At 30.5% G+C, this 58,211-nt stretch overlaps 6 protein-coding genes across 8 annotated transcripts; 2 read left to right on the top strand and 4 right to left on the bottom strand.

Annotated features, from left to right (window-relative positions):
- Positions 1-15,378: 15,378 nt before the first annotated feature.
- On the bottom strand, positions 15,379-16,864 carry LOC122593947 (trans-resveratrol di-O-methyltransferase-like). 3 transcript variants are annotated; one of them, XM_043766421.1, is made up of 3 exons: positions 15,982-16,864; positions 15,749-15,868; positions 15,379-15,666 (listed from the first exon to the last, which is right to left on the bottom strand). In XM_043766421.1, the coding sequence occupies exons 1-3, from the start codon at positions 16,786-16,788 to the stop codon at positions 15,598-15,600; spliced, it is 996 nt and encodes a 331-aa protein (XP_043622356.1). In that variant the 5' UTR covers positions 16,789-16,864; the 3' UTR covers positions 15,379-15,597. The 3 variants fall into 3 exon arrangements, with proteins under 3 accessions (XP_043622356.1, XP_043622355.1, XP_043622354.1); XM_043766420.1 differs by having other exon boundaries at positions 15,379-15,868; positions 15,982-16,349; positions 16,437-16,864; XM_043766419.1 differs by having other exon boundaries at positions 15,379-15,868.
- Positions 16,865-21,493: 4,629 nt separating this feature from the next.
- LOC122593958 (OPA3-like protein) lies at positions 21,494-24,523 on the top strand. Its single transcript, XM_043766434.1, has 4 exons — positions 21,494-21,885; positions 22,896-23,030; positions 23,796-23,882; positions 24,056-24,523. Exons 1-4 carry the CDS (start codon positions 21,757-21,759, stop codon positions 24,182-24,184), a joined length of 480 nt encoding a protein of 159 aa, XP_043622369.1. The 5' UTR covers positions 21,494-21,756; the 3' UTR covers positions 24,185-24,523.
- Positions 24,524-25,581: 1,058 nt separating this feature from the next.
- LOC122592844 (ras-related protein RABA1f-like) lies at positions 25,582-26,837 on the bottom strand. The gene is made up of 2 exons (XM_043765162.1): positions 26,441-26,837; positions 25,582-26,190 (listed from the first exon to the last, which is right to left on the bottom strand). Exons 1-2 carry the CDS (start codon positions 26,656-26,658, stop codon positions 25,758-25,760), a joined length of 651 nt encoding a protein of 216 aa, XP_043621097.1. The 5' UTR covers positions 26,659-26,837; the 3' UTR covers positions 25,582-25,757.
- Positions 26,838-31,370: 4,533 nt separating this feature from the next.
- LOC122592237 (GDSL esterase/lipase At5g45960-like) lies at positions 31,371-34,069 on the top strand. Its single transcript, XM_043764431.1, has 4 exons — positions 31,371-31,638; positions 32,153-32,283; positions 33,098-33,596; positions 33,873-34,069. The coding sequence occupies exons 1-4, from the start codon at positions 31,371-31,373 to the stop codon at positions 34,067-34,069; spliced, it is 1,095 nt and encodes a 364-aa protein (XP_043620366.1).
- A 452-nt stretch (positions 34,070-34,521) lies between these two features.
- Positions 34,522-39,205, bottom strand: LOC122592613 (GDSL esterase/lipase At5g45960-like). The gene is made up of 5 exons (XM_043764889.1): positions 38,927-39,205; positions 38,536-38,666; positions 35,722-35,961; positions 35,303-35,561; positions 34,522-34,825 (listed from the first exon to the last, which is right to left on the bottom strand). The coding sequence occupies exons 1-5, from the start codon at positions 39,180-39,182 to the stop codon at positions 34,635-34,637; spliced, it is 1,077 nt and encodes a 358-aa protein (XP_043620824.1). The 5' UTR covers positions 39,183-39,205; the 3' UTR covers positions 34,522-34,634.
- A 6,283-nt stretch (positions 39,206-45,488) lies between these two features.
- On the bottom strand, positions 45,489-49,911 carry LOC122592366 (GDSL esterase/lipase At5g45950-like). Its single transcript, XM_043764573.1, has 5 exons — positions 49,509-49,911; positions 49,120-49,250; positions 46,687-46,920; positions 46,189-46,438; positions 45,489-46,028 (listed from the first exon to the last, which is right to left on the bottom strand). Exons 1-5 carry the CDS (start codon positions 49,822-49,824, stop codon positions 45,844-45,846), a joined length of 1,116 nt encoding a protein of 371 aa, XP_043620508.1. The 5' UTR covers positions 49,825-49,911; the 3' UTR covers positions 45,489-45,843.
- Between the last annotated feature and the right edge of the window lie 8,300 nt (positions 49,912-58,211).

Here is a 58,211-nt window from a genome sequence, read left to right as displayed (position 1 = left end):
AATGCACAAAACAAAAAACATGATTATTTCAATTTTGACGGATAAATGTGTTGTTAATCACTTAAATAATGATAATTAGTTATGCACTATGTTAGTTTTATGGACTTTTAATACATCAAAATGATGTTTTTAAGGTGTTCTCACCGTTCTTATTTTAAAAGTGTTCTCACCGGAGTGTTACCCTATATATATATATATTGATATATACAAAAAGATATTAGATACACAAATGCATTATAATTTATAAGACAATAATGTGATGAAGCTGACATAGGTGCGTGACTTGTTAAAAAAAATAAGGTAGATAATAAAATCAAAACAATTAAACAATAATGTTGACTTGAAATTGATGTCATATAGACGATATGATGAGACTATTAAACTACGGGGAAAAAACACATTGGTTTTGAACTTGTCCTTTTTCATAATTAACTTTTATTTTTAAATTAAAATTTCATTCCAAATAATAAATAAATAAATAATATAGAAAAAAAATAACTTTACACATATGTAAGGCATACGAACTTTTACATATGTAAAAAAAAAAATTGTTGTTTTTTCTGCAATAGGCATTTATTAAAGATAGAGAAAATTAAAAACCATTTATGCTCGCTTTCACACGTATATTCCATTATATAAAGAAGTTATTTTTTATAAAAAAAGTTTTTTACAAAGAAATTATTTGTCATGAGTACAAAAGTTAGTAAAAGATATCAACCTAACTATGTATATATTTTTTTCATTTTTTGAGTGGTTGATATTGTTTCTTACTCAAATTGTTAAGTGGTAAAAACCTATTGACCATATTGGTAAATTCTTGTATAAGTGTGTAAAGTTGGATATACGCTCTCTCAAATGCGACTATATATTTAGGTAATATTTCCCATGAAGAAATGGTGGCACCGTTTCCATAATAATAATTTATGTACAATGATATTTGTATAAATTGTATATTTTTATCATCAATGTGTTTAAATGAACAATTATACGGTATACATAAATAAATTATGGTTCACGGTGATAGATTTTTTGAAAACAATAGTTTGTGTTGTTATATACAAGCATAGTACTCGCGCGTTGCGGCGGTGGAGAAAGAGAACAGCGGCGGAGGGTTATAGAAAGTTGATGATAATGTGTAATGATTAAAAAGAATGGGGAAATGAGGGTATTTAAGGGTTTTATATTTAAGTAAGGGTATTTTGGAAAGAAAAAAAGTGCTGAATTTTAAGAAATCCAATACTCTTTATAAGGAAGTATAGATAAAATATAAAATAAAAGAAATTATATGATCGTAGCGTTGACTTAATTATCCTGATTTAAGGAAAGTATTTATTCGATCATTTCATAGAGAGTGAATAAATTTTTTATAATAAATCAATTTATTTACAATTACAAATTACAAAGGTACTAGTTACTCAAACCCTGGTTTAGTTAACCCGGATTTTTTAAGTTAAATTAGTTCTAACCTGGATATTTTTTGTTAATGTTGATGATTATTCATTTATCATTGAGTTTAGGGTTATAAAAAAAGGAAGAAAATAAAAATACAAAAAGTTATGATGTCATTTCTGTTTAAAAATTGTGCTAGCAAAGGATGAGGTATTTACATTTCATTCTTTCTTTAAAAATAACTTTTGGAAACAATTTTGTAATATAAGTGATATTATTATTGTCATATTATAAGAAAAATGAATACATAAACCACGAATTAAGAGACCATTAACACGAAACATATAAGCCAACCATGTATAAATAAGCTACATAACCACGACGCTGAACACTACACTGGGAGCACACGAACAAATCACAAATGATCGAATAACAATGGCTGAAAAATGTGTATGTCGAAATTCGCAACCTGCAACTAAAAAAGCATTGAACTTGAGCTGAAATTACCCTTAAACAGTTAAACTAATTTCAAGTGAGACCTAAATTTTTCTTTAATAGCAGATTTTAATTAAAATGACATGGTGTTTGTGTAAAGATGTTACTAATGCAAGGATCCTGATTTGCGCAACGACTATAAATTTTATTCATCTAACATCTTATTTAATTAACACCAAGACAGAAAGTGACGGGACTTTTAGTTTTGTTGGTAGTTGAAGATGACTTTAAAATCTTAGTGCAAAGCTCACGTGTAAAACAAAATTGAATCATGATTTGTTTACTACTTTATGTTAACATCGAAATGATAACTTAGAATAGTCTAAATATTTTAGTTTAATTTTCCTTTTTAAACAATATACGTACTCTTGTTAAGTATATATCTAACACAACATATATGTTCTCAAAAAAGTTTTATATTAATATAATATTTACTTGTTAAGTTAATTAATCCAACTATATATATACGAGTATCATTTTTCAAACATTCTTTATTTAAAATGCAACTACTCATTTTTTAAACCATACTCCTCTCATTCACAATCATCCATTTTACCAAACTATCAATATTGTATCCATACATTTCATTAGAAACTAACACTAATATCAATAATTTCAACCATTTGAAGAGAATTATTTATGAAATTAAACTAGTCATGACCACCATTAGTCGTTTTTTGACAATGAAATATATGCGTATATACAAATATGCAATCGTTTTTCGCTAATTCAAGCTTTTGGCTTTTCTTTGTTAATTCAACGGGTAGGGGAATTGGTGGTTAGGGTATGCCACTAACAATTAGGTGCTAATTAAAAAGTTATTATGCCTAAATATATGCCTAATAAAAAAAAATTTACACATGACAAATTTATTAGTAAAGATTATGAAAGAGATTATATGAAATTCATGGGTCAAATAGTTAATTTCTTTTGTATGTTGGAATTGGAAGTTTATTGAATAATAATTGTAAGAAAAAAAGTTTGTTTAATGAAGTAGGCTCCATAAAAGTGGTTAAAGAAGTTGTTGGAAGTTACTCCGTAGTTGTTAACCTTTTATAGTTTTATTCTTTTACTAAATTTTCATTTAACAAATTAAAATAAAAATTGGATTTAACAAATTAAAAATCAAACATGCATCAAACCATAATATGATTGTGTCATTTACAACCGCATCTACCATGCCAGCGGATGTGGTAGCCCATGCCACTGGCATAGTTTGTAGACGAAAGGCACATTAGGTCGGTCGTTATAGCACTTCTTTCCCCTCTAGCATTTCTTTCCTCGCGTCCGATGCGTTGGACAGGGAAAACGTTATTAGGACAGGGTGCGTTAAAAGCGATGTCGAGGGGGGGGGGGGTCGTCCAACCTTAGACCCTCGTTCAACATGATGTGAGTGAAAGAATATGAGATTATAAGACTAGAGGAGGAGTTATTTAAGAATTCACAAATAAAAAAGAACTCAAGAACCAATCTAGACCACACATTTTTTTTCTTTTTCTCTCTTTTCAATTAAATAATAAAATTCACCAAAATCATTCAAAATAATTTATCTCACAAACCGTAAATCGTTAAACGAAACAAAAAAACATGGGTAGTCTTAAAATTTCGTCCTCTTTCATTAGAGATCCAATTCGATATCCTTAAGGGCGAAGCCCGTTCCGAATTATAATTTTTGTTCAACCTACACATGTGTAAGTTATGTGTAAGTACCAAAAAGAAAACGAAAATAAAAAGTCATCAAAAGTATATCGAATTGGATCTCTAATGAAAGAGGACGAAATTTTAAGACCACCCATGCTTTTTGTTTCGTCTAACGATTTACGGTTTGTGAGATAAAACATTTGAATAATTTGTGTGAATTTTATTATTTAATTGAAAAGAGAAAAAGTGAGAAAGAATGTGTGGTTTAAAATGCTTCTTGAGTTTTTTTTTTTTATGAATTTTCAAAATAATCACCCCTATAAAATTATCCCTATCAGGGGAGTAAATATTCAATCGGTTGGAGACAGTGGGGAAAAAATTATTAAAAATCTTTTATGTAACCGAACAAGTCGATGGTGTAAACCTTTGTTTGGAGAATAAATTAATGGCAAGTTGGCAATTGGCTAAACTTCTACATATTTCCTTTTGACTCATCCAAATATATTTATATATATATATATATATATATAATAAAACAATAGTTATTCTAATTTTTTAAAGTCATCCACCTCAAATTAAAATTATCTCTAAACATAAGATTTATCCTACGTGGCACCTCCATTTTTTTTCACACTAATAAATTTTCATTAAATAATATAATATAATTATACATATATTTTAAATATGACATATAGAAAAAGCATATATATATAATTTATATTTATATCAATCAAACATATATAAAAAATCACGACTAACATTGTATGACATTTTTTAACTTTTTTATTTTAACTATAAACACTTCATAATTCATAACTCATAATCCATGATATTTTAATACCTTTTCTTTCTTTTTTTTCATTTTCTATCTACTATATACACTTCATAACCAAACTATATATATTACGTTCAACACGTACACCTCAAATTACATAGCCCTTTATAATAATCTATCTATACATATATTATGTTTCACAGTTTTCTTCGTTGTTAATTTATCATAATCATGAAGTATTTTTCAATTGATTTTTAATTTATAAAGTTATTCTTAATAATCTATCTATACATATATTATGTTTCACAGTTTTCTTCGTTGTTAATTTATCATAATCATGAAGTATTTTTCAATTGGTTTTTAACTTATAAAGTTATTTTTCTGCCGTATACCAATATATATATATATATATATATATTAAAACAGTAAAAATCCTAGCCTTTTAAACCCTTCTTTCAACCTAAAGTTAGCTTTAAACATTGCCACATAGGATTGTATCATACGTGGCATCTCCATACTTTTTTTACAATATTTATCTTATAACCAATGTAATTTATTTTATTAAATATAACATAAAATATTGAATCAAAACTATATACACAAAATTAAAAAAAAAAACTCAAAACCCATATTAAGATATAAGAAGACGTCCAATACATCTATTAATTTGGCAATGATATTTGACATAAATAATATTATTTATTAAAATATATACAACTTTGAAGACTATATCAAATTTAAAATTTATTTAAAAATATTATTAGGTTATACACGACCAAACAATTTTGTTGTTTCTCCTTCGTTCTCTTGGCCGAAACCTTAACCAAAATTGGTTATTCTAGCCACAAAAAAATGTCTATTTTATAATGATAATAGTAGTTATTTTGAGTTTTACGAATGAATTTCTTGATTGTTGGAGATAAAATACTTTATTTCCTAATTGTGTTTAGGATTATTTTTTTCCGTCACTACATAAGGTTTTTTCTCCATCTTTTCAGCATATTTGAAAGTAAAAACTAAAATGATTTTCTCTTATTTATCTTATTAGTTTTTTACTTATTCGTATTGTATTTATGTGTATTTTATATGACTAAATTTTTGTCATGTTTAGTTATTTACTTTGTATATATTATTTCGTTTGATGAATATATAGATATCATGCTACATTATCGATTTACGTTTGATTTGTTGATGATATCAAAATATTTTATGTTAAATGTTGGTGTGTAATCACTATAGTAGGTTTAGTGACTGTGATATTGACATGTCAGAAAAGACAAAAGATGATCAGAGTAATCCAGGAATTAACCATTAACTATAACATAATCAATTTCAACATAATAAGCCTATAGAATAGCTATTTATTAATGCATAAAATAACCTTTTTAACTAGCCGCGCATCGCGCGGGTTAAAATATCTAGCATTACTATATAACTTTATTTTTAGCTAAAATCATTTTTACAAATTTCCAAAATAAGTTTAAAATATACTCTTTTTCTTTTTTTTTTATATATATGAACTGTTATAATTATACATTATTGTATTTTCTAATTTTATTTGTATTTTAGTGGGATAAAAACTTTTTTAAATATAAAATGAGTTATATATTATCTTAAAATGATAATTGAGACATTTAAGTTTTTGTAGCCGATGGTTAGTGATTCCGTAAATAATTGATAATTGAAACATCTAAGTCATTATAAATAGTTTTTGAATGAAAAATGAATTTTTACATAAATTATATTTTAATATATAGTTTGTTGGGTTGTTAATGAGAGTGTAAAAATTGAGTTTGATTGGGTTGGGTAGATAGAAAAGTGAGAAAATAATTATTTAATGAATAGTAGTATTAGGTTGGGTTGTGAATGTGGATGGTCTAAGAAAAAGATGCTATTGGGGTGTTATAGGAAAGACAAAAGCTAATGAATAATGAAAGAATAGGAGATGAATATGGCTTGCATAAGGAGTGACCTTATAATCTCGTTTTCAACACATAAGGAGGAGGTGTATTTTGAAAGACTTAATTACATTTGGATTAAATTATTCTTACCATGTCAAGAAAGTCTTAAACTTCTTTTGATGTAAGGCTACGAGTACAAGAATAAAAATAGCTCTTGAGTCTTGTCCCTTAATTTCTACTTTTTTTTATATTATTTTTTTAAGAAACGGCATGGAGATAATTCCTCCCCACCACTTGTCTTTCTTTTTGGTCTCTAAACGGAAATTCATTCAATAGGATTCGAAAACAGTTGAGATAGCTTTGCTTGTAAAAGCCGTATAACTGATAAAACAAGTTATGTTCGAACATACTTTCTATGAGACAGAGAGACGCAGACTTCTTTGCATTCAAAACACAAAGTATTCTGTCTTTTTACATTTCTTTTCAAATAGCAATAACAAGCTAGAGAATTACTATTAAAATCTTAAGGGGAATTTTTTTTACTCCAACTTTTGAAAGTACAGGTAAAATACTTTTGGCTCATCTAGAATTCATATTCTTATTCACATACCGTATGAATAGTAAAATTCATTGAAAACTGACTCGTACATGTTTGAACATATACTATATCATATATATGTGTATCCATTTTGACTTCAATATTTTAGTTTTACTTGAGAGAATATATATGATGATGTATCAAGTCAGTCTGTAAATAATTAGCTTTTAACTTAATACTCGCATGTAGCTTGATTGGTAATGGGTGAGAACATGTTTGCCACATATATAAAATAACAATTCGTAGAAGTCCGAACAATAAAATTCAACGTTTTATACGTACATCACTACATCGTACATTGTGGGAAAAAGTGAGTTTCTCCAACAATATTTACCTATGGGAAAGGCTAAATACTGCATTTAATGTGCATAAAAAAACTTGTACCTTCTATATTTAAAGTTCGCTTCCTGATTTTATGATAAATGTACAAACAATTTATGCACTTTAAACACAGCTATATGAGCTGTATTTAGCAAACCCTTTTACTTATTACTAGTGACTAGCATAACCCGAAAACTAATAAATTTAGTACGAGTAAATACTAATCCCTTAACCAAATTTTCAAAATCTAAACCAGAATCTGAAAATTGAATATGTCATTTCAGTTCCATAAATATTCAGAAAAGCAAACTAACAACATCCGACAACCAAAAAACATATACATATAGTCATTTTTAATTTTCCCCGTCAAATACAATGGGGAATTTTATCCCATACACTCTCTTTCTAGTTTTGAACTTTATTCGTCAAGAAGAAGATTAATTAAGATATAAACCATCTCTTTATCTATATCTAATTATTTATATACCATACTAGTGTTCAGATCTGTCAATTGGACGGATAGTCTCAAGATATATAAATATAATAATAATAATTATGAAATAAAAAGTGTATTACCAGTATCACAACTTAATGAATACGAAAGCTAAAGAAGAACATATGAAAATTAACTCCATATAAATATTGATTTCAGTTTAATTTTTTTTCCAACTTTAGTTAAATAAAAAAGGAAAACAAAAGTGTATGACCAGTATCAAAATTTAATCAATATGAAAGCTAAAGAAGAAACACATGAAAATTAACTCCATATAAATATTGATTTCGGTTTACTTTTTTTTTTCCCCAACTTTAGTTAAATCAAAAGAGAAACAAAAAATGTAGGACTAATATCACAACTTAATCAATACGAAAGCTAAACAAGAAACATATAAAAATTAACTCCGTATAAAGGTTTATATAATAATAATAATAATAATAATAATATAACCACCTAGCTTATGGCGCAGTGGTCAGTTGGGGTACCTTCTGGGTATCTTGGCGAGAGTGGATATTGGTTTGGAAGTCATGGGATCGAATCTTGTATTCTCCATTGACCTCGGACATTTACTTCTTTAGCGTAATATGGGCTCCCATTGGGGGTACCAGCGGTGTAAGGCGCCTCGAACCCTGAGCATACTGCCCGTTTGGATGTCACTGCTCAGCTCGATGGAATGATCTGTCCACCCGCCGTTCAATAATAATAATAATAATAATAATTTTTTATAAGATTTTTTTATTATAGGTAAGTCATTTTTTATTAAATAAATATTAAAAAAATATAGGATTTATAAGGAGAGAGTATTAGGTTAAAGGAAGGGGGTTAGGGTGCCAAGTGTACCCCAGTCCCCTCTTTTAGTTATATTATAGATTATAAAGCAGATTTCTCCTAAATTTTCAACATTGAACTTAAATTTTCAATATTTATTTTAAGTAATTTATCAAAATGCCCATTCTATCCATTATATATTTACCTAAAATAACTATAGTACCCTTTCTCTCTCCTCAAATCTCAACCAATCATTTTTTTCTCTCCTTCATAAATCATTATATTATTCTAATTCATTTAAAACCTTTTATCTCAAAAACCGTACATCGATAAATTATAAAAATATATGAGTGTTTTTAAAATTGCATGCTCTTTTATTAGAGTGGTCATTCGATATACTTTCGACGAATTTTTAAATTCGACGACGGATCCCGTACAGCTAAGGGTGGAGCCCGTCATGTAAATCTCCCTATCATCGCCATCGCCGCCGCTGCCATTACATCACCACCCCGCTATCACCTCTATCACCATCGCAATGTGCGAGTACCGTTCTCGTGTATAATAATATGAAAAAGGTTTTATCCAAAATATATCCTCCTTGTTGGAATCTCTCATCACGGTACAAAATCAACAAAACTATATATTATAAGAGTTTCTTTATTTTGAGAACCATTTTCCGTACGAACCATGAGAAGTCTTAAATTATATATTTGTTTACATGTTTTTTTTCCATCATTCATATGTGAAATGATATAAAAATGTATGTTGTAGAAGAAACTTTTTGAAGAAACCTTCAAAAATGAGTAGTGATAAATCTACAACAAAATTTTACCATCTACAACAAATGTTCAAATTTTATTGTGCAAAGTACAACTGTATATTGCATGCATTGTTGTAGATGGATAAATATCATTGTAGATTTATCAATTCTCCTTCAAAATAGTCTTTTGTGAACTTGTAAATGAATTTGTTCACATTTTCTGTTTACATGTGACAAACGACTATATATAATGTTTTGGAAAAAAATTTCTTATGCAACATATATTTTTTATAACATTTCACATGTGAACAAACATAAAAACATGTGATTTAATATAAAAATTAAGATCTTTTCACTGTTCTTAAAAAAAATGGATTTATCAAAATAAGGGCCCTTAGGGTGGGCGAAGCGCCCTGGGGAGCGAATAGGTACCGGTTGACACACCGCGCCTACCCCCTGGTACCTATAGGGTGGGGAGGGTGGTGATGGTTTCCATGCCTACCTTGTTTTGTCTTTTTCTTTCTTTTTTTTCTTTATCTTTTCTTCATTATTTTTTTATTAAGTAAATAGAAAGTGTGGGGAGGAGAAAGGAGGGATGATTGAGACATGAAACAAAATCGGCCCCTCCCTCCACCCTTATGACATAATATAAGATGGTAGATACATAAGCAGATAAACAAATAATACAACGATATATGTTGGGAGTGTACTTGTACGTCAGAGTACAACCGTCCATTAGCGCAGAAAGGAAAGTGAGGGCAGAAGAAAAAGAAAAGGACAATGGTCACCCCCCCTGTTCTATGATTGTTGCAGAAAAACCCCTCGACTTTTACGCGAGCTGCATGGACCACCCTCTCTTCCTTTCTCTCACACATACTTACACACGCACTAAGGTGTGAAATAAAATTAGTTTAAATAAAGCGGGATTCGTGTCGTGATTCAATAGCGAAAAATCTAACATACGTTGTCTTAACCGAGTCGAAAATGTATATTTCAAATATCCAAACATACCTCTAGTGTGTAATAGAAAACTGTACATATATATGTTTCAGAAATTTGTTGGAGTCGCAGACTACCCAATACCAAATACATATCTTCATGCATATATAACTGTACGATTATATATGTAGGATATGCGAGTTATCTCGTGGAAAAAGACATTACACCCCTACCAAAGTACCCAACTCTTAACTATAAACCAACTATATATATATATATATTAGAGAAGCTACAACTACTGATAAGTACAAGCATTCACTTAAAATGTGTAGCTAAAACAAGAATTCACTTTTACAAGTACAAGCTATTTGAGTGTAATGTTCAAATAGCATTTTAATTACCATGTGTGTGTATGTTATGATTTGAATCTCATTTATTTATGTAAATAAATACGAAACTAGACTCGTAAAACAAAAGAATGGAAAATGAAAAATTTGGGGAATACAGTTGAAAACTTTACTAAAAATGCAAAGTTCAAGTCCCATTCTAATGCATGTTCTTAATATGAGCAAAGATTTTCGACTTTGGTCTTTTTTTTGGCAACATTTGCTTTCCTTAGAATCTTCATTCCACTTATATTGTTTCTTTTAACGGTTGTTTTATACTTCAATTAAAACACGAGAGAATATACTCGCGTGTTGCAGTGGTGAGATGGTGGGGTGATAGGTCATAGAGTATGATGATCAAATACCTTAGCCATAAGGGCTCTGCTCTCGGATTTAAAAATTCGTCGAAAGTATATCGAATGACATCTCCAATGAAATAATATGAAATTTTAAGAACACCCATATAATTTTAATAATTTATCGATGTATGGTTTTTGATAGAAAAGATTTTAAATGAATTAGAGGAATAAAATGATTTATGGATGAGAAAAAAATGTGTGGTTAATATTTGAGGAAAGAGATAAAAATGAGTGAATAAAATTTCATCTAAGGGTTGAAAAGTTAAAAAAATTTGGTGAGAACAAATACTTTATAATGTAGTAGAGTTGGAGATAAAGATTAGACCATTGAAAAATTGTTAGAAAAAATAAACCAAATATTATCTTTATAATAATCATTACATTAATAAAAGCGGAATTTGAAACCTCTCTTTGCGCGTCATGGCAGTGTTTTTATATCTAGATGAGATGACCCGCGCAATGCAGCGGTGATTGCGACAACGGGTGGTGCTGATGGGGTGATGGTAACGATGTAGTTATTAATCTAAAAGTGATTGATGTAAATAGCAGTGTAGTTATTTTATGGTTAGGGGATGTATCTTTTATAAATAACTTTATTAAAAGTATTATAGTGATAGGTGGAAATATTTAAATTAATGAATAAAGAAGATAGATAGTTTGGATAAATATGGGTTGAAAATATTTTATGAATATATTATGTAGATTTAGTGTATGAGTTAAGAATGTGTTGAAAATTAAGGGTATTTTGGGTATTTTAAATGTAGAGAGTTAAAAAGAGAGGAAAGTAATTTGTTTATTAATATAGTATAGATATAGAAGTATAGATAAGTAGTACCAAATTTTTAAAAAAAAAGAAAGAAGTTAACTACCTATCAAATAGCAAGCCGTTCCTTTGATGATGATCATCACCAAAAGCTGTCTCGTTTATAAAACGCCAAATAGTCCAGGATCCGCAAAAATAATGATCAATTTGATGAGCTTCGGCTCATTCTGATTAACTCGTAGATCTTCTCCACTTTTGTTGTTGCACAATGATATTTGGAAGGTACAAGATATTTTAGTGTAATTAGATTGAATTGATTGATTAATTTCGTCATAATAAGACATTATATATATATTTGAAAGTACAAAATACACGCTTATATGAATATATAATTTAGAAGCGGTTCGAGATAAAGAAATATTTACTCCTTTGAGTCTTTTCCATTTACATAATGTGAATTCATAAGTTATTGAAGATTATTCAAGTTATTTAACGCTCAACAAAAGTAAAATTTATATGACATGATTAGAAAACAAAACAAAAAAAGAAAAAGCAATGATATACAATATGTTATGAACAACTCGTCAAGATAGATTATCACAACTAAGTCAATATTGTATTTATTCTAAATGTGTATGTATGTTAGTATGTAACATAATAACATAAACATGGCTAACAAATTTACGATTTAAACTCATTCTTGATACACCATATTTACAACAATATCGTAAAACAGTTACGTCCACACCGAATTAGATCTAGTATAAGCTTTTTTTTTTTTGAAAGACAGAAGAATATATATATATATATATATATATAGGTTAGTTATTATAAGATAACTATTAACCTAAAACAAAAAGAATAATGTGCTAGCCGTAAGATCTTCCATCCAAGATTAGATCCAAGGATATATTTAATGATGACATTTTTGTTGATACTTGAAAGTTCAATGGCATGAAATTTTCATAACTACTGTCCACGTTTTCAGCTTCCTTAACTCATTCGTAAGTTTAATTATTTAATATTTAATATCAACTTTTAAAATACATTTTAGTTTTTGTTATCAGACTTATTAATTAGTTTGTCATACGTGCCATTCATATAATTTATTAATTACTAATCCACTTAAATAAATCATGATGCACCATTTTAATATTCATGTCTCATGTGTATCATAATTAGTTAGAGAGTCACAATGCATCATTTTGATATAATATTTTTTTTAACTAACAGTTTGTTTTTAAACATCGCTGATACATAAAGTTATTAGTACATTCGGGACAAACCATATGAAATTTGATGCACAAAAATATAAGAACTCGTTATTTTTTACAAACCTTACAAATATCATTTTGTATATATTGATCCACATTGATTCAACGGAAAAAATGATGCACCAATATTTTGTAAAAAATGATGCACAACTATATATTATTTGAATAACACCTTATATGTAATTGATGCATAAATATTATATGGAATTGATGCACAAGTAATTAAGTATTATGTACAAAATGATGCACACGCATTATATGAATAGCAACTTATGATCGCAAAGATGATAGATAAACATACTATGTTGATGCACAAGTAATATGGAAAAATTGATGCAAAAATATTATTTGAAAAAATATGTGTAGTAGTCATTGATGTACAAGTTTTATTTAAATTATAATACTTATGTATAACATCAAATTGAAAAAACAAAAATGAAGAACTTTGCTTATGAACACATGTTGAACAGATTTAAATTTCTTTTATATATAAATGGAGTTAGAAGTAAATAGAATAACAACATACATGTTTCCTTTGTTATACTCAAAGTGGAAGATGAAAACGCGAGAAGAGAAAGAAAGATAGGGGTCGTGATGGCTGCTCATAAAATAGGGTAAAAGATTGATTGTGGTTGCTGATACATTCCTTTATAAAAAATTTACATATCTAACCTTTAAGTATTAAAAATATAATTAAATAATAAAAGACACATGTCAAACTCACATTATATCTTATTTGTTTTATGTTAATGGTTGTTTTATTTTACCCCTAACCTATATATATATTATAATATTATATATTATATATTAATAATATGACCTAGCAAGATGCTAGAAAGTCATGACAGTATAATTAACTAATTACAAAATGTTACATAAGAACACCAAAGGAAGAAAAAATCTAATGCTCCAAGGTCTTTATAAACTAAATTCACACCAATTTTCTGATGTGAGCTCTTTGAATCTTGCACGATTCTTGATCTAGTAAAAACTTTGACTCATAACCTCTTCTTTTATCTTGATCCATGATACAGTTGTTCCATTGAAACAGATCTAGTATAAGCTAAAAGCTATATTTGATAACACATCTAATACATATAGTATTATTTATGAAAATGATATATTAAGATTTATGAAGGCAGAAGTGTCTAACGTGAACAAAGAGGTGTGCCTAGCAGGCTGGTCCGGATTCTAGTGTGGTATGTAGTATGTTTAATTAATTGTTACAATTACTTTTATTGATATAAATTATGATTTCACTAAATTGAAAATTGGAATAATCAGACGATTAGATCATTTCGAACTATGAGGTTTTAGTTTTTTTACTTTGGTATCGAAAACTTGTCAGTTTACATGAAATCTGGGCTATTCAACTTGGGCCCGAATTGCTGATGGTTTTTTAGTGTTTGACTTAACTTTAAAATTTACATGACATCTGGGCTATTCAATTAGGACTGAAAAGCTGATGACTATTAAGTGGCCCAAAACCATATAAAAGAATGAGATTTTACACTTATAATTATCGCATACTATTACACTATATTTTAGACTCGTGTTAAATAGATGGGGTTTACAATATTATTAATATAAAAATTAGTATATAAAACAAATAAAATATTTACACGTTAAATATGAAATATACTTAAAAAGAAATTGAGATACTCAAATCTTAATACTGAATGCTAAATTATGTCAAGACTGGATGGTGTATCAAAGTTTTTTTTATACAAACTCTTTCAAGAAAGCAATATCTTAGTTTTGATTATACAATTAACCTTGTTCCAAAAATGTAATTTTATTTTTGTTAGTCATGGTTCTTAAGAACAATAAAAGTAAAAGCCGGTTCGTGGGGTTTTCAATGATTAATATGAAATATACTTAAAAAGAAATTGAGATACTCAAATCTTAATACTAAATGCTAAATCATATCAAGACTAGATGGTGTATCAAAGTTTCTTTTATACAAACTCTTTCAAAGAAGCAATATCTTACCTTTGATTACACAATTGACCTTGTTTCAAAAATGTAATTTTATTTTTGTTAGTCATGGTTCTTAAGAACAATAAAAGTGGAAACCGGTTCTTAGGGTTTTCAATGATTTCGTGTGTTGTATTTTATTTATAGAATTCAGTTTATATATAAAAAAAAATTTGTATCCTAAATATAGTTTGATTCCAATTATTAATAACAATATTTAAGTTGGATTAAAGGGTAAATTTGTGATAAAAAAATAGTAAATCATTAAATATCTGTTGGAGATCTATAATTTGGATTTAAAGTCTTATATCGATAACAATGTACTTATTTTTAATTGTTTTTAAGTTTGAAAGACATATCCAAAGTTGTTTAAAAACTATACGGCTAGAAATAATTAAATAAAATCATGTAAATATTTAAATGTGACAACATCAATTTTCAATTTATTAAAATCGTGAGTTATAATTGATCAATAAGGTATGAGTTTAGTTGTCTTTTAGTATATATAAATAAATATTTTAGTATATATAAATAAATAAAGATAAAGATAGTCTTAAACTCTTAAAAGGAGAAGACTGGTATACAGATTTTCAGAAAGAAAACGAAACAAATACAAACAGTACCGTACCACTGAATATCCAGAAGACATGATCACTTTGCAAACATAGACTTAAGGCACTAGTTTATTCCAATAGTAAACAACTTATCTAATTAAGGGAAAACCTCCATTAGAGACCTCAAGCCACAGATTGGAGTTATTCTATATCTATTGAATCCAGCTTCCAGAAATAGTTTTTCCCACTCGCCTTCGGTTCTTTCTCTTCCTGTAACCAAAACCATCATCAGTATGTCGAAAACCAACTTGGTATTTGTTATCTCATGCCTGTCATGGTTTTCGTCTACCACCATATCTATGATCACCAGTTTTCCTTTGTTCCTCTCATCATCACCTTCTAATTGGAGAGCTTCTCTACACCTTTTTAATATCTTCAGCACGTTCTCATCGCTCCAATTATGGAAAACGTGCTACAAATTAAAGCTAACAATTGATCACCCTAGCTAGAAACATATTATTATTATTATTATGTATAGAGCTGAGCTAGAAATGAAATAAAAGTAAATAACAAATAGTTACCTACCTTGAAGAAAATAGCATTGGCAGATGGGATGGAGCTAAACATATCACCTCCAACATATTTAAGATTCGTTGTGTCGTTCATGTCAACTACGACGTGTGGGAGATCAAAAACGGTGCAAGTCATATGTGGGAAAGCTTCAAGGAGAATCTTAGCATTGAGCCCGGTTCCACCACCAACATCAACTAATGAATCCACACCTTGAAAGATCTCTTTACAGTTTTCAACCACCAAGCTCATCATTTTAGAATCACTTGCCATTGCATCATTGAAAAGCCCATTGAAACCAGGATTCTTGTTAGCAAACTCCCAAATTGGAGTCCCATGAGCCGTCTCAAAAACAGTTGATTCACTTCCCCTAAACCACCTCCCTAAGAATTGCCAAGGAGTCACAATAACGGGATCAAGAATCAGATTAGCAAATGGTAATAAGTTTGGTTGGGTTTGAGAATTTTCACTTGCGTTCTTGAGCAACAACTTTGAGGAAACTGTGAGACCGTATCCTTGTTTTTCGACCTTGTCTTCTTGATCATGAAACTTGGTGATGGAGAAGAAGTTGGAGTGAACTAGCAACCGCATAAGGCGTTGCAAATGAAAGGTTTTCGTGATAGGGAGGTTGAGCTTTGAAACTAGTTCTTGAATCGTGATTGGTTTCTCGTGATTATGAATGATATCGGGTATGCCTAGTTCAAGTGCACAACCAAGTGACATGGAAGTAGCATACTTAAAAAAATGCCCATATATATGAGCTTGAGCTTCAAATAGTTCGTTTGCTTCTCCTAAGCTTTGATGATGATCATTGAGATCCATTTAGTTTTAACTTAGACGCAACTCTATACTACTGTGATGAATTGAAATGCTATCCAATTTGAAGTCTAATAATGCTTCTCTGTGATTTTTTAATGTACAACTTACTTGATTTAATAACTAATTAGATTTTATACCCGTATCCAACACTGGACACGGGGTTTACGATATTATCAATATTAGATCTTCATACATTTAAGTCATAAAAGCTTATAATTTGAAGATATATGGTTTCAAGTGTTATACTTTGCAAGTTCGTCACTATTATTATTAGCCGAGACATATTGATAGAATTGTTTGTGCTAGTCATTTCATAAGGCACATGCTATAATAATTTCTCTATTATAGAATTTTTTTTTTTTTGAAACCAGTTGTACTTATATATGTGATATTATTATAAAAAATAATTAAGAATTAAAATATAAATCTTGTACTTGACATTTAATTATATATATTTGATCATGATGTGGACCCTTAACACGAATAAGTTTATTCTCAATCACCTATCATATGGTAATTATTGATGGCTAAAAATAAATATATATTAAATATTCAGGGCTAAAAAGTGTAAATTATTGATGGAAAACAACACATAAGCGGAAGTTAATTTGATAAAATTAAGCGATTTAATTAGTTAATAAGTCATTAAGTTTTAAAATAATTTTTTGTAGACAATATTTCATATGTTGAAAATGTCTTAATGTAAATTTTAAAAAGTTATCTCAAGTTGATTGCTAAAATAAATATAAATTAAGTATTCAGAGTTAAAAAGTCTAAATTATTGTTAAAAAACAAAAAAGTGTAAATTAATGAGATTTTTTCTACAATGTAACATAAATACTAATATAATAATATATTTAAATAATGATTATTAGGATTTTTAATTTATAGTTAATATAAATGATGACATAAGCGAGAGTCAATTTGATTGGTTAATAAGTCATTGGTTCAACTGTCTTATAATATATATTAAGATTAAGATTACGGTCTAATTAGTTACTATGCTAAAAGTCATTAGTATTTTATGTTTATGAAAAACATCTTTTTCTGAATACAAGAGAAAGGTACTCGCGCGTTGCAGTGGTGATGGTGGTGATGTAATGGCGGTGGAGACGGTGATAGAGTGATCTATCTGTACGGGCTCCGCTCTCGGATTTAAAAATTCGTTGAAAGTATATCAAATGGTCTCCCTAATGAAAGAGCAGAAAATTTTAAGAACATCCGTATAATTTTAGAATTTATTGATATACGGTTTTTGAGATAAAAGATTTTAAATGAATTAGAGGAATAAAATGATTTATGCAAAAGAGAGAAAAAAAAAATAAGTGGTTGAGATTCGAGGAGAGGAAAAAGGAAAGAGTATTATAGTTATTTTAGATCAATATAGAATAGATAAAATGAACATTTTAATGAAATAAATGTTGAAACTAAAAATATTAGATGTTATTTGTTTTATAAGATGATATAGATATGTAGTTGAATGACTTGGAACAATCAAATGAACAGAGTATCTCAAATTATTAGTATATAACAAACCACATTGGTTGGTGGCTACTCAAATGAACGTGGCTACTCAAATGAACAGGATTTATCATTGTTTTTTTAAAAAAAACTTCAAGTAGCCAAGGACATCCACTCAGCGCTTGCAATGTGTGTGCTTTATTTTGTTTTTCCTTTTAGTTAGCATTTATTCTTTTATCTTTATTTCAAAACCTTTTCGGCTTTTTGGTTGGTTTTCCAATCGAGAGAAAGGTTAGGTTTACAAACTATTTAGAAACATAAAGTTACAAACTGACATGACATGTGAATGGGACCAATGATATTTGATTGTGTTTTCTCTGTCATCTTTCCCCCCTTGATTTTTATTGATGGCTCATGAATTTGTAAAGATTTGTTTGTATTTTGTTTGTCACTCTAGCATCTCTCTTTTTAATTACTGATGAACTTCAACTGAACTAAATCTCTTTATATAATAAAACAAGATTGTTTTTTATAGATATTATTAGAAAGATTTTGATGTGGCAAATTCATATTTCACTTAAAATTTCTTTTTATTTAATTATGATGTCATATATATAAAAATAAAATAGAAATAGTTCTTTACATATTTAATTAAAATATCAATAATTTATTTAAAGAATAAAAAATCTCTCTTATATAATATTATTACAAATAAAATGTATTTTTTTTATTTAGTTGATTTATTAACTATATAATTATTGTTTTAATTGAATTATTAGATTTATATCAAGTTATAATGTTTTAAAAACAGATATTACATAAAAAATTTTTAATTTATTTTATATTTTACAATTTTAATTAACATGCCCGGGTTAAACCCGAATTGATTAACTAGTAAGTGAATGAAAACAAAATCTAGGTAGCTGCAACGAAAAAAAAATTACACCCACAACACAATAAAGCTTTCTTTCTGCTGGGAACCAACATTCTTGGCTGATAAAAAAAAGAGGCATGGGATAACCATTTTCCAATATCAAATTCATTTTCAAAGAGTGATAACATATGTGAGATATACATATCTTTTCTTAAATAAAAAGAGAATAATTATGAAAAAAATATATATATAAATATATGTTTTTAACAAATTTCGGATCTTTCCATACCGGAAACCGCACCATGACCGAAAAACATCCGCAGTGCCTTCTGGTTTGTCGTCCACACATTCCACCATTATACAAGTGAAAATTTATACCATCTCAAGTTAAAACCCCCGACTCGTCGTAAAAATCAATGCGAAGCGCGATATAGTTTTATTAGTTTATGAACATTTGTTATCTTTCAACTTTTAAATGTAAACATTAAAATACACGACAATATAAACATCAATCAAGTTAAGATAAAGAAAGAAAGAAACTGCTTAGTTGTGCCTTCCGTGAGTTTTAAGCCCCAATACCTCGACGGTGTATGAGGGAAGTTAAGATGCAGGCAGACCTTACCCCTACCTAAGTAGAGAGGCTGTTTGCAGTTTCTACCTAAATGATAGAAAAAGCCCTCAAACCTTTGCATGGGATGAGGATCGAACCCATAACCTCTGTTTTCAGAGGCCAGAGTGTTTAACAATGATCTAACCATAAGTTAAATGAATTTAATAAACTTTTTACAAAATCTGGTAATGTCTACTAACACTTATCCATTTTAAAAGAAAGAGCACAGATCGACTCGGGAGTTCTCACTCGGGCTACTCCTTTTGTAAATGAGCTACCTCATTTTTCTTGAAAATATCACTCAATGTACTTATTTTATCTCTTTCGTTTTTACTAACTCAATTATCCATCTCCACTTAATATGACTTAATTAAGTCATTTATAAGATAAATTTCTTAATATTTAACATAACTACACTATCTCTTTTAAACCAGTTAGCTCTACATTAATAACTACATCACCATCGTGGCCTCCAACCATGGCCTACACCATTGTTTGCCGCTAGGAACACCCCGGCCGCCCAACCAGTTAACGCCATCACCACACTAGTGCCGTTATCATCATCGTTGAATCGTGAACATTCATATAGGGTTTAAATAATCCTTAAAAGCTGAGACGGAGCCAAAACTTTTTTTGTGAGGGGCAAATTTAAAAGTCTCTTCTTATTATATTTATTAGGGTCATCTTTGAAGAAGTATATTTCAAAAAAAAATTAGCCCTCACCTAAGAATTAGAAAAAATGAACTCCTAAAATAATTTCGTGTCCGTGCAAGTTATGGGAACTTGAATATTGGTCTTTGCAATTTTGAACAATATGCTGACGGAGGAGTTGTGTTATATTAAACAACATAAAATAAGTTCATCGAAATAAATGATATAGAATTTAGCCTCTAAATATCACTTGACTATTGTGATTACTAATGTATAATAATTTGAAAAGAAAGTAACATTTTTACATACAGTTATACTATTTATCAATGTATGATACATTTAACCAAACAAATTAAACACTATCGCCAGCTTCTCTTTTTAAACTCCATTAAAAATCAAAATAACTCAAGATTTTTACTTTACCATAGAGGATTTTATCTCAAAACTAATACTTCCAACATAAGTAAAATACTTCCAAAGAAAAGACATATGACAACAATGGTAACATTTTTATGTATTTTATGTTTATCGATACTTTTTAGGAACAAAACTATGAACATATCTCTAAAAAATTATATTGTATCAAAATTGGTGGCAACTGCCCCCATTGTATAACCGTCCATACTTAAAAGTTTGAGATGTATTTATTGACAAGTTCTAAATGTTTCTTTGACAACCGAAAATTACAAGTTCTAAAAGGTTTTAAATGTTTGTGTGACTCAATATAATTTTTTCATGACACGAAAACGATTAATAATAATAAAAAAATTGGGTATCCCATTCTATAATAATGAAAAATAATAAATCTTTTTAAAAAATAGCTTAGTAATTTTTCAAATAACCTTAAAACATGATGCGTGTTATCTATTTATTCTCCCTCTTAATTGTATTCCTTGATTTGTACACATATGATGATCAAATTTTTAAAAAGATAATTAGGTAAATTGTTTTATAAAAGGATATATATAATACAAAAATGAACAAGAGAATTGATTGTTTTTCTTAAACTAATTATTAGATAATGACATGAAGTGAATACCACATGTTAAGGTTAATATTTATCATTTTCCAATACACAAATATGCATGATCGGCTTTAAAAAGAAAAAGAAAAAGAAAACCTTGCAAAAATCAACCAATCGCCAAATCACAATGCCCGATCGTCATCGTCATCAAGAAAACGTGAGTTATAACAAAGCTTAAATTTTTCTTGCGTCTCAATCATTTTAACAAGAAACCCTTAATTCCTTCCAAGAAATCAGGGATACCCACAATGGAGATAGCCCTTTTTCTTGGATATTGACAGTGTGTGTGTGATAAGAGATAGCTATATATATATATATATATATATTTGGATATTGACGAAATTGTAAAGAATGTCGCTGCCGTTTATGAAACTTGGAACACTTGCAGTGAGAACCATAAGCAAGCCCATCGCTAATAGGCTTAAAAAACACGCCGCCGTTAGCCCTGAATTTCGAACTGCCATTATTGGTATTGCTCAGGTATTATTTATCACTTATTAGTATTCACATTTATTTTAATTTGTTAAATTAGTCTTTTAAAGGGTATAAAGTATAAAGAACGCCTAACTGTTGGTCTTTTTTTAAAGGCTCGGAAACCTTAATTTTCTTTTAAGTATTACGTAGTATTTTGTAATTTATTGTTTGCGGGCCCTTGTTTGTTGGTTTGATAGTGCTTTTTACTGGTGGGTTAGTTGTTGTTATTCTGTGTATCTTTCAAACGCAGTTAAATTAAAAATGTGTATCTTTCAAATGCATATATGCATTGTATCAAACTTTGGGTGTATTGTGATTGAATGTATCTGGTTACCTTTGATAAGGTTGATATTTTTTGCTGACGTGACAACAATACGACATTCATGTTCTTGGTTTATAGGTCTTAAGAGATCAGATGTATACAATATCAATAAACTGAAAAGGTTTTTATTTTGAACGACATTCCATCCTACTCCTACTCCTAAATTATACGTATGCCTGAAACCAGGATCCTCGAAAAACCTCTATTACTCCACCCCACAAATGTGGGAAGTGAGACTCGAACCCACATGGATCCTCCCAAGGTCAAAGACCTTACCAATGGGCCACAAATCCCATTGACTTGAAAAGTTGATACATACAATTGATGCTTTGGAGTGGGATACACATAATAACAAAGTATGACCCTAATTTTAATTGTTAAAGATGGAATTATGATTTGGGGACCCACATTTGACACATAAGAATAATAAACAAAGATCTAGAATTGTTTACAAAAACATCATTGTGTTGAGCTTGGAGGCTGATTGTTGTTGGAGGGTTTAGTTGCCACCATAGAACAGGATTAAGAGGACTGGTAAGCACTTTGGTGCCGTCTAAGGGGGATGGTCCTTCATTTTGTGTGTTGCATATATGAAAGATTAACTTACATGTGCATTTATGAGACCACCCGGTCATAAGTGGTAAATGATTGTATGTGTGGCTTTTAGTGTTGCTTCTATTTTGTTATGTAACAGGCAAACCATCGGTTCACGACAACAATACAAAGGCGAATATATGGGCGTTCAACAAATGTTGAAATTCGGCCTTTGAACGAGGAGAGAGCTGTTCAGGTAGCAGGGGACCTTATTGGAGAAATATTTGTTTTCACGGTATTCACATTTCCGTTTTAATTTACATTTTATGGTATCTGCAACTCTTTACCCCTCCATATAATAATAGTATAACCCTTGACCTGTCAAACGTCTCTAATAGCTCTGTTATAACGGTATAAAGAGAATATTTTGAACCTGAATCATTATAATCGATTTCTTTGTGAGGAAGATAATTGGCAATGAAGTAGTTTCAGTTACAACCATTACTAGAAAATGAATGTTGCAACTTTTAGGTATAGAGAGTGTAAATTGTCCAAGTCAATCTGCATCTGTGTACTTCACTCCTTTGATCTATTGGGTTTGAATGAGCTGGTCAAATCAGTTCAAGACATGGGGACAACATAATGGTTGCGTTTCTTGCTGATTGAAATATCAAGAAAGCGTGAATGAAGTATAAGTGTATAAACATTTTGTAATGATGTTGCACACATGATGAAAGTCCATTTTACGAAACAGAAACTATCCAAGGTATAGCATCTATGTAGTTCAACAATTTCAGTTGTATGTGTAATGTGTATCCAAGAAAGATTAACTCTATCTGCATGAAACTGTCACCTTAGTGGTATATTTAGCATGCTCGTGTTGGTCCCTTTTATTTTCAATATTTATACAACTCGAATTTAGATGCGCTAAACTGTTCAGAAAAGAAAATAGATGGAGTTTAAGCATATATCTTAGATTGGACTTTGGATGACTGGCATTGCAGCTTCCGTTGAGATGTTTAGTTATTTATTGGTGGCTTACATTTAATTTTTTTATTAGGTTGCAGGAGTTGCCCTTATTTTTGAGGTGCAAAGAAATGCTAGATCAGAGGCTAAAAAGGAAGAAATCCGTAAGCAAGAAATTGAGGTAAGATCTTATTTGTTTTCCTTTTAGCAGCTTCAACTCTTCAAGATTCCAATATACGTTTTGCAATTACAGATATAAAATTGCAGTATTTTGAACGAAATGTTATAAAAGGGAAGTTTTGGACTATTAATTACATGTCTTCTTTCTTATGTTTTTATATGGATCAACCAAAGTCCTTGTGGCAACGAGATGAAGAAGTAGCAAGACAGGTGGAGCTTCTCAAGAAAAGAATCAACGAACTTGATCAGCAGATCGCCAATGCAAAAGCGTTAGCTGGTAGTCAAGCCAAATATACCAAGTAAGCAAAGTCGTCCTCTTGACCACGTCTTGGCTGCAAATAATGCAATTATACTTGATTCTTCACGGGTATTTCACCAAACACTTCAAATTCTACAATGAGATACTATTCATGACTTAAATAGTTAAATCCAGTTATTCCTAGATTTGCGATGTGATTTGTCAGATAGATCATGTTGGAATGGAAAATTATAGCAAATTGCCCATTTTATCTTTGATGGGCTATGGGGGTACTTTAAAAAGTAATTTTGTGTTGGTGAAGTCTCTTTATGCATTCTTAATATGTTATTTTATGATTTTGAATGCAAGAATTAGAATTTGGTGTGCTTATTAGCATGAGATTATTGAGTTCACTTCACTTATAATTCCCTTATTAATACCTGAATGTCGTTTCTTTCATTATGTTACCCTTCTCTTTCTTTGTAAATTCATTTCAATCTACACTGATCCTCACTATTGAACACAACAATTAGAATCTAAATCCTTCAAAACTTGGAAAAAAAAAACCATTGTGCAGAGTATTTTTAACTGGAACATTACAAGTTGAGTGTTTGAAGAACATTGTTGTCCATAGTGTCTCTCAAGAACAAGGCTTTAAGTTGCTTCATCAACTGAAAAATTCTATAAACACAATAGGAGACGATGACATGGAATCTGATACCCAGTTTGACTATCTCTCATTTGATTATGAGCTCTTGGGAGACTTAGATTTGTTGGGTTAATGTAATAAGATGGTTTCTCGAGCTACCAGTTTTCAAACAGATGTTTTCCCTTCGCCTTCTGCTTTCCTGGACTAAAACAGGATATTTGGGACTGTCCCAACTCCTAGATTGATTCAAGGCCGGTTTCCTGAGAGGCATATTCAATGGCGGTGTGCCAGCTAGTTTGCATGATGGCACAAAATGAAGGTCAGTGCCCTGGGACGACCACGGTCATAATACAGAAAGCATCAAATTGAAGGATATCTTGCTTTTTCTGGCTGCACTTGATGCAAAAGTTACAGGGAAACAGAGTAGGTGTTCCCGAGTGTGAAAAGCCACTGCTGCTAAATCACCAAGGAATTGCTTTAGTCTACTCTGTCTTTATTCCTAAAACCACGATGAAAGTGAAATACAAACAGTAAGAATTGGATTTTAGTAGAGGTGGGAAAATGGGTTATGGAGGACGAGACAATAATGTCGCTTTTAATTTGGTCTCATCTGTGCTTGGTAAATGGAGATTTCTTTCTTTTATTAGTGCTATTAATCGTATAGAAACTTTTCTTGTCACAAGTAAGCAGATCAAACAGATGCAATAGTAAATAAAAGCCAATGTAAATGTATTCTTTAGGGACATGCAAATTCCATGGCGAAAAAGTCATAACAAAATGCCAAATCCTTCAATGATTCTCTTTTAACTGCAACAAAACTAGTAATTAACGCTAACCAAATATTCGTTGTTTGAATACACCAACATTGTAACATCTTATGCCTCAAAAGCGACATGTTTTCTAGTATCGATCATACAATGTACCCAAAAGCATGTCGAAATCATAAATAAGTAGGAACAAATTAAGATTATTCTTAATTTCAAACTATCTCAATTACTACAACACCCTGCTTTCTTCACAGCCGATACATCGTCCTTGCCTCCAATATTGATAGTTTGTCCCTTGGGTAGATGGGCCGGGTCATTACCCATGCCAAGGGATTTTCGGCTCAAAACATGATAAATCTGAGTAAGTACTTCCGTGAAAGCTTTCTCAACATTCAGGGCCTCAAGAGCCGACGTTTCCATGAAGAAAATGTCCTCTCTTTCAGAAAAAGCCTTGGCCTCATCGGTAGACACGGCTCGTAAGTGACCAAGATCAGCCTTGTTTCCTACCAGCATGACCACAATGTGTTGGTCCGTGTGATCTCTAAGCTCGCTTAGCCATCGCTCCACGTTTTCAAATGTTACTTTTCGGGTCATGTCATATACAATTAGAGCACCCACTGTTCCTCGGTAGTATGCACTTGTGATGGCCCGGTACCTGAAGCACACTATTTTTTTAACCTTTGATGTATCTACAAATTTTATCATATAAATATGAAAACATATATATAGAAACGGATTAAAGGAATGAGACAAAAGGACATGAAATAATTATTTGTAGAAAGTTGTTCTTTTTTTTTTGTTATGAAAGAAATATATAGCATGAATGTATAAAATATGTTGATCATGCATATGTTTCTTTCATGAATCACTACTATATTTAAAAAAAACACATAATTAATATATACCTTTCTTGTCCAGCAGTGTCCCAGATCTGTCCCTTGATGATCTTATCTTCAACACGAATGCTACGGGTAGCAAATTCGACACCAATCGTGGATTTAGAATCAAGGCTGAATTCGTTCTTGGAAAATCGCGACAAAAGGTTAGATTTACCCACCCCTGAATCGCCGATTAAAACCACCTTATACAAATAATCGTAATCATCGTCTGCATACGACCCCATTTTCTTTTCGATCTGTCCGGGCAAAGATGTGTACGTGTTATTTATGGTTATGGGAGATGAACAATATCAAAATATATCAGTAAATTAAGAGGGAAAAATAGATGGGAATAATACTTTTGGTTGTCTTTGGTTTGGAATGTTAAGAAATCCAAGAGAAAAAGAGAGGTCAAAAATTGGTGTTTATACGCAATCGCTCTAAAACGTCAAACCATGCATGCTTGGTGTACTATACACAAAATATATACACATTTATTTTGGTAATTATATATTATATAAATCTTCCATTTAATTCGGAATGATAGTTAAACAGATAATTAAACATGTGAAAAAATTGCCAAAATCGGATATAAGCTTTTCATCACGATTAGCCCTAGTCCCTTATTTTATGGATATTTTTAAAAGTCAGTTAATCTGTTTAAGTTGAAATAAGTCCAAAGATGGCAGGGGGAAAAAAGTGTAGAGTGGGTTAACGGCAATTGCTTTATTCATGGGCTAGGCGAAAATCATAATTCTAGAAGGTAAAGGCCGGGAAAAAGCATAGGGACTTTGTTGTGATAGAGTAGCTGTATTTTTTATTATAGTTTAGTGGTTAAGAACCAGTTTTACATGTTAGAGGTCTCGAGTTCGAGACATGGGAAAGACATTTGAAGGAATTTCACAATAAGTCCTCTGATGAAACAAGTTTGAGTCTTGCAAAGGGGGCAGAGTTTTATTCCAATTAAATGTCATATTTTCAGGCAGTTTAGTTGGGAGTATCTCCTCCAAATGAACAATCTAACACGGACCCGGTTAAGACAACGTAAACTAGATCCCTTATCTCGAGCAAATGATCCACACCTTTAAAAAAAAAAAGTAAAGCGAGCAGTTAAGGTTTGGTTTAAACAAATCATTTTACTTTTTAAATTAAATTAAATCATTGTACATAATGAAATTTTTCATACACCACTATATATATACTTATCCGGCAAGATGTGTGCATACTGTCTTATTTTCTTTTGTTGTTTGCTTTGGAATGTTAAGAAATCCAGGGAAAAAAGAGAAGTAAAAAATTGGAGTATTTATATGCAATGTCTCTAAAACGTCTAACCATGCATTCTTGGGTGCAATGCCTGCCAAGATGTGGTTATTATACACAAAGTATATATACGTAATTTGGTAATTTGTGTAACATAACTTACCAACTACTAAATTACGAATATATTTTGAAGCAGTCCAAAAAGCAAAATGTCTTTAAAGGATTACAGATAAACAATAATAGCCTAAATATGAACGGCCCAATATGAAAGTAAAAGCTGATCAGATCTTATTAGCCCGTTATGCTCGCGGATCAATGAAAACCTAACCCAACATTTGTAAAATACGATTAAGTGCATGTTAAAGGTCATAATTTCATATAAATCTTAAGCCCGGTCAAGCACTCAAGCATGTCATAATTCTTAACTAAAGTGTTACCGGAAATGAAGATCATAATAACTTTTCTGTAGCTTATGAATCTTAAAATAGTTTTATATGTTTATAGACTACTGTTGACTACATCTATATTTATATTCAGCAATCGATATACAATTAACTTGTGAGTTGTGAACTTTTAAAAATAATAACTAATCTATGTTATAGATGTAAATAGTTAGATAATAATGAATTTTTATAGAAAATGGAAAGTACTTTGCTACAACAAAAATAATAAGCTGGACCACTAGACAATAAAGATAAGACGGAAAAAAATAACAAAACATATTTATGAAGGGGAAATGTTAGGTCAAACATGTAGTACTTATCTTAAGTAAAGCAGGGGGGATTATGTAAAATTTGGGGGGGGGGGGATTATTATCAAATTCAAAGGTTTAATTTGTAATTTTTTTTAATGTGACAGTGCCTGAGTAAAGTCTGCAGTACGGATCATTTTCCCATTTATAGACCGGTATGAATTACGATACCAATTAATAATAGATCAGCTAGTACCGACACTATGTGACCACATAGGTCACTATATATGTGACTGTTACTATGTGACCACATAAATCCACAAGATAAAGACGATAAAGTCATAGGTATTAATATTAAGAAAAGTGCAATATATATATATATAGGGTAACACTCTGGTGAGAACACTCTTAAAATAAGAACGGTGAGAACACCTTAAAAACATCATTTTGATGTATTAAAAGTCCATAAAACTAACATAGTGCAGAACTAATTATCTTTATTTAAGTGTTTAACAACACATTCATCCATCAAAATCGAAATAATCATGTTTTTTGTTTTGTGCATCCATCTTGGATGCATAATCATCAAAATGATGCATCCAACAAAAAACGTGATTTTTTCGATTTTGATGAATCAATGTGTTGTTAAACACTTAAATAATGATAATTAGTTATGCACTATGTCAGTTTTATAGACTTTTAATGCATCAAAATGATGTTTTTAAGGTATTCTCACCGTTCTTATTTTAAAACTGTTCTTATTTGATTGTCCCCCTATATATATATATTGTTATCCATATACGAAGATGATGATTCACCGAACATGATTTTTATGTGATGTGCGTTAATCAAAACTATAAATGGGATCATTTTCCCATTTTATAGACCGGTATGAATTACAATACCAATTGATAATAGATCAACTAGTACCGACACTAGCTATGTGATCACATAGACCACTATGTATGTGACTGTTACCATGTAACCACATAGACCCACAGGATAAAGACGATAAGGGCATAGGTACTAATATTGTCAAAGAAAAGTACAGAATATATATATATATATTATCCATATATGAAGATGATTCACCGAATATGACTTTTATGTGACGTGCGTTAATCAAAACTATGAAACTGTATTTACCTTATAAATTACAAAACTATGAAGTTAATTCTAACCTACTTCATTAATAAATTACATTTTCCCACAATTGAAGTCGGTTATAACTTATACGAGTAAAAGACAAAATACAATATGGGTTTTCATTTCTTATTCATCACAGCCACATGGGGATATATTTACTTTTGAGCTATGTTTTACTTCAATTCACCCACTCCAAATGCTGGCAAGTTTCTAATACAGTAACATTTATTCAGTGATCCACCAAACTCATTAACTTGGAAGCTGTCCTGGCCTTTTATGGCTTTGAAGATTTAGGGGTCCTCGTAGAGAGTATTTGGGGGTGGGGAATGGGTTTAATAATAATAAACAATGCTTGGTTAAAAATAATATTATTGAACTGAAGTATGTGAATATTAAAAGGTCATTCACGTAATTAAGGTATCAAAAGCTTCCAGCCGATCACTAACGCTAGTATATGTAGCGTTTTGACTTTGAGCTTTTTCTTCCATCTAAAAGTTTCAAGCTCTTCCAAACAAACAAAGCTTTATATTTTTAATGGATAAAAACTTTTACTTAAAAACTTAAAGCTTAAAGCTTCTAAAAGCTTTATACGTACGAAACATACCTATAGGATATGATTACATATAATGCAAACTTAAACGTGATATATTTTCTGACATTTTGGTTGTAATTTTTCTTTATCCTGAAAAATATTTATTTCAACACTAACAAATATTTAAAAGGTGAGCCCACCTAATTTAAGTCATGATTAATTATGCCAAGTTAATCATTCTGTCATGCGTAAAGGTTGGTGATCAAGTTAGGGGCCGGTGGAGCGGAACGGCTTCTTACAAGGGTCGTTGAGGCCAACAATTACAAGAACCGATGAGGTTATGGGATGGAATTCTCGGCTGAAAGAGAATTCGGGTCGTAGGGGTACGTGGCATAGTGTTGGATTTTCATTTTTCCTTCTAACTAACTTTTTTTTTTTTTTTCAATTGGGTATTGAAGGATTAAGGATATAGTTTTCAAACTATTACTGGTGTGGTTGATGGTGGTGTGGTTGATGATGATGTGGCACTACGTACCACCTTAACGTCGTAGCATTTCCGAGACCATGGAAAAAGTAGCTAAGTTTGGAAGAATTAGCATTTCCCTGTTCCTTTTTCGTTTTTCGTTCAGTAGTATATACTACTGTACAACTTCTTATTTCATTTTTTCAAATAATTATTTATCTTAATGTTATTTATGGGACCCGTAACTTTCAAAGCCTATATCTCAAGTTTCTTTACCGGTAGCTTCATTACAAATTATATTGCATTTGTTCACCCTTTTAGATAAATGTGAACAAATTAAAAATTTTGTCACATTTTTTAGTGTGTAGAAATATATTGAAAAAAAAGTGTGTGAAAATTTCTCCACACTTAAAAGTGTGTACAAATAAAAGTTTACACTTTTTAGTGTGAACTTTCATAATTAATTTGTCACACCCCATTTGTCCATAGTAACTAAAAAAATTACCGTGAACAAATAAGGTGTGACAAAAATATTATGAAAGTTTACACTAAAAAGTGTGAACCTTTATTTCCACACAATTTTTAGTGTGTAGAAATGTCTATACACTTTTAACTCAATATATTTCTACACACTAAAAAGCGTGATAAAATTTTTAATTTGTTCACACTCACCTAAAAGTGTGAACAAATGCAATATTGTTTGTAGTGCTTTGAAGTTATTGTCCTTGCTCTTAAAAAGTAACAGAGTGAAGCATATATATACTTTAGATAGATTATAAATTAACTTTGGCTATCTCTATATATACACACATACATTATTATTACGTACATGTAGTAACAAAAGTATATTAATTTGAGACTAAAAATGAGGGCTACAGACTCTTTACACTCCATGTTTCTGATGGTCATTATTATTCTATATGTCCACTCTGCTTGTTATGCTCATAATAATAATAATAAGAAGATTAACATATCTGCTGCCTTTGTATTTGGAGACTCAACCGTCGATCCTGGAAACAACAATTACCTTCCCACCATTGCAAGAGCGAATTACCCACCTTACGGAAAAGATTTTGCCAATCATGTCGCTACCGGAAGGTTCAGCAATGGCCGGCTTGTCACTGATTTTATCGGTATATATATGCAACATGCATGTTTTTTTTTTTTTTTGTGAAGTTTTTTAGTTATAATTCTCAATTCAAGCAACTAATTAATTAAGAGGTCGTTCGGCTCTCAAAACCTTTGTCATGCTAAGTTAATATAATAACTTCTAAATTCCATTCCACCTGATATGATTGCCATTTCGGAACTTATGGCAAAAACCAAACAGCCCCTAATATATATATATATATATATATATTGTGTTTTTTTAATTTTCTTGTACAAATTAAATATAATGACTCATCAAAATTAATTTAACAAAGTTTTGAACACAACGTGTACATGTTTACTACTCATGCATGGGTAAAAATTATGTTCAACTCTCTTACCGGTGTTGGTAGTTTTTTTGAATAACTTTTGTCACACTAATAATGATTGATGAATTGTCCAATAACCCGAATTTAATATTTAGCTAGGTCGTCAAGTGTTTGAGTTGTCCAATAATTAACCCGAATTGTCTTGTATATATTATTGATGATCGATCAGGTGAATTCATTGGCTTGAAAAGGAATTTGCCACCTTACTTAGATCCAAGTTTAACTATGAACGACCTCATGACCGGTGTTAGTTTTGCGTCTTCTGCTGGTGGTTATGATCCACTTACCTCCAAGGTTAACGTAAGCTTCTCTTTTATTATTATGGTTCAGTAATTAATTAAGCAAACAAATGGAAAAAAAAAATACTCGTAATAATAATAACCCTGAAGAAATTAGTCAAATTACACGTGCGCTTCACAAGTTTTATTGTAAGAACGAATAATTCTTAATTCACTAGCTAGTAGCTAGTAGTAAGTTGCCTAAAAGAGTTTGGTCCTATGTATTCATTTCGATTTTCACGAGTTGAATGCATATACTTGTGTTGGTTGTTTTTACATACTCCAATAGAATAGGGCCACAAGTGGTCGCAAGTTCTGAAGAACCTCACATGGTTTGACTGTTTGAGAAAAATTTAAAAAACTCGAGATTTAAGTGTGTAGTAACATCTAGCTAGCTATGTAATATATATGGTATGCCATGTATAAACTAACGTGATAATAGTGTTTATTGTTTGCTTAATGCTTGTAATATATATGGTATGCCATGTATAAACTAACGGGATATTCTGTTACGTTTCTTGTACGGAACATTATGTGTTGTTATAAAATCACCGGGGTATCCCATTACAAAAAAAAAAAAACATCTAAGTAGCTAATTGATTTAATTGTACTTGAATTGCATGTATATATATAATACATGTTGAATGATGGATGGTTTTTAAAAAAATTTAAAAATTTAGGTGTTGATAGAATTTAAAAATTTAAGATACAATCAATTAAATTTCTAACGAGTGAAAAAAATTCAAGATACTATACAAAAAATCAGGCCGGCCGGTCAGTTGAAATGATTAAAATAAAATCTCACTCACGTTCAACGTTTTTTTGTTTGTATGCAGGGTGCTTTGACAATGATGCAACAACTAGAATTGTTCAAAGAATATAAAGCAAAACTAGAGGTTTCTATAGGGAAGCAAAAGACAGATGATATAGTCAGAAGGGCAGGATACGTTGTTAGCAGTGGCACAAATGATTTCGCTCTCAACTATTACGGACCTACACTTGTTCAACGCTCTGCTTATCCTAATATCTCGGATTATCATCATTTCATGTGGCACAACATTGAACGATTCTTGCAGGGTTTATTGGATGAGGGTGCAAAGGTGATAGGGATCGTGGGAGTACCCCCGATCGGATGCTTGCCTGCTATGATTACTCTCCACTCCAAAGAATTTGTTACCAACCGCAAGTGCATCGAAAATCTCAATGATGTATCAAAGAAGTTCAATCAAATGCTACAAAATAATCTTAAGGGCCTTAAAACAAAAGGAACTAAGATTGTGTATGGAGATATATACAAGCCTATCATCAACATGGTTGAACAAAAGACCCAATATGGTAGGTTAAGTTGATCAAATTAACACTCTACCATTTCTATATACCAATACCGTAGCCAAAACCAGTACCCGTAGCACCAGATAGCCTAATTTGCTAAGATTTGTAGCAGAGTACTAAACAAGAATTGCATAGAATTGCACTATTTTGGAATAAAAATTACACTTCATGCAGACCCGTATCCTGTTGACACCTAGCTACAGGGTAGTTTTGCCAATGGCCCAAACATGAGTTCTTACAACTGACGGTACTATCTTTTTCTTCTTGTTCTGTTTATAGGTTTTGAAGAAGTTCAAAAGGGTTGTTGTGGAACTGGGTTAATTGAAGCAGACTTTTTGTGCAACTTCAACTCCCAACTGTGTGATGATGTTTCAAAGTATGTTTTCTGGGATTCGGTTCATCCAACTGAAAAGGTTTACAAACTTATCTATGAATCCCTTCGGACATCCGTCCTTAAAGAGATTAGCAAACCATGAACATTGTAACTTTTTGGGCATTCTTCATTTGATTTGTTTCATTTTCCATCAAGAAAACTCATGTGATCAAATTAATTTGGAAGATTTATTAAGAAAAAGTCTGGTGTTACATGATGGTGTTGCATATGTATATGTGGGTTTGAATATTGTTGGAAAGCATAAGTATGAGGGTCTTTTGGCCTTTTAGGAAGACAGTCAAAGATCATATTACAAATTTAGATATTCCAAATTCCAATTATAGGCATGCTATAAAGCCTATAATTGGAGTATAATATTTATAGTTTAATTTTTTTTATTTAAATCTTCTGATTTTATTCTTTATGCCTTGATTATTTTCACGATGAAATCATTCGATAATATTTGTAGCTCCGCTCTGCATTATAGTCAAAGATCATGTATTACAAAGTGAAAATATGAAACCAAGTGATATGTGTGCATAATTTTCTCAAATCTTTAAACAATACAGTATTTCTTTTCTTTCATATGATTAACAATAAGGTTTTATAATGATACAACCAATGAGCTAAAACAGAGATAAAGTTACAACATTGACAAAAGGCAACACTCATGCTAAGTTCTCTAGAATCAAAGATTTGAGGGAATTGAAGATAATGCGGTATCCTTTTTCGCTGGGATGAAATCCATCCCAAAATACGTACTTGGTGACATCATCACATAACGGAGTTTTTGGGTTGCACCCAAAATCTGCTTCGATTAATCCAGTTCCACAACAACCCCTATGAGATTCTTCAAAACCTGTACATGAAATTAAGAAAATACGTACTCTGTAATTGAGAAGATTGCCTTGGACATAAAAGTTTCAATGATACTTTGAATTACTCTCATTTCACTAAGTGTTCAACTACCTTTTATTTTACTTTGTTATTTTGGGTTCACATCACACATATATACAAGAGCTTAATTAAGCCCAAAGGTGACTTGTTGGACTATATGGCCGGGTACTATAATTGTTCTCACTATAAGTAATGTTTTGGTATGGAATGGACAATGTTGTATGGTTACTATATATATAGGTGTCACTCATTTGACATTGTATGACCTTAAATCATCCTAATGTCCTATAACACATGTATACATGTAGTACTGACAAGGATGACTTATAATTACTTGTTTATTGTAGCTAACATGTCCCAACATACATATATTAATATATAGAGGAGGTTGTGATAATAATAATAATAATAATAATAATAATAATAAAAAAACCTTTACCATATTTAGTCTTTTGTTCAACCATGTCAATGATAGGGGTGTATATATCTGCATACACTAGCTTGGTGCCGGGCCTTTGGATGCCTTTGAGATTATTTTCAAGCATTTGATTGACATTTCTTGATAAAGTATTAAGACTTGCAATACATTCGCGGTTGGAGATTGGTGTCTTTGAGTTTGTAGTAATGATAGCAGGCAAGCATCCGATAGGGGGTAAACCAACTACTCCTATCTTCTTTGCACCCTCATCCATTAAATCCTGAACATATATATATATATCAAACTACTTCAGTTGATTCATGACCATATATTCGTTATTTTGAAAGGATACATTATAATTGGCATTTTTGATTAATATTCAATATATGATATATGGAAGTATAAATAAATTAAATGTAGATCAAAGATGGCAAATTGACCTGCAAGAATTGTTCAATGAGCTGCCACTGAAATTGTTCGTACTCGGAAATAGTAGGATAAGCTTTGCGTCGAGTAGGTATAGGTCCGTTGTAGTTGAAAGTGAAATCGTTGGTGCCAGAGCTTACAAGGTACCCTGCCCTCCTGACCAAATCATCGGTTCTTTCCTTACCTATTGCCACCTCTAATTTTGCTTTATATTCTTTGAACAAGTCTAGTTGCTGTGATTGGGTAAGTGCCATCTACAGAGAGAATGATAGTTAAACAAATTAAGGGGATATTAATTAGAGTTTAACATTGGAAGAACCTGTAAAGACTGTGAACATACTAATAAACTTATAGGCACTTTTTTTTTATTTTTTATTTTTTTTATGGAAGGACATAGACCATCTAGCAAGTTACAAGAGCTAAAAGATAGAAATAGAAAGAGTTATACACAAAAAGCATAAAATTGGGTCAGATACGGATATATACTTTTGAACACCTCTCTGTTTATGTAGGAGGGAAAAACATTAATACCTCTCATGTGCTACTCACATGGGAAACTTAACGACACTAACTAACGGTTCCGTTAGTGAGGGACCGCCATTGCAACTGAAACATATCTTCAGGGACCACGGTTGCTAAAAAATCAAGAGAAGGACTGCCGTTGCAAAAAGTAACAAACCACGGGGACCATTCTTGCATTTAACTCTTGGTTTTATTTAATATCTTACACTTTTGCCCAATTGTCGGGTCGGGTCGGTCTGGTCTTTGCCCCCTTGACTTTTTTATGAGACAAGGAAAACAAACTACTATAACTATTTATAACAATAAAACAGATTTGAAAATAGTATTATTGGTATTGTTATTTATTTAATTACATTCAATTACATGGTTTATATATATAATTTATAATTTGTAATTAGAGTTTAGAAAAACCAAAAAATATAAAATATCAGCCATTATTCGCATCCCCTAGTTGGGTTGTACCTTCCTCACGTGTGGCGAGGAGCTCATACCTTACAAGATGTCTCATTTCCACACTTTTGGGTGACATCTTAGGGTGTGTTGTTGAAAAAATGTTGAAAATTATTTTGGGGTATTTTGGGTTGATGTAATGTGTAAGGTGCAAAAATGTTGAAAATTAACTGTATTTTGAGTTTTTTTTCCTTCAGTATAGACGGTTTAAAATGGAGGGAGATAGTTTATTTTACAAAATGTAAAGACTATTTTTGTTTAGTTGATCTTGTGAAAACTATATTCTTATTTTTGCGATTGATATTATTGAAATGTTAGGGATGTTTTCTTTTTCACTATTAAGTGAACGAATTTGATAAAATGAATAAATAATGTTTATATGGATTAAGTCAATATAGTTGTTTTTTTGTTTACTAGATGAATAACCGTGCAATGCGGCGGTGTAGGCGGCAGCGTGTTGGTGATGGCGGTGGCGACTTATATAGATGAATAACTGCGCAATGTGGCGGTGTAGGTGGCAGCGTGTTGGTGATGGCGGTGGCGACTTATAGTGGCAACGACGACGAATAAGATAGATAATTGATGTAAAATAATTCATGTGACTTAAGGAGTTAATGAAAGTAATTAATAGATAAAAGAAGTATGTTATAAATGTTTTAAGAGATTAAAAGATTCCAAAAATAGAATATCTAGTTTGTATTATAAGGGAGTATAAATATAAATATAAATTAAAAAAACAAACACTTTTAATTACGTAATGATTTAAGTATTTTTGATTAAGTTCGTTAAGTTTTAAACAAACAAGACCTTAGTCTCGTAGACACACATAGAGACTAATAATATATTTTTTTAAAATAACGTCATAAGAATTTTCCTACTATCAAAATCATTGGCACAATCATATATTCGCTATTTAATCCTGCTTGTTGGGAAGGTATTTGTCATATTGATTGATGGAAGTATGGAACCCTATCGGCTGTCACATTTATTGAATTGGATAGAATTGGGTACAATCGACACGATTTCCGTTCCTTCACTTTCTCCACTACTAAGACACAAAAGACCAACTACATACCACAAGTCCACAACTATCAAATCTTTACCCTTTAATTATTCCCCTTCTTTCTTGCTATATTTGTAAAGGTAAAAGAAAAATATTACTAACCAACCATCACATTGAATCGTATTTCAACTAATAAAAGTATGACGTACGGAGTATAAACTCACAAATGATCATGTGATATTCATTAAAACTCAGGCCCTTGCCAAACCTAAAAAGTGCACAGTATTTAAAGGTTTGACTAATTAACCTATTCATCAACTCTTTCTATATAGTGACACATATATGTTTGGTCTTATGATTGCCGCTAGTAAAATTGGTATAAATTAATTGCCAATTAAGGACCACATGAATGATAAGCTTGCTCTTGGACCACCCATGAAAAACAATCGTATACGAATGAGCAAATCATATTGATCGAAACAATGTACGTGTATTTATATATCTTCGTGTGGCCAATTACATAAATTTTGATCAACATCATATATCAAAGAGGTTGACATATCATATATATATATACACGCATATTATATGTGTATATATACGAATTGAAAGCTAGCTAGATTTTGCCCGTCGAATATGAAAGTTCAATGAACTATACATCTTTTATGATCTTGCATGTTAATTACTCATATCGAAAGCTAGTACACGTATATATGGTCTTGTCATTATCATACGGATAGGCTATAATGCTATATATTCGAACGTGTGAAAGATCACCGAGTGTGTGTGTGTACATGTGTTGAGTGTTTGATTTGTATTAAGGGCAAGAAGGAGATATATGAATAAAACTTACACCAAGTTGGGAGGTCAAGGGATCAAAACCAGCACCAGCGGAAGCAAAGTTAACACCGGTCATGAGGTCTTCAATGGTTAAACTAGGATCCAAGTAAGGTGGCAAATTCTTTTTCACCCCCACAAATTCAGCTACACAATGCAAATGAAAATATATAAATCAAAACTTTATTAGACAAAAAAAAAAAAAACATAACCATTATACGAGTACTATATATGGTATGTACTATCAACCTCATATATATAAATAGAGCAAAATCACAATGACTAAATTTTTTGGTCTATTGATTATACTCCATCTATATTAATGTAAAACGAAACCAGATTAAGACATATATAACTTGGTTTAAATAATTAAAGAGTGTAAATTCATGATATGTGTATATATATACCGACAAAATCAGGCACAAGCCGGCCATTGCTAAATCTTCCGGTGGCTTCATGATTGGGGAAATCTCTGCCGTAAGGAGGGAAGTTCCCTCTCGAGATGGTAGGAATGTAGTTGTTGTTTCCTGTGTCTACTGTTGAGTCTCCAAACACGAAAACAGCGGAGATTGTATTATTCTTCTGGGCATATGATTGTTTTAGAAGTAGATTATGAACGATGAAAATGATGAGGAAAAGAAGAGAGCTTGTAGTACTCATCATTTTCTCAATCTCAAAGGTTTTTATGAAACGTGATACTCTATATAAAGAGTTTGATGATCAAGTGGCATATACCCCGGCCAATAGTTATTACTTAACTAGCTTACTACTAATAAAAAAAAAAATACTAAAATAGTACAGTATATATTTATTGATGGTTAGTTCAACTGGTCAGAAGCACTTTCGATTTTACCTAAAGTATTAAGTTCGATCTTTAGGGATGACAAACTTTAGGTTTTTCTCTCTGAATATTTGTAACGGCCTACAGTCAACATCTCGTTATCTAAGGTACGTGCAAGGCTTTGCCATTATATGATGATGTTTCCCTGATATCGTGTTCTGACTGAATGTTAAGAAAAAAAGAAAAAGTATATACTTATTATGTTGCACATCATAAACAACAACGTACTCCCTAGTCCCTACATATACATAATAAATAACAGATAATAAATGTATTATAATACATATAAAGTTATAATAATTATATATAATAACTTTCTTTATTTTGGGACTATCTCTAAATATATATAGAAAAAAAACTTGGTTAGTTCAATTAGAGTCATTAGATTAAATGATGATGTCATATACCTTATTTAATTTTCTTTAGATTTAATTTTATTTTAATAAATTTAAATTATTATTATTTTTTTATTTAAGTTTGTAAAATTATATAATTATGGAAACTAATATTTTTATATTTTTTACATCATTTTTTATCTTTAAAATTAATTTTATTTTTTTACAATAGAATTTTCTTTCCTAATGTAATAAGTTTTTATTAAATTAATTTTTTGTATAGGCTTAATATTTGTATGTTTTTTACATCATTTTTTATCCTTTAAATTACTTTTAAATTTTTTTACAATAGAATTTTCTTTTCTATTTTAATACGTTTTTATTAGCCAATGATAACTAGTCCAACTGGTCAGAGGCATCTCAGATTTTACCCATGGTTTTGAGTTCGAACCTTAAAGATGACAAGTCATGGGGTTTTTTTTCCGAATACTTGTAACGGCTCATGGTCAACATCTCGTTGTTTAGGGTACGTGCAAGGCTTCACTATCATATGGTGAGGTTTTCCTATTGTCGCATACCGACTGAATGCTAGAAAAAAATACGTTTGTATTAAATTATTTTTTTGTACAGGATTTTTATCATATAACGAATAAAATTTGGTTATAAGGATTTTTTAATAGGATTTTTTATTTTATTATATAACGTTTTTATTCAAACAATGTGTTGAAAACCAGACCGGATGTCAAACCGGCCTTCTTAATAAAGAATTAAACAACAAATACGGAGTCTAGAGTAAGCAATTACAATTATACATCAGAAAAATAAGTGTATAAAAAATGCAATTATATTATGCATGATTTTAAGTTAGATTAACACAAAATGCGATATATAAATTGATAATTAAGTTGCTTAGTAATTTTAGTATATAACTATATTATCCGAGCAAAATGTTAAAGCACAAGTGCAATCACAATGCAAACATATCCGGATGAATGAAAGACATCCAAAGAAACGAAAACTTTACTTAGTAAGACATCTAATTGATGATGCATCAATTTTTCAACTGTCTGATCACTGTTAACCGGAATTTAAATGACCACTAATATTTCGTATTTTGAATGGTTTAATTTTTGCCAGGTTAAATAATTATCAACTTATGATATTATAAATATGTATCTCGCGTATTACGCGATAATAATCTACTTAGTTAATAAAACTAATTCACTTTCCGGGTTGATATCAAATAACCTACTTAAATAATATACATGCTACGTTTCTTTTTGTAAATAATTTCACGATGTATATTATTTTAAAAATCTATGTAATATCTAAGATTCCAAAAAGGGGTTTATATTCCAACCAAGCTTTTTTGGTATCTAGACCACACATACTATTTGCAGCGATAGTCGCTGCAAATGGTGCAGGCCCCCTGTCTGTAATGATAATTCTGGCAAAAAATAGCGGGGCCCCTGTTAGTAATCGCTGTAAATAGTTGGATATGGACAAAAACACCACTATTTGCAGCGATAGTCTAGTTTAATTAACAAAAAAGTGGTCGGGATACCAGCCGCCTTTCAAAAAAGCATTACTATACGTACCGTTTGTCTTAAGGCTAACTTAAATTTTTTGTTTTTCTTTCAGAAACATGTGTTGTTCCATTTAGGAATGTGTGTGTAAGTGTAACTGGTGTCGTCCCGTACAAAGGTACCGATTTTAAAAGTCACCAAAACATTATACCGATCCATGCCTATGAACCTTTTATTTGGATACTTTTTTTCCTGTACCGATTATGGAAAGTACTAAAGATACAAGTTTCAGTTTCACTTGAAAATCATTTTCAGTTTTTGATACCGGAATCAAAACCATGAAACTTGAAAAATTATGCGCATCATAGTTCCATCAATGTTGTTTCTCGCTTATCTTTTGATTTCCCCATTTTTCCTTTGTCTAAATGGTTGTGAGAATAATTAATGTGACCATTATTACGAGGGGCATGTGATGGATTTTGCTACCTACCAACTGTCTTGATAGTTCACCTATTAAAATGGACCGAGTGATATGGCTCTAGAAAACAATTCAAGATATATACACAAGATTGCCAATTAGAAAAGGAGTTTTTTCCAACTTATTCCTCAAGGACAGTTAGTTGTTAGCAGTGTTTAATGACAACCAATTCTATATAAATCATAAAATCATTTTGAAAAATCATAAAATCTAATTCAAAATGAAAGTTTTTGTTTATTTAATGGGTTTGAAGTTTAAAAAAATGTAATAAACTATACAAAAATGTTTATATTGTGTAATAAATTATTTTTTACCTTTTAAATCTCGGTTTCTCAGATGTTCTCAATATGTTGGGAAAAAAAAAAGTAACTTACTGAATACTAGCTTTTGTATGTTTGTGCGCATACACACAAATAATGTTTCTTGAAAGATAAGAAAAAAAGGGGCGAGAATAGAAAAATAGTGATATAAATCAACATTGATAAATAAATAATTGAAATCATATCTTAACTTACATCTAACTATCTAAGAAATTTTAATATAAATATAAGATATAAGAGTTTCCTTATTTTGAAAACCATTTTTTTTTAAGAACCATGAAAACTCTTAAATAATATATTTGTTTAAGTGTTTTTTTTTTGTTCATTCACATGTGAAATGATATAAAAAAGTATGTTGTAGAAGAAAACTTTTTTAAAAAACCTTCAAAATAACATTTTGTGAACTTGTGAATATGTTCATGTTTTCGTTCACATGTTAACAAATGAGTATATAAAAGGTTTTGAAAAAAGCTTTCTTTTACGATATGTTTTTTTATAACGTTTCACATGTAAATGAAAAAAAAAAACATGTAATTCAATATATAATTTAAAAGTTTTTAATATAGTTATAAAAAAATGAGTTTCTAAAATAAGGCTCGATATAGAATGATCCACCATTGGTTTGGAAATCGAACACCCCCTAAAATTCTAATATGTATTTACTTATATAGTTTGGACATCTATGACGCATTTGTTAGTCCAACAGAACCAGCTACTGGACATCTATTAAGCATTTGTTAGTCCAACGGTACCAGCTACCCAAGTTAGTTTCATGATGTACGGCCCAATGAGACTATTTTCTTTTTTCCACCTACCCAAATTAGTTTCATGATGTACGGCCCAATAAGACGCTTATTTTATTTTTATTTAATATTTTATTTTATTTTTAATAATTTTTTTTCTTTTGACTTATTTTCTCACCGCTTAAACCTCCACCTACACTAGGGCACACGAAATGCGACCGATGTAAACCCATCAACTCGTTTGAAATATATGCCCAACTTGATTAAACGGTTATTAGGTTGGTGGGTTATTCGATCTGGGACATAAATATCAAATAAATTGATGAGTTCTGGGTTATTTATTTGGATCAAATATTACTAGCCCTGGAGTTCAGTACTTTGAATGGAGATTTTTTTTCCCCGAACATTCAGTCGGTATATGACATCGGAGAAACCTCAGCGTATAATGGTAAAACATTGCACGTATAAACAAAGATATTTTTTGACCATGAGTCGTTACAAGTATTTAAAGGGAAAAACCCCAAGATTTTGCCATCCTTATAAAAGATCGAACTCGAGACTTTAAAATAGTATAGACATTAGTTCGGGTAAACTCTTATCATTAGAAATTAAACACAAAACAATAGTCAACTAAAGTTAAAGATTTTATATCATTCGGTGAAAGAAAATAGTTGAAAATGATTAGAGGGAAAGAACATTTAATTCAGCTTTGTTTGTTCATCGAAAAGTTAACATTATTTTTTGTGATTGTTAAAAAAAAAACAAACGTATTTTTTGTGACCATATCAAAATCGAATACCATCTATAACGGGAAGTGATATTCGTACCATTTGTTTTAATTGATGTACCACACTTGTGCAATACTAGCTTGTACAGTCATCTGTAAAACTTGTACATTGTGGTACATCAATCAGAAACAGTGGTATGAATATCACTTCCCATATATAACTAGTGTATGGATTTTCCATTCAATAAATATGTTCTGAATTCTGGAGATGTTTAGAGGACAATGTATGAATAATAGTGAGTAGATGATTCAACAACTTGTGTTTTTTGGTTTTGTGATTCAGATTTTACCCGACTTCTATGCTATCTTATAAAGCATTTTGTTTTTTTTTTAAATCTCAAAAGATGATTTGAACTAACTAAATTATCCTCATTCTTAATGTACATATAATATCCTTAAATCACAACCACTCATGTTTTTCTCTTTTCTTAAATCTCAATCACTCATTTTTTTTACTTCTTTATAAATCATTTTATTCCTCTAATTTATTCAAAATCTTTTATCTCAAAAACCGTATATCGATAAATTATAAAAATTGTATGGGTGTTCTTAAATCTTCATGCTCTCTCATTAGAGATGTCATTCGACATACTTTTGACAAATTTTTAAATCCGAGTACGGAGCTCGTACCTCTAAAGCATTCGGTTATCATACTCTATGACTTATCACCTCCTATGACTTATCACCTCCTATGACCTATCACCTCCACCATCTCACCGCCGTATTGCGCGAGTACTATTGGTCGTAATTAATAATGTGTAACAATATCATCTTATTTTACCCCTTTGTTTATGCGCGTGAATACTTAATACTAGTTAACTAAAAAATAGAATTTAAAAAAATTAAATGAACAATGTCAATCTTAATCATAATCTTAATCTTAATATATACTATAAGACAGTTGAACTAATGACTTACTAACCAATCAAATCGCTCAATGTCATCATTTAGATAAACTACAAATTAAAAATCACAATAATCATTATCCTAATATATTATTATATTAGTATTTATAATAAATTGTAGAAAAAATCTCATTAATTTACACTTTTTTGTTTTCCATCGATAATTTACACTTTTTAGCGTTGAATACTTAATTTATATTTATTTTTTGCCATGACAGAATTTGTAAAAGGTTACAATCATTTAATTAGTTAAAAAAGTTTCAACATACGAAATATTGTCTATAAAAAATTTTTTCAACACGTAATGACTTATTAACAAATATTAGATTAGATTTTTATAAATTACAAATTTTAATATTTAGTTTTCACAGAAATGAGATGATCATATAACAAAACACGATTTATAACAGAGAGGTACTTAAATACTAAATCCAAATCAATATGAACTCTATTCAAAATTCATATGATCTCTAATAAAAAAAGGTACATAATTTTCTACTTTTTTATATATTAGTTTTGCGTAATAATATTTAAAGTTACCTTTGTCACTCAGATAAATAGTCCTAATTGTTATCAAAAAACTATAAAAACAATTCTAATTGTTATCTAATTATCATATATATGACATGTGATTGAAAACAAACATATCCGTGTTATGGATCAGCATCATGATCAAATACATATAGTTGAATGTCACATGATTACAATATGTTTATATTTTAATTCTTAATTATTTTTCATAATAATATCATATTATGAGTACAACTTGATTCAAAATATTCTATAAAAAAGAATTTTTTATAACATGTGCGTTGTGGAATGACTACGCCAAACCGTTCCATCAATATGTCTCGGCTAATAATGACAGTAACGAACCTATGATTATTGTACTAAAACTTACAAAATATAACACTTAGAAACGTATATCCTTAAAATTATAAGCTTTTATGATTTAAATGTATAATAATATAATATTGTTAATATCGTAAACCCGTGTCCAGTGTTAGACGCGGGTCTAAAATCTAGTATAGAAATAAATATATAAGATAGAAAATAACTTCATTAACTTCAAATATAAAAGAAAGCAAACAATATTCATACATTTAATTATACTAATTAATTGTAACTTTAAAGATAACTTGCAAGCTTACACGTAAAACCTTCAACGACATACACATGAAGAAATTGACCGAGACAACAAAATTACACCTAACACTACTGAAATGGAGTAATTAGAGGGCCTGATAATAGTGAAAGCCCCTGTTGCTTTTATAAATATTCATAAACCAACATTCGTGGGATGTGACTTTTGACCCTTAATTGTGTTGTTGTACCCGATCACAGCATAAACGAGATAGATGGTGGGATAATGTGTTTGGAGCTAATTAATTAAAGACTTGTGATTATAGATTTTACAGCCTCGTCTGCGATGATAAAATACATGTTTTCTGTGAAATGGACCGCATCCCAATATACGTATTTTGAATGGTCCGTGCACATACTCAACCCCTTTAAGGCTGTTCCAAACTCTGTTAATCCAGATCCACAACAACCCTTTTCGGTTTCTCTAAAACCTGCCAATATCGTATCTATTGTGTAAATCATATCATTCGTTTCAAATTGTACTCCAAAAACAAATTAATTAAAGCAATGATCGAACACTAGCTTCAAAGTATTTATATTCGAAGTAAATAAATTATGAAGGGATAATATATATAATATATAAGTACTGACCATATTTTGATGGGTGTTTTAAAATGTTTTGAATGAGACCATATATTTCAACAAAGGCAATTCTCATGCCCAATGTTGCCTTGAGGGCCGACAACTTTGCTTTCAATAAAGAGTTGAAAGAGATGGCCACTTGGTTCATATCTTCACTGCATTTAACCGCACTGTTCTTTAATGTTTTTATCAGAGGCATGCAACCAAATGGTTCCATTCCAACAACTGCCAATCTTCTTACTCCAACCGAATGCATTTCCTATATAAGACAATTAACATAGTTTAGACCCTCAAAACTAAAATTCACCTTTCTAAAATGTTAAACATTATTAAAAATAAACTTTAACTTAAAGATCACAAGTTGTATTTCAATTTCTTCTACCCAATTATACCATTTAAACCAAAAGGAAAGATTGTCATTATATATATGGAAATAACCAATGAACAAGTTTCCATTAATTTAGCCGTAAATTGTTGCCAAAGAACAAGTTAGAATGATTTAATTACCTTGACATAAGTTTCCATGCAGTTGATTAGGTAACGTTGGTATTGGGTGATGGTAAACATCTTGGGTCGAGTAGGATCAACGTAATAGTTCTGTAAAAAGTCATTTGTACCCATGCTTAACACGAAAACCGCATTCTCTACAATCTTATGAGCATCATCTTCTCCAACAAGCTTTGCTAGACGACTTTTATACTCCTTAAAGTAGCTCAATTGCTTTTTAAGAGATATAACATTCTACACATCAACAAGAAAACTTACATTGGAGGTATGTTTATAAATTTATGAAAACTAAATACTACGCTCTATTTAAGTTTTTTCACATAAGCATACATCGCTGACATACGAAAGAGATTCTTGCTATAAGTAGTATCATTCACCTCATAACACAACGTTTTTTGGGCACATTGGTTGTGGATGAAAAGAAAACTCCACAGTTAAGTGTGCTCGGACGACAGTAATGCCATATGGGTGACCCTTCTGGGACGTTTGTCCGAGCAACTATTGTATTGTGGTAAGACAAGGTGTTACATTTTTTTATAAATTAAAGAATCAAGATGTGAAGGATTCTACACCCAACTTGGATATAGAACAACCACACATATGGATTGAGATTCCCTAAAGTTATAGTAACTTTATAGGTAAAGTTAAGATAATTTTGACCATTGAATTAAAATCAAAGGTTAAGATTTAAAAGTGATATTTTAATCTTAAACATTGATTTTAATCCAATGGTCCACATCCATCAACTTTACTTATAAAATTGATATTAACTTTAGAGAATCTCAATCCCACGCATATATATTCACTGACCCATGTATGGTCTAACAGCCATAATTCTGTCTTACGTAATAAATTTGAAAATTAACTCTATGTATGGTCTGTTTTAATGTTTTAAGATTTAATGACATGTTTGGACTTTTTCGCACATGCACGTCAATACTCAACAGTACTATCTTACTATACAGTTTTTAAGATGATTGCGCTAGTTGTTTTTTCTTGATGGTTTTAATTGTTAATCATTTGAACACCAATGAATCGATGAATGTGAAATTTCGTACTATATGAACTAAGTACATCTATCTACCAATAAACTAAAACAGGATTGAGATGTTCTTAAAACGACACGTAACGTAATTATTAATCGACATGTGTCAATTTATTTATTTATTTTTATTAAATTAGATTTTTTTAATTGTATTAAGATTCAATTTGCTTATTAGACTTGGAATTAAACTTTAACACTTGGCTTATAAATATAAAACACATTATAACCTTATTTGATTGATCATTTTCTCATTAAAAAAATTGTCAAAAATTGTCTTATTTTCTTTTGTCATTCTTCAACTCCTATTACTTATAATAATAAGTTATTAACATGAAGCCTTAAAAAATTTGAGTTTTTGATCCAAAATCACAAGGTTATTTGCCGTCATCCACTATGCTTACAAGTTCCGATTTTGATGTAATTATAAAAGTTATGGTAAATTCAAAACTTTAACTAAACATATATTATATTTATCGTTACACACTTATTACCTTTAATTATAACTTAGCTTCGATAATCGATTTACTTTAACCATAATTTATATACTCACTATTCATGTATAAGGTATATTTGAATTTCTTTATGATACAATTTATATAGCTTCCGTACATCGTACGGGCATTAGGACTAATTATAAAAAAAATTGATGTGACAAATTAGAAATATTCTACACACCTTATTTTTAAAAAAGATGAAAAAGATGATGTAATATTACAAAAAGTATATCTTTTTTAATTTAACAACTTTTTTAATTTCCTTTCTTTCTTTTATAATTTTACCATTCAATTTTATGTATTATTTTCCTTTCATATTTTTGACTCGAATCCTTGCAATTCGCAAATTTGGTTCTATTATTAGTAAGTGCACATTGCATTTTAACATTATTGTCGACTTTTAGATTTTTTGAAAACCACTTTTATGTGTGTATTCATTTAAGTATCCAAAAGTTTCGAATATACAATATGTACAGGTGTTTTGAATCTTTTAAATAATTGTTATGTTCAAAGTTTTATTAAATTCGATAATATTAACATCAAAGTTTACCTATTATAAATATGTTTATCTTCATTTATAATAGAAACAGGTTTTTAACTGTCCGGATTGAATCCGGATTGATTAACTAGTTTTATGTAAAGGAACATGTCAAATACAACCCAAGGCTTGTGTAGAATGATCATTAACGTGTAATATTATATTTTCTCATATCAAAAGTTTACTCTGGCCCGAATTTTATGGTAATCATACAATAATTTTTTAGTACATTAACTACTATACCACTATAGTGTTAATGCCGTAGTTAGCAAAACCTTAATTAATTAGTATAATCTGCTAAATCATTAGTTAGGTAGTTGATTTTATAGTAATGTTTAATTAAGCAGGTCGCTTACAGTAATACTGGCTGTGAAATCATCATAACCAGAACCGCCTGATGCAAAACTAACACCATGCACCAGGTCTTCTTCCTTCAGATTTCGATCCAAATACGCTTTTATTTCTGATCTATAACCTAAAGCAGCAGCTGCATATATATATATGCATTCACACAATTAATAACCAAGCAAATTATTAATTATTATCAGTATATATATATATATACAAATCGCCCATGCTAGCTACGAGTAGCTAGAATCTAACACAATTAATGCATCATATATTACTAATATATATATGCATGCATATTTATTTATTGATTTAGTTTGTAGTGCTGAAAGTTTTCAGTAATATTAATTTCATGAATTGCAAGAGTATTATTATCACTGATTAAAATGTTAATTACCGATGAAATCAGTGGCGAGTCTGCCATTTGTGAACCTTCCTGTGGGTATTGAACGAACAAAATCTTTCCCGTAAGGCAAGAAATTGCCTTTATGCCACGTGTCGGGAAGATCGTTGTTGTTACCAGGATCGACACTCGAATCACCAAACACTATAATGGATGTAACGTTGTACTTAGCTGCAATAACCCTAAGCTTATGTTCATTCTCTATGACATGCTGACCATTGCAGCATGTCATCATGACATCGTTGAACAAGAACGACGTCAATATTACTACTAGGTTAAGATACACCAATGTCGTCGTCATATGTTTCATTTTCAATATATATATATATGATCAAAACATATACATTTATATTAGATCGTGTTGAATTACGAGAAATATGACTTGAGTATGATTTGTTCAATGTATGTACATATATATCTTTCAATCCTTTTATAGGCACTTCTATACTTTAAAATTAAATTTTGTTAGGTTTCGGCATTGAATGGTAGATATATGGAGTAATTAATTTATCTCTAATGTCGTTTATATATGGTTGTTTTCGTAATTTTTTTACAATCCAAAATGCTAACTATAACAACCTAGCTAGCTTATAAGTGTTAATGTGCATAAATAAATTATGGAGTATTTTTCTGTTAAAAACTCACTTAGAAATGCGTAAACATTTAAACTTTTAATTGATATAGTTTGATTCACCTTTTCAAACGTTAGTTCAATAAGGTTTTGAAACATGATCTAATTCTAAGGTGGAAATCTAACAATATTAGAAGTCTCTAATTAATTAATTAATTTATAACACAAAATAAAATTTCCACACACTTAAAAGATATGCAAAATGTGGTTAGTTTATGTACGTGTAAGTATAAATATTGAGTATAAACCTAAAAATAGACATAAAGATTATGCCAAATATAAATATGGAAAAAATAGCATAGTACCCGCACGTTGTAGTGGCTAGAAGGTGAAGACGATATAAAAGGGAGGCGGTGGTGGAGATTGAGAGAAGCGGTGGAGAAGGAGGGCGGTGGCGGAGGCCGAAGGGTGATAGAAGATTGATGAGAGTGTGTAATGATTAGATAGATAGGGAGAAAGGAAGGTATATAAGGGTTTATGTTTAAGTAGGGGTGTTTAATTTTAAGAGATCTAATACTCTTTATAAGGGGTATAGATGTGGCATCATCTACGAGTAAATAACTAAACTCTTGTGATTAGCATATACGCATTTAAAATTTGCACTTCTAAGCATGTTTGCACACATTTATTTATTTATTGTTATATTTATATATAGAGTTAATTTCATTACATACCCCTGGGGTTTGTCCTTTTTTCATCTCTCTCGTTTTTTCGTATTAATAGATGCCCTCTTATGATGACTTTTTGCTTCATTACATACTTTTTCTCTTAACAGGTGTTTGTTGCCCTCCATCAACTTTATCATGTGCATATCACGTGAGGGTATTTTTGTCCATTCCCTTTTAATTTCACTTTACAACACCCTCTTATAATATATATATATATATATATATCAGAGTTTACTTTCCACCCACACACGACCTTAGATTTAAGGAAGAAGACTTTTATTTTGAAAAGACTAAACTACCCTCACGTGATATTGCGCATGATAAGGTTGACGGAGGGCAACAAACGTCCGTTAAAAGAAGGGGTATGTAATGAACCAAAAAGTCACCATAGGAATATGTAATGATACGAAAAAACGAGAAGGATGAAAAATGAAAAAATAACAAACCCCAAGGATATGTAATGAAATTATCTCTTATATATAAGAGTAATAGAGTATAGACTAATTTATTGGCTACAATTTTCCAAGAAACCGCTAATATATTCACGTAGACACGTACCAAGATAATCAATGATTCTAAACTATATAGTAAAGTTTGAACCGATTGCCTCTTCGAATGCATTCAAAATGCATTATTATTACCAGTTTATATACCACTATGCACTATGTATGCAAAAGATGATTACGAGTACATCATCTTGAATTAGTTGGCAAGGAACGAATTGAAAAGGGGAAAAAGTATTTAAAGGTGTGGTCTTTGTTACATGTTGGTGCATTTGGAAGACAAGGAACGAATTGAAATTCGAAGGCAAGAATATTGATGTGGAGAAGGTCATCCATGAGATTAAGACTACAAGTTATTTATGGTACAAAAATCGCTCGAGGCATTGCTCAATTAGTTGGCAAGATTGGATTTTCTTTAATGTATAAGTGTAATTATTAGTGTTTGTATACATGTCACTTCACAATTTATTTGAGTTTGGCGATTTGTGAATAAAAGTTACTTTTCAAAAAAAAAAGTACATCATCTTGAAGGATTTCATAAATTGAAATACATGTTTCACCCTTTTGTCGGCCCATTAATTGTCAGTTTGCCAACAACTTTTTTGTTTGAACGACATTCTATTCAACCGAACTGCTAAATTATATATATGCCTAGAAACCAGGACTCTCGTAAAACCCTTATTAATCTACTTTTACAAATGTAAGAAATGAGATTCGAAATGGAGTTTCTTAATGTCAAAAAGCTTACCAATCTTGTCAACATTTTATTGAATAATAGAATAAAACCCACCGGTCCAGCCCATTTACAGTTTATTGATCGATCAATCTTGTCCATGATAAACAAAGGACGAATAATCAACGACCCCTCCCCCTGTCCTGGCATATTATTATATGTACGTTGTCATACCAATAAATACAATACGAACAATTATTGAATTTCTATGTATCTGTATATATCATACAATATTATAAGGGAAAAGCTAACAAATGCCCCACGGCATCATTTTACAAACATTTATTATCTACAAATTTCCATGTTTATATCTCGCATTTGTATTTAGTATATTATCTTTATGTTTAGTTCCCATTTTACCCTTTCCTTAATCAAAAGAATAAATTACAGATTCTAAAACGTTAATTGTTCTTTGATCTTCGCCATGTCCAAATAGTTTTCATTTTGTTTAGTTTGTTCAAATAAGTGTTATTTTGGCACCTTTCATGGTATACTTTTTCAATTAAAGTTTTCTGGGTCTTTTATTAATTGTTTTTGCAAATGCAAGATACAAATTATTATTTTAAAGTATATACTAACTTGAATAAGATTAATTTTTTATATATATTTTAAAAGTTATCTATATTACTATATTATAAAAAACAACACTTTATTTTAAAAGTGTTGAAAATATGTAATAATTTTCACTTAATACCTTTTAAAATATTTTCACCTACACTATCCCTTAACATTAATAATTAAATTACACTATCAATCGTTTATCTTTTAAAATATTTTTATATTAACCTTTTACATCAATTATCTACACCAATCGACGTCTCATCTATCATCGCCCCACCACCACATTATCCCCGCTAAGACTACTGACGCATTGCGTGGATAACGTGTGCTAGTTTTATAATAAGACATAAGACATTTATTATTAAAATATTTTGTTTAGTACATGAAAGGAACGAGGTTAGAAAAAACATTATATGAAATGGAAATAACAAAACAAATTCTATATAAATGAAACAAATATTTGGGAAGGTTAAAATGGGAATAATAAAATAAATTTAATATAATTAATACAAGTGAGATATAAATATGGAATATTTAAAATAATAAATGTTGGTAAAATGATGCCCTAGGGCATTTGTTAGCATTTCCATATTATAAATGTTTCAAAGTGTGATTATATTATTGATTGAAAGTGAAATATGGTGGAAAAAATAGTTGAACACTTGAGCATTATTGAATACAGTATATAGTATTAAAAAAGAGCATTACGTCTTGGTTAAAGGAAAGAGTACTCAGATATTGAATTCGTGAATAAGAGTTGTGTTCGTTAATACACGTACATTTATCACATCATGATCAATAATTGATCACATGTATTGTCTTGCACTTAATCCTTTAACTTTGGCCTCTAATTCCTAGCATACACACATGATCGATCCCAAATATCATAGCTGTTGTATCACTGATCAATAACCACAAATTAAATGACTTTACTTTTTATACGTGATTGAATTAACTTATTGCATTCTAGCTGGCTATATATATATATCACTCTGTATAATATAATCTCACAACCATATATATACTTATATAGGCATATAGCCCATAGCTAGGGGGAGGGGGAGGCATCACATATAGAAACACTTGATCCGTTCACGTAAAATCCATACTTGTTTTGGGATCAAAACTTTAAGGGCTAATTAAACTGATCGTTTACTTTATCACCTTAATTTAACTTTTATTGTTTTTTTTTTAAACAGCTAAACGTTAATTTACTTTTCATATACTATCTTAAATATTACACGTGTTCAAAATTTAAATCTAATTTCACTACTTATCAAAAATAAAACGTCTTATCTCAACTTAGCCCTGATTGGGCTAACAATGGTTGGCTATGTTTTGTTAACTGTTAATTGTAAATTTGTAACCCCAATGGTACCATCATATGACCATATGGCTCAACAAATTATAAAGACTAGATGTCATAAGTTTAAAACTAGTTAAAAACAATTGAAAAAATTATATCTTACAATTCATGTATATAGATGGTGACTTATCGAAATAAAATCTATGAAATGTGCATTTTGGGTACCGTCTGACGGTGCATGAAACCAAAAAAGTTCCTTTATTATTATTGTTGTTGTTATATTATTATTATCTTATTTTTTAAAATTATCTATATCTAGTCACATACTAGATTTTAGACCCGTGTCCAACACTACACACGGGGTTTGCGATATTATCAATTATTAGATCTTCATACATTTAAGTTATAAAAGCTTATAACTTGAAAATATACGGTTCCAAGTGTCATACGTTGCAAGTTGTATTACAATAATCACAGCAGGTTCGTCACTATCATTATTAGCCGAGACATATTGATGGAATTATTTGGCGTAGTTATTCCATAAGACACGTGCTATAATAATTTTTCTGTTATATAATATTTTGAAACCAGTTATACTCATAATGTGATATTAGTATGCAAAATAATTAAGAATTTTAATATAAACATACTTGTGATCCTCTACTTGACATTTAAGTATACGTATTTGATAATGATGCGGACCCTTAATATGAATAGGTTTATTCTCAATCACCTCTCCTATGATAATTATTGATGACTAAAAATAGATATAATTTAAGTATTCATGGCTAAAAAGTGTAAACTATTGATAAAAAAACAATTAATAAGTCAGAGTCAATTTGATGAAATTGAGCGATTTGATTGATTAATAAATCATTAGGTTTTGAAATAGTTTTTTGTAGACAATATTTCATATGTTGAAATTGTTTTAATTTAAATTTAAAAAAAATCCCTCAAGTTGATGGTTAAAAATAAATATAAATTAAGTATTCAGGGCTAAAAAGTATAAATTATTGATGGAAAACAGAAAAGTGTAAATTAATGAATATTAATATAATAATGTATTTGGATAATGATTATTAGGATTTTTAATTTGTAGTTAATCTAAATGATGCCGTAAGCGAAAATCAATATGATAAAATTGAGCGATTTGATTGGTTAATAAGTTGTTAGTTCAACTGTCTTATAGTATATATTAAGATTAAGATTAAGATTAAGATGACAATCTCAAGAAACGGAACGATCCAGTGATCAAAGAAAAAAAGTTATGATAAATGTATTACATTGTTATTAATGTTGTTGTTGTTATTTATTATTATTATAACTTCATTAGAAAACCAAACGATATTACAAAAAGTTAGTGGGGAGCCGAGATACTATCTGGACCCCCACTCCTTTAGCGATAGCAAACTAATCCTACTAAATATATGGCAGCAGCACGTGCCCCAATGTCTTGTGTTACATAAAACTTTCAAATTCGCTTGAGTAATACCGCGACATCTTTCTCAAGTTACCGAAAGGAAGAGACTGAGAATGAAAAGAAACCATAATCAATATCCACACACTTAGCCTTGTACTTGGCACGTTTACGTTGTGCAGCCTGAGCCACAACACGACCAGACACAAAGTCGGCCATACCAGACACAAATTACATTTTTCGTCCCTCAACTTGTCAATTTTCACAGTTTTGCCCCTAAAGTGAACTAATTACAATAAAACCCCTAACGTTTGTCATTTTTTTCAATTTAGACACCGCGACCAAACGGAGTTGTATTTGAGCCGTTAACCCTTACACGTGCGTTTCACGTGAGGGCAATTCTGTCCTTTCCTCCATATAACGTTCGTTTTAGTTTAATAAAGATTAAATAATATATATATATATATACAAACGTTACACACACCTTTCTTTCCCTTTTCTTCTTTATTTGCTTCTTAACAAAAACCCTAAAACTCCATAACCTCAAAACACACCATGGTTCGATGTTATTGTGGTCTTGTTGCCAATGTAATGTGTTCATGGACCGACACCAACCCCCGGAGAAGGTTCTTTTGTTGTTCTCGGGTAAGTGTAAAAAAGCCCTAGTTTTTTAATTTTTGAATTTTTAAGGGATTGTTAAACCATAATTTTCAGGTACCAAGATGTGGGTTTTTCGCATGGTTTGACCCACCTATGTGTCCAAGATCCGTGCAAATAATTCCTGGATTGTTAAGGGCCAAAAACAAAGTGGAAGATCGATTGAAGTTCAAGGAACAACAAGCAAGAAATATGAAGTTAGGACTGATTGGAAGTTGAGTTTTCTTTTGTCTGGTTATGTGGATTTCATGTGTATCCACTAAATGAAAAAAAAAAGGGAAATCCATGGTTTTTAGTCTTTTGTAGTTTGTAGGCAATGTAATGCATTTGCAGGCAATGGTTTTTACTCTTTTAGAAGTCAATGCTTTTATGCATTTGCAGGCAATGTAATGCAGTTTTTGTCTTATAATTTAGTCATGTAATCTTGTAATGTATGGTAATCTTGAAAGCAATACAAATCACATTACCAGTTTTGACCTAAATAAAGTAGATAAATACTTAAGTAGATAAATACTTAAGCATGACAAACACAACACATTACCAAAGTTTGTATCCAGAAAACAAAATAAAACAAACACAACACCTAATATTGTTTTGAAATTCATAAAACATAGATAAATACTTAAGCAGGCTTCAGGCTTCATGCTCTAGACCTTGGCCCTGCAAACCCCTTAGGTGCAACCCATTGAACTCCACGTGGACTGGAAACATGCTTCAGTACAGTTGTAGCTTGACTTACTTGGCTTGATTGACCTGGTTGGCTGGCAGTAGGTGTTTGAGCAGCAGATTGACTTGCTTGGCTTGTAGAAGGTTGAGTGGCTGACTTGGACTTGGATGCCTTCTTTCTTGGCCTACAACAAACACATATTACAATTTTAGGAAAAAATTAATACTCAAGTTATGTAAATAAACCTACTTGGAAGGATTGCATACATGTTTTCAGTTGCTTGGCTTGATTGTCCTTTGCATGTCTTGGAGTTGTGACCCTTGTTCTTGCAATTTCCACAAGTAATAGTTCCCCCTTTCTTTGACAGTTTGTTACCTCTCACAATTGGTTCATTCTCATATTGGCTTCTCTTTCTTTTCTTTTTTGGCCTCCCAACTTGTTTGTGGTGTTTAGGAGGCAGAATCTTCAGTGGATTATTACTTTTTTCCTAGTAGGTTGCACCAACAATTGGTTCAACCTTGTTTGAATACACTTGCTGCCATGTCTGCAAAGTATATGCAGTATGCACCCAGTCTTCAACCTCACCTACATCATAACCAAACTTATCCATTTTCCAAAGAACAGCAACAACATGTTTGCAAGGTATCCCTGTCAAGTGCCACTTCCTGCAAGAACATTCTCTATTTTGCATATCAACCACAACTTGTTCATTCCATGGCCCATTAACCTGGAATCTGTTTTCCCCATTCCATATAACATTAAACTTTTCTGCATCCTTCTTATTTGTTTCAAGAATTTCTGTGGCTGTTGGAGTGAGTGGACCCTGACATGTGTCAATAACTTCTTGCACCTTAACAATCCTCTTCATTAGATACTCCCTAATGAACTCTAAAGTAGTGATGATTGGTTTGTCTCTTCCCTTAACTAGTTTACTATTGAATGATTCACAAATGTTGTTTAAAAGGATGTCACATTTTGCTCTCCATGAATACATATTATAATTACACAATTACTTAAAATGCTAACACATATACTAGAAATATATGGTCAATTATAATTACACAATTACATAAAATGCTAACATATTATAATTACACAATTAACATGTACCTGAAAAGTGTACTCTAGACCAAGATTGGGCTGAAATTTTTCTCAAATAATCATAAGCTTCAGGATGGATTCTCTGGATTTCTGACATTGCATTCTCAAACTCAGCATGGGTTGTTCTTGTGGCTGTAAACCAAAGGTTTTCACTCAATCCACCATCTCTAAATTTTGCAATCATGTTTTCATTGATGTGCCTCAAACAAAACATATGCTCTGCACTAGGAAAGACTTTATTGATGGCTGGAAGGATACCCTGCAGAAAATGGTTAACAATAATTAAATTATATTAAACAATAATTAAATTATATTTAACAATAATTAAACAAGAATTATACTTACCTTCTGCTTATCAGATATGAATGTGAAATTAACATTGTTGGGCAGTCCCAAATCATCCCCAAGGCACTCCAAGAACCATTCCCAGGATGCCTTGCATTCAGCTTCAAC

Source organism: Erigeron canadensis, chromosome 3 (genome assembly GCF_010389155.1).
Source record: "Erigeron canadensis isolate Cc75 chromosome 3, C_canadensis_v1, whole genome shotgun sequence".
Classification (NCBI taxonomy): Eukaryota; Viridiplantae; Streptophyta; class Magnoliopsida; order Asterales; family Asteraceae; genus Erigeron; species Erigeron canadensis.
This window is presented reverse-complemented; position numbering and strand designations above follow the sequence as displayed.

Excerpts from the sequence above, each read along its gene's own strand:
- LOC122592844 (XM_043765162.1), bottom strand. The coding sequence starts at position 26,658 with ATGGGGTCGTATGCAGACGATGATTACGATTATTTGTATAAGGTGGTT. Across the intron at positions 26,191-26,440 it reads GACACTGCTGGACAAGAAAG|GTACCGGGCCATCACAAGTG; the intron begins GTATATATTAAT and ends AGTGTGCTTCAG.
- LOC122593947 (XM_043766419.1), bottom strand. The coding sequence starts at position 16,788 with ATGGATCTCAATGATCATCATCAAAGCTTAGGAGAAGCAAACGAACTA. Across the intron at positions 15,869-15,981 it reads CCAATGCTATTTTCTTCAAG|CACGTTTTCCATAATTGGAG; the intron begins GTAGGTAACTAT and ends TTTAATTTGTAG.
- LOC122592613 (XM_043764889.1), bottom strand. The coding sequence starts at position 39,182 with ATGATGAGTACTACAAGCTCTCTTCTTTTCCTCATCATTTTCATCGTT. Across the intron at positions 35,962-38,535 it reads CCTTGACCTCCCAACTTGGT|ATGGCACTTACCCAATCACA; the intron begins GTAAGTTTTATT and ends TTCTCTCTGTAG. Across the intron at positions 35,562-35,721 it reads TCATTGAACAATTCTTGCAG|GATTTAATGGATGAGGGTGC; the intron begins GTCAATTTGCCA and ends ATATATGTTCAG.
- LOC122592366 (XM_043764573.1), bottom strand. The coding sequence starts at position 49,824 with ATGAAACATATGACGACGACATTGGTGTATCTTAACCTAGTAGTAATA. Across the intron at positions 49,251-49,508 it reads ACTCGCCACTGATTTCATCG|CTGCTGCTTTAGGTTATAGA; the intron begins GTAATTAACATT and ends ATATATATGCAG. Across the intron at positions 46,439-46,686 it reads GCATGGAAACTTATGTCAAG|GAAATGCATTCGGTTGGAGT; the intron begins GTAATTAAATCA and ends TGTCTTATATAG.
- LOC122592237 (XM_043764431.1), top strand. The coding sequence starts at position 31,371 with ATGAGGGCTACAGACTCTTTACACTCCATGTTTCTGATGGTCATTATT. Across the intron at positions 32,284-33,097 it reads CACTTACCTCCAAGGTTAAC|GGTGCTTTGACAATGATGCA; the intron begins GTAAGCTTCTCT and ends GTTTGTATGCAG. Across the intron at positions 33,597-33,872 it reads TGAACAAAAGACCCAATATG|GTTTTGAAGAAGTTCAAAAG; the intron begins GTAGGTTAAGTT and ends TTCTGTTTATAG.
- LOC122593958 (XM_043766434.1), top strand. The coding sequence starts at position 21,757 with ATGTCGCTGCCGTTTATGAAACTTGGAACACTTGCAGTGAGAACCATA. Across the intron at positions 21,886-22,895 it reads CCATTATTGGTATTGCTCAG|GCAAACCATCGGTTCACGAC; the intron begins GTATTATTTATC and ends GTTATGTAACAG. Across the intron at positions 23,883-24,055 it reads TCCGTAAGCAAGAAATTGAG|TCCTTGTGGCAACGAGATGA; the intron begins GTAAGATCTTAT and ends GATCAACCAAAG.